Below are 72089 nucleotides of genomic sequence, written 5' to 3'. Positions count from 1 at the left end.
TCAGTATTTATTTCCCTCTCCAGGTGAGTTTTTATTGTACACTCCAGGTCAATATTTATTAAGCTCTCCAGGTCAATATTTATTGTACTCTCCAGGTCAGTATTTATTGTACTCTCCAGGTCAGTATTTATTGCCCTCTCCAGGTCAGTGCATATTGTACTCTCCAGGTCAGTATTTATTACACTCTCCAGGTAATTTTTTATGGTACTCTCCAGGTCAGTATTTATTGTACTCTCCAGGTCAGTATGTATTGTATTTATTGTACTCTCCAGGTCAGTATTTAATGTAATCTCCAGGTCAGTATTAATTGTACTCTCCAGGTCAGTATTTATTGCTCTCTCAAGGTCAGTATTTATTTTACTCTCCAAGTCAGTATTTATTAACTCTCCAGGTTAGTATTTATTGTACTTTCCAGCTCAGTGTTTATTGCACTTTCCAGGTCAGTATTTATTGTCCTCTTCAGTTCAGTATTAATTGTAAACTCCAGGTCAGTATTTATTGCACACTCCAGGTAAGTATTTATTGTACTCCCCAGGTAAGTATTTATTGTACTCACCATGTCAATATTTATTGTACTCTCCAGGTCAGTATTTATTGTTCTCTGCAGGTCAGTATTTATTGCTCTCTCCAGGGCAGTATTTATTGCCCTGTCCAGGTCAGTATTTATTGCCCTCTCCAGGGCAGTATGTATTGCTCTCTCCAGGTCAGTATATATTGTACCCTCCAGGTCAGTATTTATTGTACCAACCAGGTCACTATTTATTGTACTCTCCTGTTCAGTATTTATTGTACTTTCCCGGTCACTATTTATTGTACTATCCAGTTCATTATTTATTGCACTCTCCATGTCAGTATTTATTGCACTCTCCAGGGCAGTATTTATTGTTCTCTCCAGTTCAGCATTGGTTGTACTCTCCAGTTCAGTACTTATTGTACTCTCCAAGTCACTATTCATTGTACTCTCCAGGTCAGTATTTATTGTAATCTCCAGGTCAGTATTTATTACCCTCTCCAGGTCAGTATTTATTGTACTCTCCAGGTCAGTGTTTATTTTACTCTCAAGGTCAGTATTTATTGTACTCTCCACATCAGTATTCATTGTACTCTTCAGGTCAGTATTAATTGCACTCTACTCGTCAATATTTATTGCCCTCTCCAGGTCAGTATTTATTGCCCTCTCCAGGTGAGTATTTATTGTACTCTCCAGGTCAATATTTATTGAGCTCTCCAGGTCAGTATTTATTGTACTCTACAGGTCAGTATTTATTGTGCTCTCCAGGTCAGTATTTATTGCCCTCTCCAGGTCAGTGTTTATTGTACTCTCCAGGTCAGTATTTATTGTATTTATTGATCTCTCCAGGTCAGTATTTATTGTACTCTCCAGGTCTGTATTTAAAGTACTCTCCAGGTCAGTATTTATTGTACTCTCCAGGTCAGTATTTATTGCCCTCTCCAGGTCATTATTTATTGTACTCTCCAGGTCAGTATTTATTGAACTCTCCATTCAGTATTTATTGTACTATCCAGGTCAGTTTTTATTGTACTCTCCAGGTCAGTGTTTATTGTACTGTCCAGGTCAATATTTATTGTCCTCTCCAGGTCAGTATTGATTGTACTCTCCAGGTTAGTATTTATTGTATTCTCCAGGTCAGTATTTATTGTGCTCTCCAGGTCAGTATGTATTGTACTCTCCAGGTCAGTATTTATTGTACTATCCAGGTCAGTATTTATTGTGCAATCCAGGTCAGTATTTATTGTACTCTCCAGGTCAATATTTATTGTACTCTCCAGGTCAGTATTTATTTTACTGTCCAGGTCAGTGTTTATTGTACTGTCCAGGTCAGTATTTATTGTCCTCTCCAGGTCAGTATTTAATGTACTCTCCAGGTCAGTATTTATTGTACTCAACAGGTCAGTATTTATTGTACACTCGAGGTCAGTATTTATTGTACTCTCCAGGTCAGTATTTATTGTACCCTCCAGGTTAGCATTTATTGTAACAACCAGGTCACTATTTATTGTACTCTCCAGGTCAGTGTTTATTGTACTCTTCAGGTCACTATTTATTGTACTCTCCATGTCATTATTTATTGCACTCTCCATGTCAGTATTTATTGCACTCTCCAGGGCAGTATTTATTGTACTCTCCATGTCAGTATTTATTGTAAGCTCCAGGTCAGTATGTATTACCCTCTCCAGGTCAGTATTTATTGTACTCTCCAGGTCAGTATTTATTTTACTCTCAAGGTCAGTATTTATTGTACTCTCCAGATCAGTATTCATTGTACTCTCCAGGTCATTATTTATTGCACTCTGGTCAATATCTATTGCCCTCTCCAGGTCAGTATTTATTTCCCTCTCCAGGTGAGTATTTATTGAACTCTCCATTCAGTATTTATTGTACTATCCAGGTCAGTTTTTATTGTACTCTCCAGGTCACTATTTATTGTACTCTCCAGGTCAGTGTTTATTGTACTCTTCAGGTCACTATTTATTGTACTCTCCAGGTCATTATTTATTGCACTCTCCATGTCAGTATTTATTGCACTCTCCAGGGCAGTATTTATTGTACTCTCCATGTCAGTATTTATTGTAAGCTCCAGGTCAGTATTTATTACCCTCTCCAGGTCAGTATTTATTGTACTCTCCAGGTCAGTATTTATTTTACTCTCAAGGTCAGTATTTATTGTACTCTCCAGATCAGTATTCATTGTACTCTCCAGGTCATTATTTATTGCACTCTGGTCAATATCTATTGCCCTCTCCAGGTCAGTATTTATTTCCCTCTCCAGGTGAGTATTTATTGAACTCTCCATTCAGTATTTATTGTACTATCCAGGTCAGTTTTTATTGTACTCTCCAGGTCAGTGTTTATTGTACTGTCCAGGTCAATATTTATTGTCCTCTCCAGGTCAGTTTTGATTGTACTCTCCAGGTTAGTATATATTGTATTCTCCAGGTCAGTATTTATTGTACTTTCCAGGTCAATATTTATAGTATTCTCCATGTCAGTATTTATTATATTCTCCAGGTCATTATTTATTGCTCTCTCCAGGTCAGAAATTATTGCACTCTCCAGGTCAGTATTTATTGTACTCTCCAGGTCAGTATTTATTGTACAATCCAGGTCAGTATTTATTGTACTCTCCAGGTCAATATTTATTGTACTCTTCAGGTCAGTATTTATTTTATCTCCAGGTCAGTGTTTATTGTACTGTCCAGGTCAGTATTTATTGTCCTCTCCAGGTCAGTATTAATTGTACTCTCCAGGTCAGTATTTATTGCCCTCTCCAGGTCACTATTTATTGTACTCTCCAGGTCAGTATTTATTGTACTCTACAGGGCAGTATTTATTGTACTGTCCAGGTCAGTATTTATTGTCCTCTCCAGGTCAGTATTGATTGCACTCTCCAGGTTAGTATTTATTGTATTCTCCAGGTCAGTATTGATTGTACCCTCCAGATCAGTATTTATTGTACTTTCCAGGTCAATATTTATAGTACTCTCCAGGTCAGTATTTATTATATTCTCCAGGTCATTATTTATTGCACTCTCCAGGTCAGAAATTATTGCACTCTCCAGCTCAGTATTTATTGTACTCTCCAGGTCAGTATTTATTGTACAATCGAGGTCAGTATTTATTGTACTCTCCAGGTCAATATTTATTGTACTCTCCAGGTCAGTATATATTTTACTCTCCAGGTCAGTGTTTATTGTACTGTCCAGGTCAGTATTTATTGTCCTCTCCAGGTCAATATTAATTGTACTCTCCAGGTCAGTATGTATTGCCCTCTCCAGGTCAGTATTTATTGTACTCTCCAGGTCAGTATGTATTGTACTCTCCAGGTCAGTATTTATTGTAATATCCAGGTCAGTATTTATTGTGCAATCCAGGTCAGTATTTATTGTACTCTCCAGGTCAATATTTATTGTACTCTCCAGGTCAGTATTTATTTTACTGTCCAGGTCAGTGTCCATTGTACTGTCCAGGTCAGTATTTATTGTCCTCTCCAGGTCAGTATTAATTGTACTCTCCAGGTCAGTATTGATTGCCCTCTACAGGTCAATATTTATTGTACTCTCCAGGTCAGTATTTATTGTACTCTCCAGGTCAGTATTTATTGTACTCTCCAGGTCAGTATTTATTGCCCTCTCCAGGTCAGTATTTATTATACTCTCCAGGTCATTATTTATTGTACTCTGCAGGTCAGTATTTATTGTAATCTCCAGGTCAGTATTTATTACCCTCCTCAGGTCAGTATTTATTGTACTCTTCAGGTCAGTATTTATTGTACTCTCAAGGTCAGTATTTATTGTACTCTCCAGATCAGTATTTATTGTACTCTCCAGGTCAGTATTTATGGCACTCTTCTGGTCAATAATTATTGCGCTCTCCATGTCCGTATTTATTGCCCTCTCCAGATGAGTATTTATTGTACTCTGCAGGTCAACCTTTTCTGTGCTCTCCAGGTCAGTATTTATTGTACTCTCCAGGTCAGTACTTATTGTATTTATTGCACTGTCCAGGTCAGTATTTATTGTACACTCCAGGTCAGTATTTAATGTACTCTCCAGGTCAGTATTTATTGTACTCTCGAGGTCAGTATTTATTGCCCTCTCCAGGTCACTATTTAATGTACTCTCCAGGTCAGTATTTAATGTACTCTCCAGGTCAGTATTTATTGTACTCAACAGGTCAGTATTTATTGTACACTCGAGGTCAGTATTTATTGTACTCTCCAGGTCAGTATTTATTGTACCCTCCAGGTTAGTATTTATTGTAACAACCAGGTCACTATTTATTGTACTCTCCAGGTCAGTATTTATTGTACTCTTCAGGTCACTATTTATTGTACTCTCCAGGTCATTATTTATTGCACTCTCCATGTCAGTATTTATTGCACTCTCCAGGGCAGTATTTATTGTACTCTCCAGGTCAGTATTTATTGTAATCTCCAGGTCAGTATTTATTACCCTCTCCAGGTCAGTATTTATTGTACTCTCCAGGTCAGTATTTATTGTACTCTCCAGGTCAGTATTTATTGCCCTCTCCAGGTCAGTGTTTATTGTACTCTCCAGGTCAGTATTTATTACCGTCTCCAGGTCATTTTTTACGGTACTCTCCAGGTCAGTATTTATCGTACTCTCCATGTCAATATTTATTGTATTTATTGTACTCTCCAGGTCAGTATTTATTGTACTTTCCAGGTCTGTATTTAATGTACTCTCCAGGTCAGTATTTATTGTACTCTCCAGGTCAGTATTTATTGCCCTCTCCAGGTCAATATTTATTGTACACTCCAGGTCAGTATTTATTGTACTCTCCAGGTCAGTATTTATTGTACTATCCAGGTCAGTTTTTATTGTACTCTCCAGGTCAGTGTTTTCTGTACTGTCCAGGTCAGTATTTATTATCCACTCCAGTTCAGTATTGATTGTACTCTCCAGGTTAGTATTTATTGTATTCTCCAGGTCAGTATTGAACTTACCCTCCAGGTCAGTATTTATTGTACTTTCCAGGTCAAAATTTATAGTACTCTCCAGGTCAGTATTTATTATATTCTCCAGGTCATTATTTATTGCACTCTGCAGGTCAGAAATTATTGCACTCTTCAGGGCAGTATTTATTGTACTCTCCAGGTCAGTATTTATTGTACTCACCAGGTCAGTATTTATTGTACTCTCCAGGTCAGCATTTATTGCACTCTCCTGGTCAATATTTATTGCCCTCTCCAGGTCAGTATTTATTGCCCTCTCCAGGTCAGTATTTATTGTACTCTCCAGGTCATTAGTTATTGTATTCTCCAGCTCAGTGATTATTGTAATCTCCAGGTCACTATTTACTGTACTCTCCTGGTCAGTATTTATTGTACTCTCCAGGTCAGTATTTATTGTACTCTACAGGTCAGTATTTATTACCCTATCCAAGTCCGTATTCATTGTACTCTCCAGGTCAGTATTTATTGTACTCTGCAGGTCAGTATTTATTGTACTCTCCAGGTCAGTATTTATTGCCATCTCCAGGTCAGTATTTATTATACTCTCCAGATCATTATTTATTGTACTCTGCAGGTCAGTATTTATTGTACCAACCATGTCACGATTAATTGTACTCTCCAGGTCACTATTTATTGTACTCTCCAGGTCATTATTTATTGCACTCTCCATGTCAGTATTTATTGCACTCTCCAAGGCAGTATTTATTGTACTCTCCAGATCAGTATTTATTGTACTCTCCAGGTCAGTATTTATTGCACTCTCCTGGTCAATATTTATTGCCCTCTCCAGGCCATTATTTATTGCCCTCTCCAGGTGAATATTTATTGCACTCTCCAGGTCAATATGTATTTTGATCTCCAGGTCAGTATTTATTGTACTCTCCAGGTCAGTATTTAATGTACTCTCCATGTCAGTATTTACTGTATTTATTGTACTCTCAAGGTCAGTATTTAATGTACTCTCCAGGTCAGTATTTATTGTACTCTCCAGGTCAGTATTTATTGTACTCTCCAGGTCAGTATTTATTGCCCTATCTAGGTCAGTATTTATTGTCCTCTCCAGGTCAGTATTTATTATACTCTCCAGGTCAGTATTTATTGTACTCTCCATGTCAGTATTTACTGTATTTATTGTACTCTCCAGGTCAGAAATTATTGCACTCTCCAGGTCAGAATTTATTGTACTTTCCAGGTCACTATTTATTGTACAATCCAGGTCAGTATTTATTGTACTCTCCAGGTCAGTATTTATTGTACTCTCCAGGTCAGTATTTATTTTACTCTCCAGGTCAGTGTTTATTGTACTGTCCAGGTCAGTATTTATTGTCCTCTCCAGGTCAGTATTAATTGTACTCTCCAGGTCAGTTTTTATTGTACTCTCCAGGTCAATATCAATTGTACTCTCCAGGTCAGTATTTATTGTACTCTCCAGGTCAGTATTTATTACCCTCTCCAAGTCCGTATTCATTGTACTCTGCAGGTCAATATTTATTGTACTCTCCAGGTCAGTATTTATTGTACTCTCCTGGTCAGTATTTATTGCCCTCAGCAGGTCAGTATTTATTATACTCTCCAGGTCATTATTTATTGTACTCTGCAGGTCAGTATTTAATGTAATCTCCAGGTCAGTATTTATTGTACTCTGCAGGTCAGTATTTATTACCCTATCCAAGTCCGTATTCATTGTACTCTCCAGGTCAGTATTTATTGTACTCTGCAGGTCAGTATTTATTGTACTCTCCAGGTCAGTATTTATTGCCATCTCCAGGTCAGTATTTATTATACTCTCCAGATCATTATTTATTGTACTCTGCAGGTCAGTATTTATTGTACCAACCATGTCACGATTAATTGTACTCTCCAGGTCACTATTTATTGTACTCTCCAGGTCATTATTTATTGCACTCTCCATGTCAGTATTTATTGCACTCTCCAAGGCAGTAGTTATTGTACTCTCCAGATCAGTATTTATTGTACTCTCCAGGTCAGTATTTATTGCACTCTCCTGGTCAATATTTATTGCCCTCTCCAGGCCATTATTTATTGCCCTCTCCAGGTGAATATTTATTGCACTCTCCAGGTCAATATGTATTTTGATCTCCAGGTCAGTATTTATTGTACTCTCCAGGTCAGTATTTAATGTACTCTCCATGTCAGTATTTACTGTATTTATTGTACTCTCCAGGTCAGTATTTAATGTACTCTCCAGGTCAGTATTTATTGTACTCTCCAGGTCAGTATTTATTGTACTCTCCAGGTCAGTATTTATTGCCCTATCTAGGTCAGTATTTATTGTCCTCTCCAGGTCAGTATTTATTATACTCTCCAGGTCAGTATTTATTGTACTCTCCATGTCAGTATTTACTGTATTTATTGTACTCTCCAGGTCAGAAATTATTGCACTCTCCAGGTCAGAATTTATTGTACTTTCCAGGTCACTATTTATTGTACAATCCAGGTCAGTATTTATTGTACTCTCCAGGTCAGTATTTATTGTACTCTCCAGGTCAGTATTTATTTTACTCTCCAGGTCAGTGTTTATTGTACTGTCCAGGTCAGTATTTATTGTCCTCTCCAGGTCAGTATTAATTGTACTCTCCAGGTCAGTTTTTATTGTACTCTCCAGGTCAATATCAATTGTACTCTCCAGGTCAGTATTTATTGTACTCTCCAGGTCAGTATTTATTACCCTCTCCAAGTCCGTATTCATTGTACTCTGCAGGTCAATATTTATTGTACTCTCCAGGTCAGTATTTATTGTACTCTCCTGGTCAGTATTTATTGCCCTCAGCAGGTCAGTATTTATTATACTCTCCAGGTCATTATTTATTGTACTCTGCAGGTCAGTATTTAATGTAATCTCCAGGTCAGTATTTATTGTACTCTGCAGGTCAGTATTTATTGTAATCTCCAGGTCATTATTTATTACCCTCTCCATGTCAGTATTTATTGTACTCTCCAGGTCAGTATTAATTGTACTTCCCAGATCAATATTTATTGTAATCTCCAGGTCAGTATTTATTGCTCTCTCCTGGTCAATATTTATTGCCCTCTCCAGGACAGTATTTATTGCCCTCTCCAGGTGAATATTTATTGTTCTCTCCAGGTCAATATTTATTGTACTCTCCAGCTCAGTATTTATTGCCCTCTCCAGGTCAGTGCATATTGTACTCTCCAGGTCAGTATTTCTTACCCTCTCCAGGTCATTTTTTATGGTACTCTCCAGGTCAGTATTTATTGTACTCTCCAGGTCAGTATTTATTGTATTTATTGTACTCTCCAGGACAGTATTTATTGTAATCTCCAGGTAATTATTTATTGTACTCTCCAGATCAGTATTTATTGCCCTCTCCAGGTCAGTATTTATTGTACTCTCCAGGTCAGTATTTATTGTACTCTCCAGGTCAATATTTATTGTACACTCCTGGTCAGTATTTATTGTACCAACCATGTCACGATTAATTGTACTCTCCAGGTCAGTATTTATTGTACTCTCCAGGTCACTATTTATTGTACTCTCCAGGTCATTATTTATTGCACTCTCCATGTCAGTATTTATTGCACTCCCCAGGGCAGTATTTATTGTACTCTCCAGATCAGTATTTATTGTACTCTCCAGGTCAGTATTTATTGCACTCTCCTGGTCAATATTTATTGCCCTCTCCAGGTCAGTATTTATTGCCCTCTCCAGGTGAATATTTATTGTACTCTCCAGTTCAATATGTATTTTGATCTCCAGGTCAGTATTTATTGTACTCTCCAGGTCAGTATTTAATGTACTCTCCATGTCAGTATTTAATGTATTAATTGTACTCTCCAGGTCAGTATTTATTGCCCTCTCTAGGTCAGTATTTATTGTACTCTCCAGGTCAGTATTTATTGTACTCTCCAGGTCATTATTTATTGTACTCTCCATGTCAGTATTTACTGTATTTATTGTACTCTCCAGGTCAGTATTTAATGTACTCTCCAGGTCAGTATTTATTGTAGTCTCCAGGTCATTATTTATTGCACTCTCCATGTCAGTATTTATTGCACTCTCCAGGGCAGTATTTATTGTACTCTCCAGGTCAGTATTTATTGTAATCTCCAGGTAAGTATTTATTGTACTCTCCTGGTCAGTATTTATTTTACTCTCAATATCAGTATTTATTGTACTCTCCAGATCAGTATTCATTGTACTCTCCAGGTAATTATTTATTGCACTCCCCTCGTCAATATCTACTGCACTCTCCAGGTCAGTATTTATTTCCCTCTCCAGGTGAGTATTTATTGTACACTACAGGTCAATATTTATTAAGCTCTCCAGGTCAATATTTATTGTACTCTCCAGGTCAGTATTTATTGTACTCTCCAGCTCAGTATTTATTGCCCTCTCCAGGTCAGTGTTTATTGTACTCTCCAGGTCAGTATTTATTACCATCTCCAGGTCATTTTTTACGGTACTCTCCAGGTCAGTATTTATCGTACTCTCCATGTCAGTATTTATTGTATTTATTGTAATCTCCAGGTCAGTATTTATTGTACTTTCCAGGTCTGTATTTAATGTACTCTCCATGTCAGTATTTATTGTACTCTCCAGGTCAGTATTTATTGCCCTCTCCAGGTCAATATTTATTGTACACTCCAGGTCAGTATTTATTGTACTCTCCAGGTCAGTATTTATTGTACTATCCAGGTCAGTTTTTATTGTACTCTCCAGGTCAGTGTTTACTGTACTGTCCAGGTCAGTATTTATTGTCCACTCCAGGTCAGTATTGATTGTACTCTCCAGGTCAAAATTTATAGTACTCTCCAGGTCAGTATTTATTATATTCTCCAGGTCATTATTTATTGCACTCTCCAGGTCAGAAATTATTTCACTCTTCAGGGCAGTATTTATTGTACTCTCCAGGTCAGTATTTATTGTACTCACCAGGTCAGTATTTATTGTACTCTCCAGGTCAGCATTTATTGCACTCTCCTGGTCAATATTTATTGCCCTCTCCAGGTCAGTATTTATTGCCCTCTCCAGGTCAGTATTTATTGTACTCTCCAGGTCATTAGTTATTGTATTCTCCAGCTCAGTGATTATTGTAATCTCCAGGTCACTATTTATTGTACTCTCCTGGTCAGTATTTATTGTACTCTCCAGGTCAGTATTTATTGTACTCTCCAGGTCAGTATTTATTACCCTCTCCAAGTCCGTATTCATTGTACTCTCCAGGTCAGTATTTATTGTACTCTGCAGGTCAGTATTTATTGTACTCTCCAGGTCAGTATTTATTGCCATCTCCAGGTCAGTATTTATTATACTCTCCAGATCATTATTTATTGTACTCTGTAGGTCAGTATTTATTGTACCAACCATGTCACGATTAATTGTACTCTCCAGGTCAGTATTTATTGTACTCTCCAGGTCACTATTTATTGTACTCTCCAGGTCATTATTTATTGCACTCTCCATGTCAGTATTTATTGCACTCTCCAGGGCAGTATTTATTGTACTCTCCAGATCAGTATTTATTGTACTCTCCAGGTCAGTATTTATTGCACTCTCCTGGTCAATATTTATTGCCCTCTCCAGGCCATTATTTATTGCCCTCTCCAGGTGAATATTTATTGTACTCTCCAGGTCAATATGTATTTTGATCTCCAGGTCAGTATTTATTGTACTCTCCAGGTAAGTATTTAATGTACTCTCCATGTCAGTATGTACTGTATTTATTGTGCTCTCCAGGTCAGTATTTAATGTACTCTCCAGGTCAGTATTTAATGTACTCTCCAGGTCAGTATTTATTGTACTCTCCAGGTCAGTATTTATTGCCCTATCTAGGTCAGTATTTATTGTACTCTCCAGGTCAGTATTTATTATACACTCCAGGTCAGTATTTATTGTACTCTCCATGTCAGTAATTACTGTATTTATTGTACTCTCCAGGTCAGAAATTATTGCACTCTCCAGGTCAGTATTTATTGTACTTTCCAGTTCAGTATTTATTGTACAATCCAGGTCATTATTTATTGTACTCTCCAGGTCAGTATTTATTGTACTCTCCAGGTCAGTATTTATTTTACTCTCCAGGTCAGTGTTTATTGTACTGTCCAGGTCAGTATTTATTGTCCTCTCAAGGTCAGTATTAATTGTACTCTCCAGGTCAGTATTTATTTTACTCTCCAGGTCAGTCTTTATTGTACTCTCCAGGTCAATATCTATTGTACTCTCCAGGTCAGTATTTATTGTACTCTCCAGGTCAGTATTTATTACCCTCTCCAAGTCCGTATTCATTGTACTCTGCAGGTCAATATATATTGTACTCTCCAGGTCAGTATTTATTGTACTCTCCTGGTCAGTATTTATTGCCCTCAGCAGGTCAGTATTTATGATACTCTCCAGGTCATTATTTATTGTACTCTGCAGGTCAGTATTTAATGTAATCTCCAGGGCAGTATTTATTGTACTCTGCAGGTCAGTATTTATTGTAATCTCCAGGTCAGTATTTATTACCCTCTCCAGGTCAGTATTTATTGTACTCTCATGGTCAGTATTAATTGTACTCCCCAGATCAATATTTATTGTAATCTCCAGGTCAGTATTTATTGCTCTCTCCTGGTCAATATTTATTGCCCTCTCCAGGTCAGTATTTATTGCCCTCTCCAGGTGAATATTTATTGTTCTCTCCAGGTCAATATTTATTGTGCTCTCCAGTTCAGTATTTATTGTACTCTCCAGGTCAGTATTTATTGTACTCTCCAGCTCAGTATTTATTGCCCTCTCCAGGTCAGTGCATATTGTACTCTCCAGGTCAGTATTTCTTACCCTCTCCAGGTCATTTTTATGGTACTCTCCAGGTCAGTATTTATTGTACTCTCCAGGTCAGTATTTATTGTATTTATTGTACTCTCCAGGACAGTATTTATTGTACTCTCCAGGTAAGTATTTATTGTACTCTCCAGATCAGTATTTATTGCCCTCTCCAGGTCAGTATTTATTGTACTCTCCAGGTCAGTATTTATTGTACTCTCCAGGTCAGTATTTATTGTACACTCCTGGTCAGTATTTATTGTATTCTCCAGGTCAGTATTTATTGTACCCTCCAGGTCAGTATTTATTGTACCAACCATGTCACGATTAATTGTACTCTCCAGGTCAGTATTTGTTGTACTCTCCAGATCAGTATATATTGTACTCTCCAGGTCAGTATTTATTGCCCTCTCCAGGTGAATATTTATTGTACTCTCCAGGTCAATATGTATTTTGATCTCCAGGTCAGTATTTATTGTACTCTCCAGGTCAGTATTTAATGTACTCTCCATGTCAGTATTCAATGTATTAATTGTACTCTCCAGGTCAGTATTTATTGCCCTCTCTAGGTCAGTATTTATTGTACTCTCCAGGTCAGTATTTACTGTATTTATTGTACTCTCCAGGTCAGTATTTAATGTACTCTCCAGGTCAGTATTTATTGTACTCTCCAGGTCAGTATTTATTGCCCTCTCTAGGTCAGTATTTATTGTACTCTCCAGGTCAGTATTTATTGTACTCTCCAGGTCAGTATTTATTGTACACTCCAGGTCAGTATTTATTGTACTCTCCAGGTCAGCATTTATTGTACTCACCAGGTCAATATTTATTGTACTCTCCAGGTCAGTATTTACTGTTGTCTCCAGATCAGTATTTATTGTACTCTCCAGGTCAGTATTTCTTACACTCTCCAGGTAATTTTTTATGGTACTCTCCAGGTCAGTATTTATTGTACTCTCCAGGTCAGTATTTATTGTATTTATTGTACTCTCCAGGTCAGTATTTATTGCTCTCTCCAGGTCAGTATTTATTGTACTCTCCAAGTCAGTATTTATTAACTCTCCAGGTTAGTATTTATTGTACTTTCCAGCTCAGTGTTTATTGCACTTTCCAGGTCAGTATTTATTGTCCTCTTCAGTTCAGTATTAATTGTACTCTCCAGGTCAGTATTTATTGCACACTCCAGGTCAGTATTTATTGTACTCCCCAGGTAAGTATTTATTGTACTCACCAGGTCAATATTTATTGTAGTCTCCAGGTCAGTATTTATTGTTCTCTCCAGGTCAGTATTTATTGCTCTCTCCAGGTCAGTATTTATTGTACTCTCCAGGTCAGTATTTATTGTACAATCCAGGTCAGTATTTATTGTACTCTCCAGGTAAGTATTTATTGTACTCACCAGGTCAATATTTATTGTACTCTCCAGGTCAGTATTTACTGTTGTCTCCAGATCAGTATTTATTGTACTCTCCAGGTCAGTATTTATTTCACTCTCCTGGTCAATATGTATTGCCCTCTCCAGGTCAGTTCATATTGTACTCTCCAGGTCAGTATTTATTACACTCTCCAGGTAATTTTTTATGGTACTCTCCAGGTCAGTATTTATTGTACTCTCCAGGTCAGTATTTATTGTATTTATTGTACACTCCAGGTCAGTATTTAATGTAATCTCCAGGTAAGTATTAATTGTACTCTCCAGGTCAGTATTTATTGCTCTCTCCAGGTCAGTATTTATTGTACTCTCCAAGTCAGTATTTTTTAACTCTCCAGGTTAGTATTTATTGTACTTTCCAGCTCAGTGTTTATTGCACTTTCCAGGTCAGTAATTATTGTCCTCTTCAGTTCAGTATTAATTGTACTCTCCAGGTCAGTATTTATTGCACACTCCAGGTCAGTATTTATTGTACTCCCCAGGTAAGTATTTATTGTACTCACCAGGTCAATATTTATTGTACTCTCCAGGTCAGTATTTATTGTTCTCTCCAGGTCAGTATTTATTGCTCTCTCCAGGGCAGTATTTATTGCCCTGTCCAGGTCAGTATTTATTGTACTCTCCAGGTCACTACTTAATGTACTCTCCAGGTCAGTATTTATTGTACTCAACATGTCAGTATTTATTTTACACTCGAGGTCAGTATTTATTGTACTCTCCAGGTCAGTATTTATTGTACTCTCCAGGTCAGTGTTTATTTTACTCTCAAGGTCAGTATTTATTGTACTCTCCAGATCACTATTCATTGTACTCTCCAGGTCAGTATTAATTGCACTCTACTCGTCAATATTTATTACCCTCTCCAGGTCAGTATTTATTGCCCTCTCCAGGTGAGTATTGATTGTACTCTCCAGGTCAATATTTATTGAGCTCTCCAGGTCAGTATTTATTGTACTCTACAGGTCAGTATTTATTGTACTCTCGAGGTCAGTATTTATTGCCCTCTCCAGGTCAGGGTTTATTGCTCTCTCCAGGTCAGTATTTATTGTACTCTCCAGGTCAGTATTTATTGTACACTCCAGCTCAGTATTTATTGTACTCTCCAGTTCAGTATTTATTGCACTCTCCAGGTCAGTATTTATTGTACTCTCCAGGTCAGTATTTATTGTACTCTCCAGGTCAGTATTTATTGTACACTCCAGGTCAGTATTTATTGTACTCTCCAGGTCAGTATTTATTGTACTCCCCAGGTAAGTATTTATTGTACTCACCAGGTCAATATTTATTGTACTCTCCAGGTCAGTATTTATTGTTCTCTCCAGGTCAGTATTTATTGCCCTCTCCAGGGCAGTATTTATTGCCCTGTCCAGGTCAGTATTTATTGTACTCTCCAGGTCAGTACATAATGTACTCTCCAGGTCAGTATTTATTGTACTCAACAGGTCAGTATTTATTTTACACTCGAGGTCAGTATTTATTGTACTCTCCAGGTCAGTATGTATTGCCCTCTCCAGGGCAGTATGTATTGCTCTCTCCAGGTCAGTATATATTGTACCCTCCAGGTCAGTATTTATTGTACCAACCAGGTCACTATTTATTGTACTCTCCAGTTCAGTATTTATTGTACTCTCCAGGTCACTATTTATTGTACTCTCCAGGTCATTATTTATTGTACTCTCCAGGTCATTATTTATTGCACTCTCCAAGGCACTATTCATTTTACTCTCCAGGTCAGTATTTATTGTAATCTCCAGGTCAGTATTTATTACCCTCTCCATGTCAGTATTTATTGTACTCTCCAGGTCAGTGTTTATTTTACTCTCAAGGTCAGTATTTATTGTACTCTCCAGATCAGTATTCATTGTACTCTCCAGGTCAGTATTAATTGCACTCTACTCGTCAATATTTATTACCCTCTCCAGGTCAGTATTTATTGCCCTCTCCAGGTGAGTACTGATTGTACTCTCCAGGTCAATATTTATTGAGCTCTCCAGGTCAGTATTTATTGTACTCTACAGGTCAGTATTTATTGTACTCTCGAGGTCAGTATTTATTGCTCTCTCCAGGTCAGTGTTTATTGTACTCTCCAGGTCAGTATTTATTGTATTTATTGATCTCTCCAGGTCAGTATTTATTGTACTCTCCAGGTCTGTATTTAATGTACTCTCCAGGTCAGTATTTATTGTACTCTCCAGGTCAATATTTATTGCCCTCTCCAGGTCATTATTTGTTGTACTCTCCAGGTCAGTATTTATTGAACTCTCCATTCAGTATTTATTGTACTATCCAGGTCAGTTTTTATTGTACTCTCCAGGTCAGTGTTTATTGTACTGTCCAGGTCAGTATTTATTGTCCTCTCCAGGTCACTATTGATTGTACTCTCCAGGTTAGTATTTATTGTATTCTCCAGGTCAGCATTTATTGTACTTTCAAGGTCAATATTTATAGTATTCTCCAGGTCTGTATTTATTATATTCTCCAGGTCATTATTTATTACTCTCTCCAGGTCAGAAATTATTGCACTCTCCAGGTAAGTATTTATTGTACTCTCCAGGTCAGTATTAATTGTACAATCCAGGTCAGTATTTATTGTACTCTCCAGGTCAATATTTATTGTACTCTCCAGGTCAGTATTTATTTTATCTCCAGGTCAATGTTTATTGTACTGTCCAGGTCAGTATTTATTGTCCTCTCCAGGTCAGTATTAATTGTACTCTCCAGGTCAGTATTTATTGCCCTCTCCAGGTCAGTATTTATTGTACTCTCCAGGTCAGTATTTATTGTACTCTACAGGGCAGTATATATTGTACTATCCAGGTCAGTATTTATTGTCCTCTCCAGGTCAGTATTGATTGTACTCTCCAGGTTAGTATTTATTGTATTCTCCAGGTCAGTATTGATTGTACCATCCAGATCAGTATTTATTGTACTTTCCAGGTCAATATTTATAGTACTCTCCAGGTCAGTATTTATTATATTCTCCAGGTCATTATTTATTGCACTCTCCAGGTCAGAAATTATTGCACTCTCCAGGTCAGTATTTATTGTACTCTCCAGGTCAGTATTTATTGTACAATCCAGGTCAGTATTTATTGTACTCTCCAGGTCAATATTTATTGTACTCTCCAGGTCAGTATATATTTTACTATCCAGGTCAGTGTTTATTGTACTGTCCAGGTCAGTATTTATTGTCCTCTCCAGGTCAATATTAATTGTACTCTCCAGGTCAGTGTTTATTGCTCTTTCCAGGTCAGTATTTATTGTACTCTCCAAGTCAGTATTTATTAACTCTCCAGGTTAGTATTTATTGTACTTTCCAGCTCAGTGTTTATTGCACTTTCCAGGTCAGTATTTATTGTCCTCTTCAGTTCAGTATTAATTGTACTCTCCAGGTCAGTATTTATTGTACTCTCCAGGTCAGTATTTAATGAAATCTCCAGGTCAGTATTAATTGTACTCTCCAGGTCAGTATTTATTGCTCTCTCCAGGTCAGTATTTATTGTACTCTCCAAGTCAGTATTTATTAACTCTCCAGGTTCGTATTTATTGTACTTTCCAGCTCAGTGTTTATTGCACTTTCCAGTCAGTATTTATTGTCCTCTTCAGTTCAGTATTAATTGTACTCTCCAGGTCAGTATTTATTGCACACTCCAGGTCAGTATTTATTGTACTCCCCAGGTAAGTATTTATTGTACTCACCAGGTCAATATTTATTGTACTCTCCACGTCAGTATTTATTGTTCTCTCAAGGTCAGTATTTATTGCTCTCTCCAGGGCAGTATTTATTGCCCTGTCCAGGTCAGTATTTATTGTACTCTCCAGGTCAGTACTTAATGTACTCTCCAGGTCAGTATTTATTGTACTCAACAGGTCAGTATTTATTTTACACTCGAGGTCAGTATTTATTGTACTCTCCAGGTCAGTATGTATTGCCCTCTCCAGGGCAGTATGTATTGCTCTCTCCAGGTCAGAAAATATTGTACCCTCCAAGTCAGTATTTATTGTACCAACCATGTCACTATTTATTGTACTCTCCAGTTCAGTATGTATTGTACTCTCCAGGTCACTATTTATTGTACTCTCCAGATCATTATTTATTGCACTCTCCATGTCAGTATTTATTGCACTCTCCAGGGCAGTATTTATTGTACTCTCCAGTTCACATTTATTGTACTCTCCAGTTCAGTACTTTTGTACTCTCCAATTCACTATTCATTGTACTCTCCAGGTCAGTATTTATTGTAATCTCCAGGTCAGTATTTATTACCCTCTCCAGGTCAGTATTTATTGTACTCTCCAGGTCAGTGTTTATTTTACTCTCAAGGTCAGTATTTATTGTACTCTCCAGATCAGTATTCATTGTACTCTCCAGGTCAGTATTAATTGCACTCTACTCGTCAATATTTATTACCCTCTCCAGGTCAGTATTTATTGCCCTCACCAGGTGAGTATTTATTGTACTCTCCAGGTCAATATTTATTGAGCTCTCCAGGTCAGTATTTATTGTACTCTACAGGTCAGTATTTATTGTACTCTCGAGGTCAGTATTTATTGCCCTCTCCAGGTCAGTGTTTATTGTACTTCCAGGTCAGTATTTATTGTATTTATTGATCTCTCCAGATCAGTATTTATTGTACTCTCCAGGTCTGTATTTAATGTACTCTCCAGGTCAGTATTTATTGTACTCTCCAGGTCAGTATTTATTGCCCTCTCCAGGTCATTATTTATTGTACTCTCCAGGTCAGTATTTATTGAACTCTCCATTCAGTATTTATTGTACTATCCAGGTCAGTTTTTATTGTACTCTCCAGGTCAGTGTTTATTGTACTGTCCACGTCAGTGTTTATTGTCCTGTCCAGGTCAGTATTGAATGTACTCTCCAGGTTAGTATTTATTGTATTCTGCAGGTCAGTATTTATTGTACTTTCCAGGTCAATATTTATAGTATTCTCCAGGTCAGTATTTATTATATTCTCCAGGTCATTATTTATTGCTCTCTCCAGGTCAGAAATTATTGCACTCTCCAGGTCAGTATTTATTGTACTCTCCAGGTCAGTATTTATTGTACATTCCAGGTCAGTATTTATTGTACTCTCCAGGTCAATATTTATTGTACTCTCCAGGTCAGTATTTATTTTATCTCCAGGTCAGTGTTTATTGTACTGTCCAGGTCAGTATTTATTGTCCTCTCCAGGTCAGTATTAATTGTACTCTCCAGGTCAGTATTTATTGCCCTCTCCAGGTCAGTATTTATTGTACCCTCCAGATCAGTATTTATTGTACTTTCCAGGTCAATATTTATAGTACTCTCCAGGTCAGTATTTATTATATTCTCCAGGTCATTATTTATTGTACTCTCCAGGTCAATATTTATTGTACTCTCCAGGTCAGTATATATTTTACTCTCCAGGTCAGTGTTTATTGTACTGTCCAGGTCAGTATTTATTGTCCTCTCCAGGTCAATATTAATTGTACTCTCCAGGTCAGTATTTATTGCCCTCTCCAGGTCAGTATTTATTGTACTCTCCAAGTCAGTATTTATTGTACTCTACAGGGCAGTATTTATTGTACTGTCCAGGTCAGTATTTATTGTCCTCTCCAGGTCAGTATTGATTGTACTCTCCAGGTTAGTATTTATTGTATTCTCCAGGTCAGTATTGATTGTACCCTCCAGGTCAGAAATTATTGCACTCTCCAGGTCAGTATTTATTGTACTCTCCAGGTCAGTATTGATTGTACAATCCAGGTCAGTATTTATTGTACTCTCCAGGACAATATTTATTGAGCTCTCCAGGTCAGTATTTATTGTACTCTACAGGTCAGTATTTATTGTACTCTCGAGGTCAGTATTTATTGCCCTCTCCAGGTCAGTGTTTATTGTACTCTCCAGGTCAGTATTTATTTTATTTATTGATCTCTCCAGATCAGTATTTATTGTACTCTCCAGGTCTGTATTTAATGTACTCTCCAGGTCAGTATTTATTGTACTCTCCAGGTCAGTATTTATTGCCCTCTCCAGGTCATTATATATTGTACTCTCCAGGTCAGTATTTATTGAACTCTCCATTCAGTATTTATTGTACTATCCAGGTCAGTTTTTATTGTACTCTCCAGGTCAGTGTTTATTGTACTGTCCAGGTCAGTATTTATTGTCCTGTCCAGGTCAGTATTGAATGTACTCTCCAGGTTAGTATTTATTGTATTCTCCAGGTCAGTATTTATTGTACTTTCCAGGTCAATATTTATAGTATTCTCCAGGTCAGTATTTATTATATTCTCCAGGTCATTATTTATTGCTCTCTCCAGGTCAGAAATTATTGCACTCTCCAGGTCAGTATTTATTGTACTCTCCAGGTCAGTATTTATTGTACATTCCAGGTCAGTATTTATTGTACTCTCCAGGTCAATATTTATTGTACTCTCCAGGTCAGTATATATTTTATCTCCAGGTCAGTGTTTATTGTACTGTCCAGGTCAGTATTTATTGTCCTCTCCAGGTCAGTATTAATTGTACTCTCCAGGTCAGTATTTATTGCCCTCTCCAGGTCAGTATTTATTGTACTCTCCAGGTCAGTATTTATTGTACTCTACAGGGCAGTATTTATTGTACTGTCCAGGTCAGTATTTATTGTCCTCTCCAGGTCAGTATTGATTGTACTCTCCAGGTTAGTATTTATTGTATTCTCCAGGTCAGTATTGATTGTACCCTCCAGATCAGTATTTATTGTACTTTCCAGGTCAATATTTATAGTACTCTCCAGGTCAGTATTTATTATATTCTCCAGGTCATTATTTATTGTACTCTCCAGGTCAATATTTATTGTACTCTCCAGGTCAGTATATATTTTACTCTCCAGGTCAGTGTTTATTGTACTGTCCAGGTCAGTATTTATTGTCCTCTCCAGGTCAATATTAATTGTACTCTCCAGGTCAGTATTTATTGCCCTCTCCAGGTCAGTATTTATTGTACTCTCCAGGTCAGTATTTATTGTACTCTACAGGGCAGTATTTATTGTACTGTCCAGGTCAGTATTTATTGTCATCTCCAGGTCAGTATTGATTGTACCCTCCAGGTCAGAAATTATTGCACTCTCCAGGTCAGTATATATTGTACTCTCCAGGTCAGTATTTATTGTACAATCCAGGTCAGTATTTATTGTACTCTCCAGGTCAATATTTATTGTACTCTCCAGGTCAGTATATATTTTACTCTCCAGGTCAGTGTTTATTGTACTGTCCAGGTCAGTATTTATTGTCCTCTCCAGGTCAATATTAATTGTACTCTCCAGGTCAGTATTTATTGCCCTCTCCAGGTCAGTATTTATTGTACTCTCCAGGTCAGTATGTATTGTACTCTCCAGGTCACTATTAATTGTACTATCCAGGTCAGTATTTATTGTGCAATCCAGGTCAGTATTTATTGTACTCTCCAGGTCAATATTTATTGTACTCTCCAGGTCAGTATTTATTTTACTGTCCAGGTCAGTGTTTATTGTACTGTCCAGGTCAGTATTTATTGTCCTCTCCAGGTCAGTATTAATTGTACTCTCCAGGTCAGTATTTATTGCCCTCTCCAGGTCAATATTTATTGTACTCTCCAGATCAGTATTTATTGTACTCTCCAGGTCAGTATTTATTGTACTCTCCATGTCAGTATTAATTGCCCTCTCCAGGTCAGTATTTATAATACTCTCCAGGTCATTATTTATTGTACTCTCCAGTTCAGCATTTATTGTACTCTCCAGTTCAGTACTTTTGTACTCTCCAAGTCACTATTCATTGTACTCTCCAGGTCAGTATTTATTGTAATCTCCAGTTCAGTATTTATTACCCTCTCCAGGTCAGTATTTATTGTACTCTCCAGGTCAGTGTTTATTTTACTCTCAAGGTCAGTATTTATTGTACTCTCCAGATCAGTATTCATTGTACTCTCCAGGTCAGTATTAATTGCATTCTACTCGTCAATATTTATTACCCTCTCCAGGTCAGTATTTATTGCCCTCTCCAGGTGAGTATTTATTGTACTCTCCAGGTCAATATTTATTGAGCTCTCCAGATCAGTATTTATTGTACTCTACAGGTCAGTATTTATTGTACTCTCGAGGTCAGTATTTATTACCCTCCTCAGGTCAGTATTTATTGTACTCTTCAGGTCAGTATTTATTTTACTCTCAAGGTCAGTATTTATTGTACTCTCCAGATCAGTATTTATTGTACTCTCCAAGTCAGTATTTATGGCACTCTTCTGGTCAATAATTATTGCGCTCTCCATGTCAGTATTTATTGCCCTCTCCAGATGAGTATTTATTGTACTCTGCAGGTCAACATTTACTGTGCTCTCCAGGTCAGTATTTATTGTACTCTCCAGGTCAGTACTTATTGTATTTATTGTACTCTCCAGGTCAGTATTTATTGTACACTCCAGGTCAGTATTTAATGTACTCTCCAGGTCAGTACTTATTGTACTCTCGAGGTCAGTATTTATTGCCCTCTACAGGTCACTATTTAATGTACTCTCCAGGTCAGTATTTAATGTACTCTCCAGGTCAGTATTTATTGTACTCAACAGGTCAGTATTTATTGTACACTCGAGGTTAGTATTTATTGTATTCTCCAGGTCAGTATTTATTGTACCCTCCAGGTTAGTATTTATTGTAACAACCAGGTCACTATTTATTGTACTCTCCAGGTCAGTATTTATTGTACTCTTCAGGTCACTATTTATTGTACTCTCCAGGTCATTATTTATTGCACTCTCCATGTCAGTATTTATTGCACTCTCCAGGGCAGTATTTATTGTACTCTCCAGGTCAGTATTTATTGTAATCTCCAGGTCAGTATTTATTACTCTCTCCAGGTCAGTATTTATTGTACTCTCCAGATCAGTATTTATTTTACTCTCAAGGTCAGTATTTATTGTACTCTCCAGATCAGTATTCATTGTACTCTCCAGGTCATTATTTATTGCACTCCCCTGGTCAATATCTATTGCCCTCTCCAGGTCAGTATTTATTTCCCTCTCCAGGTGAGTATTTATTGTACGCTCCAGGTCAATATTTATTAAGCTCTCCAGGTCAATATTTATTGCACTCTCCAGGTCAGTATTTATTGTACTCTCCAGGTCAGTATTTATTGCCCTCTCCAGGTCAGTGTTTATTGTACTCTCCAGGTCAGTATTTATTACCCTCTCCAGGTCATTTTTTACGGTACTCTCCAGGTCAGTATTTATCGTACTCTCCATGTCAGTATTTATTGTATTTATTGTACTCTCCAGGTCAGTATTTATTGTACTTTCCAGGTCTGTATTTAATGTACTCTCCAGGTCAGTTTTTATTGTACTCTGAAGGTCAGTGTTTACTGTACTGTCCAGGTCAGTATTTATTGTCCACTCCAGGTCAGTATTGATTGTACTCTCCAGGTTAGTATTTATTGTATTCTCCAGGTCAGTATTGATCGTACCCTCCAGGTCAGTATTTATTGTACTTTCCTGGTCAAAATTTATAGTACTCTCCAGGTCAGTATTTATTATATTCTCCAGGTCATTATTTATTGCACTCTCCAGGTCAGAAATTATTGCACTCTTCAGGGCAGTATTTATTGTACTCTCCAGGTCAGTATTTATTGTACTCACCAGGTCAGTATTTATTGTACTCTCCAGGTCAGCATTTATTGCACTCTCCTGGTCAATATTTATTGCCCTCTCCAGGTCTGTATTTATTGTACTCTCCAGGTCATTATTTATTGCACTCTTCTGGCCAATATTTATTGCCCTCTCCAGGTCAGTATTTATTGCCCTCTCCAGATGAATATTTATTGTACTCTCCTGGTCAGTATTTATTGTACTCTCCAGGTCAGTATTTATTGTACTCTCCAGGTCAGTATTTATTATCCTCTCCAATTCCGTATTCATTGTACTCTCCAGGTCAGTATTTATTGTACTCTGCAGGTCAGTATTTATTGTACTCTCCAGGTCAGTATTTATTATACTCTCCAGATCATTATTTATTGTACTCTGCAGGTCAGTATTTATTGTAATCTCCAGGTCAGTATTTATTGCCCTCTCCAGGTCAGTATTTATTGCCCTCTACAGGTGAGTATTTATTGTGCTCTCCAGGTCAATATTTATTGTACTCTCCAGGTCTGTATTTAATGTACTCTCCAGGTCAGTATTTATTGTACTCTTCAGGTCAGTATTTATTTTACTCTCCAGGTCCGTGTTTATTGTACTGTCCAGGTCAGTATTTATTGTCCTCTCCAGGTCAGTATTAATTGTACTCTCCAGGCCAGCATTTATTGTACACTCCAGGTCAGTATTTATTGTACTCTCCAGGTCAGTATTTATTGTACTCTCCAGGTCATTTTTTATTGTACTCTCCAGGTCAGTGTTTAATATACTGTCCAGGTCAGTATTTATTGTCCTCTCCAGGTCAGCATTTATTGTACTCTCCAGGTCAGTATTTATTGTACTCTCCAGATCAGCATTTATTTCACTCTGCTGGTCAATATTTATTGCGCTCTCCAGGTCAGTATTTATTGTCCTCTCCAGGTCAGTATTTATTGTACCCTCCAGCTCAGTATTTATTGTACTCTCCAGGTCAGTATTTATTGTACTCTCCAGGTCAGTATTTATTGCCCTCTCCAGGTCAGTGTTTATTGTACTCTCCAGGTCAGTATTTATTACCCTCTCCAGGTCATTTTTTACGGTACTCTCCAGGTCAGTATTTATCGTACTCTCCATGTCAGTATTTATTGTATTTATTGTACTCTCCAGGTCAGTATTTATTGTACTCACCAGGTCAGTATTTATTGTACTCTCCAGGTCAGCATTTATTGCACTCTCCTGGTCAATATTTATTGCCCTCTCCAAGTCTGTATTTATTGTACGTACTCTCCAGGTCATTATTTATTGCACTCTTCTGGCCAATATTTATTGCCCTCTCTAGGTCAGTATTTATTGCCCTCTCCAGATGAATATTTATTGTACTCTCCTGGTCAGTATTTATTGTACTCTCCAGGTCAGTATTTATTGTACTCTCCAGGTCAGTATTTATTACCCTCTCCAATTCCGTATTCATTGTAATCTCCAGGTCAGTATTTATTGTACTCTGCAGGTCAGTATTTATTGTACTCTCCAGGTCAGTATTTATTATACTCTCCAGATCATTATTTATTGTACTCTGCAGGTCAGTCTTTATTGTAATCTCCAGGTCAGTATTTATTGCCCTCTCCAGGTCAGTATTTATTGCCCTCTACAGGTGAGTATTTATTGTGCTCTCCAGGTCAATATTTATTGTACTCTCCAGGTCTGTATTTATTGTACTCTCCAGGTCAGTATTTATTGTACTCTTCAGGTCAGTATTTATTTTACTCTCCAGGTCCGTGTTTATTGTACTGTCCAGGTCAGTATTTATTGTCCTCTCCAGGTCAGTATTAATTGTACTCTCCAGGCCAGCATTTATTGTACACTCCAGGTCAGTATTTATTGTACTCTCCAGGTCAGTATTTATTGTACTCTCCAGGTCATTTTTTATTGTACTCTCCAGGTCTGTGTTTAATATACTGTCCAGGTCAGTATTTATTGTCCTCTCCAGGTCAGCATTTATTGTACTCTCCAGGTCAGTATTTATTGTACTCTCCAGATCAGCATTTATTTCACTCTGCTGGTCAATATTTATTGCGCTCTCCAGGTCAGTATTTATTGTCCTCTCCAGGTCAGTATTTATTGTACCCTCCAGCTCAGTATTTATTGTACTCTCCAGGTCAGTATTTATTGTACTCTCCAGGTCAGTATTTTTTACCCTCTCCAAGTCCGTATTCATTGTATACTCCAGGTCAGTATTTATTGTGCTCTCCAGGTCAGTATTTATTGCACGCTCCACGACTGTATTTATTGCCCTCTCCAGGTCAGTATATATTATACTCTCCAGGTCATTATTTATGGTACTCTGCAGGTCAGTATTTATTGTAATCTCCAGGTCAGTATTTATTACCCTCTCCAGTTCAGTATTTATTCTACTCTCCAGGTCAGTATTTATTGTACACTCAAGGTCAGTATTTATTGTACTCTCCACATCAGTATTTTTTGTACTCTCCAGGTCATTATTTATTGCACTCTTCTGGCCAATATTTATTGCCCTCTCCAGGTCAGTATTTATTGCCCTCTCCAGATGAATATTTATTGTACTCTGCAGGTCAACATTTATTGTGCTCTCCAGGTCAGTATTTATTGTACTCTCCAGGTCAGTATTTATAGTATTTATTGTACTCTCCAGGTCAGTATTTATTGTACACTCCAGGTCAGTATTTAATGTACTCTCCAGGTCAGTATTTATTGTACTCTCAAGCTCACTATTTATTGTACTCTCCAGGTCAGTATTCATTGTACTCTCCAGGTCATTACTTATTGTACTCTCCAGGTCAGTATTTATCGTACTCCCCAGGTCAGTATTTATTACCCTCTCCAGTTCAGTATTTATTCTACTCTCCAGGTCAGTATTTATTGTGCTCTCCAGGTCAGTATTTATTGCACGCTCCACGACTGTATTTATTGCCCTCTCCAGGTCAGTATATATTATACTCTCCAGGTCATTATTTATGGTACTCTGCAGGTCAGTATTTATTGTAATCTCCAGGTCAGTATTTATTACCCTCTCCAGTTCAGTATTTATTCTACTCTCCAGGTCAGTATTTATTGTACACTCAAGGTCAGTATTTATTGTACTCTCCACATCAGTATTTATTGTACTCTCCAGGTCATTATTTATTGCACTCTTCTGGCCAATATTTATTGCCCTCTCCAGGTCAGTATTTATTGTACTCTCCAGCTCACTATTTATTGTACTCTCCAGGTCAGTATTCATTGTACTCTCCAGGTCATTACTTATTGTACTCTCCAGGTCAGTATTTATCGTACTCCCCAGGTCAGTATTTATTACCCTCTCCATGTCCGTATTCATTGTACTCACCAGGTCAGTATTTATTGTACTCTGCAGATCAGTATTTATTGTACTCTCCAAGTCCGTATTCATTGTACTCTCCAGGTCAGTATTTATTGTACTCTCCAGGTCATTTTTTATTGTACTCTCCAGGTCAGTGTTTAATATACTGTCCAGGTCAGTATTTATTGTCCTCTCCAGGTCAGCATTTATTGTACTCTCCAGGTCAGTATTTATTGTACTCTCCAGATCAGCATTTATTTCACTCTGCTGGTCAATATTTATTGCCCTCTCCAGGTCAGTATTTATTGTCCTCTCCAGGTCAGTATTTATTGTACCCTCCAGCTCAGTATTTATTGTACTCTCCAGGTCAGTATTTATTGTACTCTCCAGGTCAGTATTTTTTACCCTCTCCAAGTCCGTATTCATTGTATTCTCCAGGTCAGTATTTATTGTGCTCTCCAGGTCAGTATTTATTGCACGCTCCACGACTGTATTTATTGCCCTCTCCAGGTCAGTATATATTATACTCTCCAGGTCATTATTTATGGTACTCTGCAGGTCAGTATTTATTGTAATCTCCAGGTCAGTATTTATTACCCTCTCCAGTTCAGTATTTATTCTACTCTCCAGGTCAGTATTTATTGTACTCTCAAGGTCAGTATTTATTGTACTCTCCACATCAGTATTTATTGTACTCTCCAGGTCATTATTTATTGCACTCTTCTGGCCAATATTTATTGCCCTCTGCAGGTCAGTATTTATTGCCCTCTTCAGATGAATATTTATTGTACTCTGCAGGTCAATATTTATTGTGCTCTCCAGGTCAGTATTTATAGTATTCTCCAGGTCAGTATTTATTGTACCCTCGAGGTCAGTATTTATTGGACTAATCACGTCAGTATTTATTGTACTCTCCAGGTCAGTATTTATTATACTCTCCAGGTCACTATTTATTGTACCATGCAGGTCATTATTTATTGCACTCTCCAGGTCATTATTTATTGCACTCTCCAGGTCAGTATTCATTGCACTCTCCAGGGCAGTATTTATTGAACTCTCCAGTTCAGCATTTATTGTACTCTCCTGGTCAGTATTTATTGTACTCTCAAGGTCATTATTGGTTGTACTCTACAGATCACTATTGATTGTACTCTCCAGGTCAGTATTTATTGCACTATCCTGGTAAGTATGTATTGTACTCTCCAGGTCAGTATTTATTGTACTCTCCTGGTCATTGTTTATTGTACTGTGCAGGTCAGTATTTATTGTCCACTCCAGGTCAGTATTAATTGAACTCTCCAGGTCAGTATTTATTGTAAACTCCAGGTCATTATTTATTGCACTCTCCATGTCAGAAATTATTGCACTCTTCAGGGCAGTATTTATTGTAATCTCCAGGTCAGCATTTATTGTACTCTCCAGGTCAGCATTTATTTCACTCTCCTGGTCAATATTTATTGCCCTCTCCAGGTCAGTATTTATTGCCCTCTCCAGGTCAGTATCTATTGTACTTTCCAGATCAGTAGTTATTGTATTCTCCAGCTCAGTGATTATTGTAATCTCCAGGTCACTATTTATTGTATTCTCCTCGTCATTATTTATTGTACTCTCCAGGTCAGTATTTATTGTACTCTCCAGGTCAGTATTCACTGTACTCTCCAGGTCTGTATTTTTTGTACTCTCCAGATCAGTATGTTTTGGCCTCTCCAGGTCACTATATATTGTACACTACAGTTCATTATTTTTTGCACTCTCCAGGTCAGTATTTATTGCACTCTACAGGGCAGTATTTATTGAACTCTCCAGTTCAGCATTTATTGTTCTCTCCAGGTCAGTATTATTGTACTCTCCAGGTCACTATTTATTGTACTCTCCAGGTCAGTATTTATTGTACTCTCAAGGTCAGTATTTATTGTACTCTCCAGATCAGTATTTATTGTGCTCTCCAGGTCAGTATTTATTGCACTATCCTGGTCAATATTTATTGACCTCTCCAGGTCAGTATTTATTGCCCTCTTCAGGTGAGTATTTATTGTACTCTCCAGGTCAATATTTATTGTGCTCTCCAGGTCAGGATTTATTGTACTCTCCAGGTCAGTATTTAATGTACTCTCCAGGTCAGTATCTATTGCCCTCTCCAGGTCAGTGTTTATTGTACTCTCCAGGTCAGTATTTATTACCCTCTCCTGGTCAGTTTATTTGGTACTCTCCAGGACAGTATTTATTGTACTCTCCAGGTCAGTATTTATTGTATTTATTGTACTCTCCAGGTCATTATTTATTGTAAACTCCAAGTCAGTATTTATTGTACTCTCCAGGTCAGTATTTATTGTACTCTCCAGGTCAGTATTTAATGTACTCTCCAGGTCAGTATTTATTGTACTCTCCAGGTCAGTATTTATTGCCCTCTCCAGGTCAGTATTGATTGTACTCTCCAGCCTAGTATTTATTGTACTCTCCAGGTCAGTACATATTACCCTCTCCAGGTCAGTATTTATTGTACTCTCCAGGTCAGTGTTTATTGTACAGTCCAGGTCAGTATTTATTACCCTCTCCAGGTTAGTATTTATTGTACTCACCAGGACAGTATTGATTGTACTCACCAGGTCAATATTTATTGTACTCTCCAGGTCAGTATTTACTGTACAATCCAGGTCAGTACTTATTGCTCTCTCTATGGCAGTATTTATTGCCCTCTCCATGTGAGTATTTATTGTACGCTCAAGGTCAGTATTTATTGTACTCTCCAGATCAGTATATATTGTACTCTCCAGATCAGTATTTATTGTACTCTCCAGGTCAGTATTTATTGTAATTTCCAGGTCAGTATTTATTACCCTCTCCAGGTCAGTATTTATTGTACTCTCCAGGTCAGTATTTATTGTACGCTCAAGGTCAGTATTTATTGTACTCTCCAGATCAGTATTTGTTGTACTCTCCAGGTCAGTATTTATTACACTCTCCAGGTCAGTATTTATTATGCTCTCCGTGTCATCATTTATTGTACTCTGCAGGTCAGTATTTATTGTACTCTCCAGGTCAGTATTTATTGCCATCTCCAGGTCAGTATTTATTATACTCTCCAGATCATTATTTATTGTATTCTGCAGGTCAGTATTTATTGTAATCTCCAGGTCAGTATTTATTGCCCTCTCCAGGTCAGTATTTATTGCCCTCTGCAGGTGAGTATTTATTGTTCTCTCCAGGTCAATATTTATTGTACTCTCCAGGTCTGTATTTATTGTACTCTCCAGGTCAGTATTTATTGTACTCTTCAGGTCAGTATTTATTTTACTCTCCAGGTCCGTGTTTATTGTACTGTCCAGGTCAGTATTTATTGTCCTCTCCAGGTCAGTATTAATTGTACTCTCCAGGCCAGCATTTATTGTACACTCCAGGTCAGTATTTATTGTACTCTCCAGGTCAGTATTTATTGTACTCTCCAGGTCAGTATTTACTGTACTCTCCAGGTCAGTGTTTAATATACTGTCCAGGTCAGTATTTATTGTCCTCTCCAGGTCAGCATTTATTGTACTCTCCAGGTCAGTATTTATTGTACTCTCCAGATCAGCATTTATTTCACTCTGCTGGTCAATATTTATTGCCCTCTCCAGGTCAGTATTTATTGTCCTCTCCAGGTCAGTATTTATTGTACCCTCCAGCTCAGTATTTATTGTACTCTCCAGGTCAGTATTTATTGTACTCTCCAGGTCAGTATTTTTTACCCTCTCCAAGTCCGTATTCATTGTATTCTCCAATTCAGTATTTATTGTGCTCTCCAGGTCAGTATTTATTGCACGCTCCACGACTGTATTTATTGCCCTCTCCAGGTCAGTATATATTATACTCTCCAGGTCATTATTTATGGTACTCTGCAGGTCAGTATTTATTGTAATCGCCAGGTCAGTATTTATTACCCTCTCCAGTTCAGTATTTATTCTACTCTCCAGGTCAGTATTTAGTGTACTCTCAAGGTCAGTATTTATTGTACTCTCCACATCAGTATTTATTGTACTCTCCAGGTCATTATTTATTGCACTCTTCTGGCCAATATTTATTGCCCTCTGCAGGTCAGTATTTATTGCCCTCTCCAGATGAATATTTATTGTACTCTGCAGGTCAATATTTATTGTGCTCTCCAGGTCAGTATTTATTGTATTCTCCAGGTCAGTATTTATTGTACCCTCGAGGTCAGAATTTATTGGACTAATCACGTCAGTATTTATTGCCCTCTCCAGGTCAGTATTTATTGCCCTCTACAGGTGAGTATTTATTGTTCTCTCCAGGTCAATATTTATTGTACTCTCCAGGTCTGTATTTATTGTACTCTCCAGGTCAGTATTTATTGTACTCTTCAGGTCAGTATTTATTTTACTCTCCAGGTCCGTGTTTATTGTACTGTCCAGGTCAGTATTTATTGTCCTCTCCAGGTCAGTATTAATTGTGCTCTCCAGGCCAGCATTTATTGTACACTCCAGGTCAGTATTTATTGTACTCTCCAGGTCAGTATTTATTGTACTCTCCAGGTCATTTTTTATTGTACTCTCCAGGTCAGTGTTTAATATACTGTCCAGGTCAGTATTTATTGTCCTATCCAGGTCAGCATTTATTGTACTCTCCAGGTCAGTATTTATTGTACTGTCCAGATCAGCATTTATTTCACTCTGCTGGTCAATATTTATTGCCCTCTCCAGGTCAGTATTTATTGTCCTCTCCAGGTCAGTATTTATTGTACCCTCCAGCTCAGTATTTATTGTACTCTCCAGGTCAGTATTTATTGTACTCTCCAGGTCAGTATTTTTTACCCTCTCCAAGTCCGTATTCATTGTATTCTCCAGGTCAGTATTTATTGTGCTCTCCAGGTCAGTATTTATTGCACGCTCCACGACTGTATTTATTGCCCTCTCCAGGTCAGTATATATTATACTCTCCAGGTCATTATTTATGGTACTCTGCAGGTCAGTATTTATTGTAATCTCCAGGTCAGTATTTATTACCCTCTCCAGTTCAGTATTTATTCTACTCTCCAGGTCAGTATTTATTGTACTCTCAAGGTCAGTTTTTATTGTACTCTCCACATCAGTATTTATTGTACTCTCCAGGTCATTATTTATTGCACTCTTCTGGCCAATATTTATTGCCCTCTGCAGGTCAGTATTTATTGCCCTCTCCAGATGAATATTTATTGTACTCTGCAGGTCAATATTTATTGTGCTCTCCAGGTCAGTATTTATTGTATTCTCCAGGTCAGTATTTATTGTACCCTCGAGGTCAGTATTTATTGGACTAATCACGTCAGTATTTATTGTACTCTCCAGGTCAGTATTTATTATACTCTCCAGGTCACTATTTATTGTACCATGCAGGTCATTATTTTTGCACTCTCCAGGTCATTATTTATTGCACTCTCCAGGTCAGTATTCATTGCAATCTCCAGGGCAGTATTTATTGAACTTCCAGTTCAGCATTTATTGTAATCTCCAGGTCAGTATTTATTGTACTCTCAAGGTCATTATTGATTGTACTCTACAGATCAGTATTGATTGTACTCTCCAGGTCAGTATTTATTGCACTATCCTGGTAAGTATGTATTGTACTCTCCAGGTCAGTATTTATTGTACTCTCCTGGTCATTGTTTATTGTACTGTGCAGGTCAGTATTTATTGTCCACTCCAGGTCACTATTAATTGTACTCTCCAGGTCAGTATTTATTGTAAACTCCAGGTCATTATTTATTGCACTCTCCATGTCAGAAATTATTGCACTCTTCAGGGCAGTATTTATTGTAATCTCCAGGTCAGCATTTATTGTACTCTCCAGGTCAGCATTTATTGCACTCTCCTGGTCAATATTTATTGCCCTCTCCAGGTCAGTATCTATTGTACTTTCCAGATCAGTAGTTATTGTATTCTCCAGCTCAGTGATTATTGTAATCTCCAGGTCACTATTTATTGTATTCTCCTCGTCATTATTTATTGTACTCTCCAGGTCAGTATTTATTGTACTCTCCAGGTCAGTTTTCACTGTACTCTCCAGGTCTGTATTTTTTGTACTCTCCAGATCAGTATGTATTGGCCTCTCCAGGTCACTTTATATTGTGCACTACAGGTCATTATTTTTTGCACTCTCCAGGTCAGTATTTATTGCACTCTACAGGGCAGTATTTATTGAACTCTCCAGTTCAGCATTTATTGTTCTCTCCAGGTCAGTATTATTGTACTCTCCAGGTCACTATTTATTGTACTCTCCAGGTCAGTATTTATTGTACTCTCAAGGTCAGTATTTATTGTACTCTCCAGATCAGTATTTATTGTACTCTCCAGGTCAGTGTTTATTGTACTCTCCAGGTCAGTATTTATTACCCTCTCCTGGTCAGTGTATTTGGTACTCTCCAGGACAGTATTTATTGTACTCTCCAGGTCAGTATTTATTGTATTTAATGTACTCTCCAGGTCAGTATTTATTGTAAACTCCTGGTCAGTATTTATTGTACTCTCCAGGTCAGTATTTATTGTACTCTCCAGGTCAGTATTTAATGTACTCTCCAGGTCAGTATTTATTGTACTCTCCAGGTCAGTATTTATTGCCCTCTCCAGGTCAGTATTGATTGTACTCTCCAGGCTAGTATTTATTGTACTCTCCAGGTCAGTACATATTACCCTCTCCAGGTCAGTATTTATTGTACTCTACAGGTCAGTGTTTATTGTACTGTCCAGGTCAGTATTTATTACCCTCTCCAGGTTAGTATTTATTGTACTCACCAGGACAGTATTGATTGTACTCACCAGGTCAATATTTATTGTACTCTCCAGGTCAGTATTTACTGTACAATCCAGGTCAGTACTTATTGCTCTCTCTATGGCAGTATTTATTGCCCTCTCCATGTGAATATTTATTGTACGCTCAAGGTCAGTATTTATTGTACTCTCCAGATCAGTTTATATTGTACTCTCCAGATCAGTATTTATTGTACTCTCCAGGTCAGTATTTATTGTAATTTCCAGGTCAGTATTTATTACCCTCTCCAGGTCAGTATTTATTGTACTCTCCAGGTCAGTATTTATTGTACGCTCAAGGTCAGTATTTATTGTACTCTCCAGATCAGTATTTATTGTACTCTCCAGGTCAGTATTTATTGCACTCTCCAGGTCAGTATTTATTATGCTCTCCAGGTCATCATTTATTGTACTCTGCAGGTCAGTATTTATTGTACTCTCCAGGTCAGTATTTATTGCCATCTCCAGGTCAGTATTTATTATACTCTCCAGATCATTATTTATTGTATTCTGCAGGTCAGTATTTATTGTAATCTCCAGGTCAGTATTTATTGCCCTCTCCAGGTCAGTATTTATTGCCCTCTACAGGTGAGTATTTATTGTTCTCTCCAGGTCAATATTTATTGTACTCTCCAGGTCTGTATTTATTGTACTCTCCAGGTCAGTATTTATTGTACTCTTCAGGTCAGTATTTATTTTACTCTCCAGGTCCGTGTTTAGTGTACTGTCCAGGTCAGTATTTATTATCCTCTCCAGGTCAGTATTAATTGTACTCTCCAGGCCAGCATTTATTGTACACTCCAGGTCAGTATTTATTGTACTCTCCAGGTCAGTATTTATTGTACTCTCCAGGTCATTTTTTATTGTACTCTCCAGGTCAGTGTTTAATATACTGTCCAGGTCAGTATTTATTGTCCTCTCCAGGTCAGCATTTATTGTACTCTCCAGGTCAGTATTTATTGTACTCTCCAGATCAGCATTTATTTCACTCTGCTGGTCAATATTTATTGCCCTCTCCAGGTCAGTATTTATTGTCCTCTCCAGGTCAGTATTTATTGTACCCTCCAGCTCAGTATTTATTGTACTCTCCAGGTCAGTATTTATTGTACTCTCCAGGTCAGTATTTTTTACCCTCTCCAAGTCCGTATTCATTGTATTCTCCAGGTCAGTATTTATTGTGCTCTCCAGGTCAGTATTTATTGCACGCTCCACGACTGTATTTATTGCCCTCTCCAGGTCAGTATATATTATACTCTCCAGGTCATTATTTATGGTACTCTGCAGGTCAGTATTTATTGTAATCTCCAGGTCAGTATTTATTACCCTCTCCAGTTCAGTATTTATTCTACTCTCCAGGTCAGTATTTATTGTACTCTCAAGGTCAGTATTTATTGTACTCTCCACATCAGTATTTATTGTACTCTCCAGGTCATTATTTATTGCACTCTTCTGGCCAATATTTATTGCCCTCTGCAGGTCAGTATTTATTGCCCTCTCCAGATGAATATTTATTGTACTCTGCAGGTCAATATTTATTGTGCTCTCCAGGTCAGTATTTATTGTATTCTCCAGGTCAGTATTTATTGTACCCTCGAGGTCAGTATTTATTGGACTAATCACGTCAGTATTTATTGTACTCTCCAGGTCAGTATTTATTATACTCTCCAGGTCACTATTTATTGTACCATGCAGGTCATTATTTATTGCACTCTCCAGGTCATTATTTATTGCACTCTCCAGGTCAGTATTCATTGCACTCTCCAGGGCAGTATTTATTGAACTCTCCAGTTCAGCATTTATTGTACTCTCCAGGTCAGTATTTATTGTACTCTCAAGGTCATTATTGATTGTACTCTACAGATCAGTATTGATTGTACTCTCCAGGTCAGTATTTATTGTACTCTCCTGGTCATTGTTTATTGTACTGTGCAGGTCAGTATTTATTGTCCACTCCAGGTCAGTATTAATTGTACTCTCCAGGTCAGTATTTATTGTAAACTCCAGGTCATTATTTATTGCACTCTCCATGTCAGAAATTATTGCACTCTTCAGGGCAGTATTTATTGTAATCTCCAGGTCAGCATTTATTGTACTCTCCAAGTCAGCATTTATTGCACTCTCCAGGTCAATATTTATTGCCCTCTCCAGGTCAGTATTTATTGCCCTCTCCAGGTCAGTATCTATTGTACTTTCCAGATCAGTAGTTATTGTATTCTCGAGCTCAGTGATTATTGTAATCTCCAGGTCACTATTTATTGTATTCTCCTCGTCATTATTTATTGTACTCTCCAGGTCATTATTTATTGTACTCTCCAGGTCAGTATTCACTGTACTCTCCAGGTCTGTATTTTTTGTACTCTCCAGATCAGTATGTATTGGCCTCTCCAGGTCACTTTATATTGTACACTACAGGTCATTATTTTTTGCACTCTCCAGGTCAGTATTTATTGCACTCTACAGGGCAGTATTTATTGAACTCTCCAGTTCAGCATTTATTGTTCTCTCCAGGTCAGTATTATTGTACTCTCCAGGTCACTATTTATTGTACTCTCCAGGTCAGTATTTATTGTACTCTCAAGGTCAGTATTTAATGTACTCTCCAGATCAGTATTTATTGTGCTCTCCAGGTCCGTATTTATTGCACTATCCTGGTCAATATTTATTGACCTCTGCAGGTCAGTATTTATTGCCCTCTTCAGGTGAGTATTTATTGTACTCTCCAGGTCAATATTTATTGTGCTCTCCAGGTCAGGATTTATTGTACTCTCCAGGTCAGTATTTAATGTACTCTCCAGGTCAGTATCTATTGCCCTCTCCAGGTCAGTGTTTATTGTACTCTCCAGGTCAGTATTTATTACCCTCTCCTGGTCAGTTTATTTGGTACTCTCCAGGACAGTATTTATTGTACTCTCCAGGTCAGTATTTATTGTATTTATTGTACTCTCCAGGTCAGTATTTATTGTAAACTCCAGGTCAGTATTTATTGTACTCTCCAGGTCAGTATTTATTGTACTCTCCAGGTCAGTTTTTAATGTACTCTCCAGGTCAGTATTTATTGTACTCTCCAGGTCAGTATTTATTGCCCTCTCCAGGTCAGTATTGATTGTACTCTCCAGGCTAGTATTTATTGTACTCTCCAGGTCAGTACATATTACCCTCTCCAGGTCAGTATTTATTGTACTCTCCAGGTCAGTGTTTATTGTACTGTCCAGGTCAGTATTTATTACCCTCTCCAGGTTAGTGTTTATTGTACTCACCAGGACAGTATTGATTGTACTCACCAGGTCAATATTTATTGTACTCTCCAGGTCAGTATTTACTGTACAATCCAGGTCAGTACTTATTGCTCTCTCTATGGCAGTATTTATTGCCCTCTCCATGTGAGTATTTATTGTCCGCTCAAGGTCAGTATTTATTGTACTCTCCAGATCAGTATATATTGTACTCTCCAGATCAGTATTTATTGTACTCTCCAGGTCAGTATTTATTGTAATTTCCAGGTCAGTATTTATTACCCTCTCCAGGTCAGTATTTATTGTACTCTCCAGGTCAGCATTTATTGTACGCTCAAGGTCAGTATTTATTGTACTCTCCAGATCAGTATTTATTGACATCTCCAGTTCAGCATTGATTGTACTCTCCAGGTCGTTATTATTGTACTCTCCAGGTCACTATTTATTGTACTCTCCAGGTCAGTATTTATTGTACTCTCAAGGTCAGTATTTATTGTGCTCTCCAGATCAGTATTTATTTTACTCTCCAGGTCAGTATTTATTGCACTAACCTGGTCAATGTTTTTTGACCTCTCCAGGTCAGTATTTATTGCCCTCTTCAGGTGAGTATTCATTGTACTCTCCTGGTCAATATTTATTGTGCTCTCCAGGTCAGTATTTATTGTACTCTCCAGGTCAGTATTTATTGTACTCTCCAGGTCAGTATTTATTACCCTCTCCAGGTCAGTTTATTTGGTACTCTCCAGGACAGTATTTATTGTATTCTCCAGGTCAGTATTTATTGTATTTATTGTACTCTCCATGTCAGTATTTATTCCCCTCTCCAGGTCAGTATTTATTGTACTCCCCAGGTCTGTATTTATTGTACTCAACAGGTCAATATTTATTGTACTCTCCAGGTCAGTATTTACTGTACACTGCAGGTCAGTACTTATTGCTCTCTCCATGGCAGTATTTATTGCCCTCTCCAGGTGAGCATTTATTGTACTCTCCAGGTCAGTATTTATTGTATTTATTGTACTCTCCAGGTCAGTATTTATTGTACTCTCCAGGTCAGTATTCACTGTACTCTCCAGGTCTGTATTTTTTGTACTCTCCAGATCAGTATGTATTGGCCTCTCCAGGTCACTTTATATTGTACACTACAGGTCATTATTTTTTGCACTCTCCAGGTCAGTATTTATTGCACTCTACAGGGCAGTATTTATTGAACTCTCCAGTTCAGCATTTATTGTTCTCTCCAGGTCAGTATTATTGTACTCTCCAGGTCACTATTTATTGTACTCTCCAGGTCAGTATTTATTGTACTCTCAAGGTCAGTATTTATTGTACTCTCCAGATCAGTATTTATTGTACTCTCCAGGTCAGTATTTATTGCACTATCCTGGTCAATATTTATTGACCTCTCCAGGTCAGTATTTATTGCCCTCTTCAGGTGAGTATTTATTGTACTCTCCAGGTCAATATTTATTGTGCTCTCCAGGTCAGGATTTATTGTACTCTCCAGCTCAGTATTTAATGTACTCTCAAGGTCAGTATCTATTGTACTCTCCAGATCAGTGTTTATTGTACTCTCCAGGTCAGTATTTATTACCCTCTCCTGGTCAGTTTATTTGGTACTCTCAAGGACAGTATTTATTGTACTCTCCAGGTCAGTATTTATTGTATTTATTGTACTCTCCAGGTCAGTATTTATTGTAAACTCCAGGTCAGTATTTATTGTACTCTCCAGGTCAGTATTTATTGTACTCTCCAGGTCAGTATTTAATGTACTCTCCAGGTCAGTATTTATTGTACTCTCCAGGTCAGTATTTATTGCCCTCTCCAGGTCAGTATTGATTGTACTCTCCAGGCTAGTATTTATTGTACTCTCCAGGTCAGTACATATTACCCTCTCCAGGTCAGTATTTATTGTACTCTCCAGGTCAGTGTTTATTGTACTGTCCAGGTCAGTATTTATTACCCTCTCCAGGTTAGTATTTATTGTACTCACCAGGACAGTATTGATTGTACTCACCAGGTCAATATTTATTGTACTCTCCAGGTCAGTATTTACTGTACAATCCAGGTCAGTACTTATTGCTCTCTCTATGGCAGTATTTATTGCCCTCTCCATGTGAGTATTTATTGTCCGCTCAAGGTCAGTATTTATTGTACTCTCCAGATCAGTATATATTGTACTCTCCAGATCAGTATTTATTGTACTCTCCAGGTCAGTATTTATTGTAATTTCCAGGACAGTATTTATTACCCTCTCCAGGTCAGTATTTATTGTACTCTCCAGGTCAGTATTTATTGTACGCTCAAGGTCAGTATTTATTGTACTCTCCAGATCAGTATTCATTGTACTCTCCAGGTCAGTATTTATTGCACTCTCCAGGTGAGTATTTATTGTACTCTCCAGGTCAATATTTATTGTGCTCTCCAGGTCAGTATTTATTGTGCACTCCAGGTCAGTACTTATTGCTCTCTCCAGGGCAGTATTTATTGCCCTCTCCAGGTCAGTATTTATTATACTCACCAGGTCAGTATTTATTGCACTATCCTGGTCAATATTTATTGACCTCGCAAGGTCAGTATTTAATGCCCTCTTCAGGTGAGTAATAATTTTACTCTCCAGGTCAATATTTATTGTACTCAACAGGTCAGTATTTATTGCACTATCCTGGTCAATATTTATTGACCTCGCCATGTCAGTATCTATTGCCCTCTCCAGGTCAGTGTTTATTGTACTCTCCAGGTTAGTATATATTACCTCTCCAGGTCATTTTTTATCGTACTCTCCAGGACAGTATTTATTGTACTCTCCAGATCAGTATTTATTGTATTTATTGTAATCTCCAGGTCAGTATTTATTGCCCTCTTCAGGTCAGTATTTATTGTACTCTCCAGGCCAGTATTTATTGTAAGATCAGTAGTTATTGTATTCTCCAGCTCAATCATTATTGTAATCTCCAGGTCACTATTTATTGTACTCTCCTGGTCAGTATTTATTGTACTCTCCAGGTCAGTATTTATTGTACTCTCCAGGTCAGTATTTATTGCCCTCTCCAGATCAGTATTTATTATACTCTCCAGGTCATTATTTATTGTAATTTGCAGGTCAGTATTTATTGTAATCTCCAGGTCAGTATTTATTACCCTCTCCAGGTCAGTATTTATTGTACTCTCCAGGTCAATATTTATTGTACTCTCAAGGTCAGTATTTATTGTACTCTCCAGATCAATATTTATTGCCCTCTCCAGGTCAGTATTTATTGCCCTCTCCAGGTTAATATTTATTGTACTCTCCAAGTCAGTATTTATTGCCCTCTCCAGGTCATTATTTATTGTACTCTCCAGGCCATTATTTATTGTACTCTCCAGGTCAGTATTTATTGCCCTCTCCAGGTCAGTGCATATTGTATGCTCCAGGTCAGTATTTCTTACCCTCTCCAGGTCATTTTTTATGGTACTCTCCAGGTCAGTATTTATTGTACTCTCCAGGTCAGTATTTATTGTATTTATTGTACTCTCCAGGACAGTATTTATTGAACTCTCCAGGTCAGTATTTATTGTACTCTCCAGGTCAGTATTTATTGCTCTCTCCATGTCAGTATTTATTGCACTCTCCACGTCAGTATTTATTGTCCTCTCCAGGATATTATTTATTGCCCTCTCCAGGTCAGAAGTTATTGCACTCTCCAGGTCAGTATCTATTGTACTTTCCAGGTCAGTAGTTATTGTATTCGCCAGCTCAGTGATTATTGTAATCTCCAGGTCACTATTTATTGTATTCTTCTCGTCATTATTTTTTGTACTCTCCAGGTCAGTATTTATCGTACTCTCCAGGTCAGTATTTATTACCCTCTTCAGGTCCGTATTCATTGTACTCTCCAGGTCAGTATTTATTGTACTCTGCAGGTCAGTATTTATTGTACTATCCAGGTCAGTATTCACTGTACTCTCCAGGTCTGTATTTTCTGTACTCTCCAGGTCAGTATTTTATTGCTCTCTCCAGGTCACTATATATTATAAACTACAGGTCATTATTTATTGCACTCTCCAAGTCAATATTTATTGCACTCTCCAGGGCAGTATTTATTGACATCTCCAGTTCAGCATTGATTGTACTCTCCAGGTCGTTATTATTGTACTCTCAAGGTCACTATTTATTGTACTCTCCAGGTCAGTATTTATTGTACTCTCAAGGTCAGTATTTATTGTACTCTCCGGATCAGTATTTATTATACTCACCAGGTCAGTATTTATCGCACTCTCCTGGTCAATATTTATTGCCCTCTCCAGGTCAGTATTTATTGCCCTCTCCAGGTGAGTATTTATTGTACTCTCCAGGTCAGTATCTATTGTACTTTCCAGGTCAGTAGTTATTGTATTCTCCAGCTCAGTGATTATTGTAATCTCCAGGTCACTATTTATTGTATTCTTCTCGTCATTATTTATTGTACTCTCCAGGTCAGTATTTATCGTACTCTCCAGGTCAGTATTTATTACCCTCTTCAGGTCCGTATTCATTGTACTCTCCAGGTCAGTATTTATTGTACTCTGCAGGTCAGTATTTATTGTACTATCCAGGTCAGTATTCACTGTACTCTCCAGGTCAGTATTTTTTGTACTCTCCAGGTCAGTATTTATTGCTCTCTCCAGGTCACTATATATTATAAACTACAGGTCATTATTTATTGCACTTTCCAAGTCAATATTTATTGCACTCTCCAGGGCAGTATTTATTGACATCTCCAGTTCAGCATTGATTGTACTCTCCAGGTCGTTATTATTGTACTCTCCAGGTCACTATTTATTGTACTCTCCAGGTCAGTATTTATTGTACTCTCAAGGTCAGTATTTATTGTGCTCTCCAGATCAGTATTTATTGTACTCTCCAGGTCAGTATTTATTGCACTAACCTGGTCAATGTTTTTTGACCTCTCCAGGTCAGTATTTATTGCCCTCTTCAGGTGAGTATTCATTGTACTCTCCAGGTCAATATTTATTGTGCTCTCCAGGTCAGTATTTATTGTACTCTCCAGGTCAGTATTTATTGTACTCTCCAGGTCAGTATTTATTACCCTCTCCAGGTCAGTTTATTTGGTACTCTCCAGGACAGTATTTATTGTATTCTCCAGGTCAGTATTTATTGTATTTATTGTACTCTCCATGTCAGTATTTATTCCCCTCTCCAGGTCAGTATTTATTGTACTCCCCAGGTCTGTATTTATTGTACTCAACAGGTCAATATTTATTGTACTCTCCAGGTCAGTATTTACTGTACACTGCAGGTCAGTACTTATTGCTCTCTCCATGGCAGTATTTATTGCCCTCTCCAGGTGAGCATTTATTGTACTCTCCAGGTCAGTATTTATTGTATTTATTGTACTCTCCAGGTCAGTATTTATTGTACTCTCCAGGTCAGTATTCACTGTACTCTCCAGGTCTGTATTTTTTGTACTCTCCAGATCAGTATGTATTGGCCTCTCCAGGTCACTTTATATTGTACACTACAGGTCATTATTTTTTGCACTCTCCAGGTCAGTATTTATTGCACTCTACAGGGCAGTATTTATTGAACTCTCCAGTTCAGCATTTATTGTTCTCTCCAGGTCAGTATTATTGTACTCTCCAGGTCACTATTTATTGTACTCTCCAGGTCAGTATTTATTGTACTCTCAAGTTCAGTATTTATTGTACTCTCCAGGTCAGTATTTATTGCACTATCCTGGTCAATATTTATTGACCTCTCCAGGTCAGTATTTATTGCCCTCTTCAGGTGAGTATTTATTGTACTCTCCAGGTCAATATTTATTGTGCTCTCCAGGTCAGGATTTATTGTACTCTCCAGCTCAGTATTTAATGTACTATCAAGGTCAGTATCTATTGTACTCTCCAGATCAGTGTTTATTGTACTCTCCAGGTCAGTATTTATTACCCTCTCCTGGTCAGTTTATTTGGTACTCTCAAGGACAGTATTTATTGTACTCTCCAGGTCAGTATTTATTGTATTTATTGTACTCTCCAGGTCAGTATTTATTGTAAACTCCAGGTCAGTATTTATTGTACTCTCCAGGTCAGTATTTATTGTACTCTCCAGGTCAGTATTTATTGTACTCTCCAGGTCAGTATTTATTGTACTCTCCAGGTCAGTATTTATTGCCCACTCCAGGTCAGTATTGATTGTACTCTCCAGGCTAGTATTTATTGTACTCTCCAGGTCAGTACATATTACCCTCTCCAGGTCAGTATTTATTGTACTCTCCAGGTCAGTGTTTATTGTACTGTCCAGGTCAGTATTTATTACCCTCTCCAGGTTAGTATTTATTGTACTCACCAGGACAGTATTGATTGTACTCACCAGGTCAATATTTATTGTACTCTCCAGGTCAGTATTTACTGTACAATCCAGGTCAGTACTTATTGCTCTCTCTATGGCAGTATTTATTGCCCTCTCCATGTGAGTATTTATTGTCCGCTCAAGGTCAGTATTTATTGTACTCTCCAGATCAGTATATATTGTACTCTCCAGATCAGTATTTATTGTACTCTCCAGGTCAGTATTTATTGTAATTTCCAGGTCAGTATTTATTACCCTCTCCAGGTCAGTATTTATTGTACTCTCCAGGTCAGTATTTATTGTACGCTCAAGGTCAGTATTTATTGTACTCTCCAGATCAGTATTTATTGTACTCTCCAGGTCAGTATTTATTGCACTCTCCAGGTGAGTATTTATTGTACTCTCCAGGTCAATATTTATTGTGCTCTCCAGGTCAGTATTTATTGTGCACTCCAGGTCAGTACTTATTGCTCTCTCCAGGGCAGTATTTATTGCCCTCTCCAGGTGAGTATTTATTGTACTCTCCAGGTCATTATTTAATGTATTCTCCAGGTCAGTATTTATTATACTCACCAGGTCAGTATTTATTGCACTATCCTGGTCAATATTTATTGACCTCGCAAGGTCAGTATTTAATGCCCTCTTCAGGTGAGTATTTATTGTACTCTCCAGGTCAATATTTATTGTACTCAACAGGTCAGTATTTATTGCACTATCCTGGTCAATATTTATTGACCTCGCCATGTCAGTATCTATTGCCCTCTCCAGGTCAGTGTTTATTGTACTCTCCAGGTTAGTATATATTACCTCTCCAGGTCATTTTTTATGGTACTCTCCAGGACAGTATTTATTGTACTCTCCAGATCAGTATTTATTGTATTTATTGTAATCTCCAGGTCAGTATTTATTGCCCTCTTCAGGTCAGTATTTATTGTACTCTCCAGGCCAGTATTTATTGTAAGATCAGTAGTTATTGTATTCTCCAGCTCAATCATTATTGTAATCTCCAGGTCACTATTTATTGTACTCTCCTGGTCAGTATTTATTGTACTCTCCAGGTCAGTATTTATTGTACTCTCCAGGTCAGTATTTATTGCCCTCTCCAGATCAGTATATATTATACTCTCCAGGTCATTATTTATTGTAATTTGCAGGTCAGTATTTATTGTAATCTCCAGGTCAGTATTTATTACCCTCTCCAGACAGTATTTATTGTACTCTCCAGGTCAATATTTATTGTACTCTCAAGGTCAGTATTTATTGTACTCTCCAGATCAATATTTATTGCCCTCTCCAGGTCAGTATTTATTGCCCTCTCCAGGTTAATATTTATTGTACTGTCCAAGTCAGTATTTATTGCCCTCTCCAGGTCATTATTTATTGTACTCTCCAGGCCATTATTTATTGTACTCTCCAGGTCAGTATTTATTGCCCTCTCCAGGTCAGTGCATATTGTATGCTCCAGGTCAGTATTTCTTACCCTCTCCAGGTCATTTTTTATGGTACACTCCAGGTCAGTATTTATTGTACTCTCCAGGTCAGTATTTATTGTATTTATTGTACTCTCCAGGACAGTGTTTATTGAACTCTCCAGGTCAGTATTTATTGTACTCTCCAGGTCAGTATTTATTGCTCTCTCCAGGTCAGTATTTATTGCACTCTCCACGTCAGTATTTATTGTCCTCTCCAGGATATTATTTATTGCCCTCTCCAGGTCAGAATTTATTGCACTCTCCAGGTCAGTATCTATTGTACTTTCCAGGTCAGTAGTTATTGTATTCGCCAGCTCAGTGATTATTGTAATCTCCAGGTCACTATTTATTGTATTCTTCTCGTCATTATTTATTGTACTCTCCAGGTCAGTATTTATTGTACTCTGCAGGTCAGTATTTATTGTACTATCCAGGTCAGTATTCACTGTACTCTCCAGGTCTGTATTTTCTGTACTCTCCAGGTCAGTATTTTATTGCTCTCTCCAGGTCACTATATATTATAAACTACAGGTCATTATTTATTGCACTCTCCAAGTCAATATTTATTGCACTCTCCAGGGCAGTATTTATTGACATCTCCAGTTCAGCATTGATTGTACTCTCCAGGTCGTTATTATTGTACTCTCAAGGTCACTATTTATTGTACTCTCCAGGTCAGTATTTATTGTACTCTCAAGGTCAGTATTTATTGTACTCTCCGGATCAGTATTTATTATACTCACCAGGTCAGTATTTATCGCACTCTCCTGGTCAATATTTATTGCCCTCTCCAGGTCAGTATTTATTGCCCTCTCCAGGTGAGTATTTATTGTACTCTCCAGGTCAGTATCTATTGTACTTTCCAGGTCAGTAGTTATTGTATTCTCCAGCTCAGTGATTATTGTAATCTCCAGGTCACTATTTATTGTATTCTTCTCGTCATTATTTATTGTACTCTCCAGGTCAGTATTTATCGTACTCTCCAGGTCAGTATTTATTACCCTCTTCAGGTCCGTATTCATTGTACTCTCCAGGTCAGTATTTATTGTACTCTGCAGGTCAGTATTTATTGTACTATCCAGGTCAGTATTCACTGTACTCTCCAGGTCTGTATTTTTTGTACTCTCCAGGTCAGTATTTATTGCTCTCTCCAGGTCACTATATATTATAAACTACAGGTCATTATTTATTGCACTCTCCAAGTCAATATTTATTGCACTCTCCAGGGCAGTATTTATTGACATCTCCAGTTCAGCATTGATTGTACTCTCCAGGTCGTTATTATTGTACTCTCCAGGTCACTATTTATTGTACTCTCCAGGTCAGTATTTATTGTACTCTCAAGGTCAGTATTTATTGTGCTCTCCAGATCAGTATTTATTGTACTCTCCAGGTCAGTATTTATTGCACTAACCTGGTCAATGTTTTTTGACCTCTCCAGGTCAGTATTTATTGCCCTCTTCAGGTGAGTATTCATTGTACTCTCCAGGTCAATATTTATTGTGCTCTCCAGGTCAGTATTTATTGTACTCTCCAGGTCAGTATTTATTGTACTCTCCAGGTCAGTATTTATTACCCTCTCCAGGTCAGTTTATTTGGTACTCTCCAGGACAGTATTTATTGTATTCTCCAGGTCAGTATTTATTCTATTTATTGTACTCTCCATGTCAGTATTTATTCCCCTCTCCAGGTCAGTATTTATTGTACTCCCCAGGTCTGTATTTATTGTACTCAACAGGTCAATATTTATTGTACTCTCCAGGTCAGTATTTACTGTACATTGCAGGTCAGTACTTATTGCTCTCTCCATGGCAGTATTTATTGCCCTCTCCAGGTGAGCATTTATTGTACTCTCCAGGTCAGTATTTATTGTATTTATTGTACTCTCCAGGTCAGTATTTATTGTACTCTCCAGGTCAGTATTCACTGTACTCTCCAGGTCTGTATTTTTTGTACTCTCCAGATCAGTATGTATTGGCCTCTCCAGGTCACTTTATATTGTACACTACAGGTCATTATTTTTTGCACTCTCCAGGTCAGTATTTATTGCACTCTACAGGGCAGTATTTATTGAACTCTCCAGTTCAGCATTTATTGTTCTCTCCAGGTCAGTATTATTGTACTCTCCAGGTCACTATTTATTGTACTCTCCAGGTCAGTATTTATTGTACTCTCAAGGTCAGTATTTATTGTACTCTCCAGATCAGTATTTATTGTACTCTCCAGGTCAGTATTTATTGCACTATCCTGGTCAATATTTATTGACCTCTCCAGGTCAGTATTTATTGCCCTCTTCAGGTGAGTATTTATTGTACTCTCCAGGTCAATATTTATTGTGCTCTCCAGGTCAGGATTTATTGTACTCTCCAGCTCAGTATTTAATGTACTCTCAAGGTCAGTATCTATTGTACTCTCCAGATCAGTGTTTATTGTACTCTCCAGGCCAGTATTTATTGTAAGATCAGTAGTTATTGTATTCTCCAGCTCAATCATTATTGTAATCTCCAGATCAGTATATATTATACTCTCCAGGTCATTATTTATTGTAATTTGCAGGTCAGTATTTATTGTACTCTCCAGGTCAGTATTTATTGCCCTCTCCAGATCAGTATTTATTATACTCTCCAGGTCATTATTTATTGTAATTTGCAGGTCAGTATTTATTGTAATCTCCAGGTCAGTATTTATTACCCTCTCCAGGTCAGTATTTATTGTACTCTCCAGGTCAATATTTATTGTACTCTCAAGGTCAGTATTTATTGTACTCTCCAGATCAATATTTATTGCCCTCTCCAGGTCAGTATTTATTGCCCTCTCCAGGTTAATATTTATTGTACTCTCCAAGTCAGTATTTATTGCCCTCTCCAGGTCATTATTTATTGTACTCTCCAGGCCATTATTTATTGTACTCTCCAGGTCAGTATTTATTGCCCTCTCCAGGTCAGTGCATATTGTATGCTCCAGGTCAGTATTTCTTACCCTCTCCAGGTCATTTTTTATGGTACTCTCCAGGTCAGTATTTATTGTACTCTCCAGGTCAGTATTTATTGTATTTATTGTACTCTCCAGGACAGTATTTATTGAACTCTCCAGGTCAGTATTTATTGTACTCTCCAGGTCAGTATTTATTGCTCTCTCCAGGTCAGTATTTATTGCACTCTCCACGTCAGTATTTATTGTCCTCTCCAGGATATTATTTATTGCCCTCTCCAGATCAGAATTTATTGCACTCTCCAGGTCAGTATCTATTGTACTTTCCAGGTCAGTAGTTATTGTATTCGCCAGCTCAGTGATTATTGTAATCTCCAGGTCACTATTTATTGTATTCTTCTCGTCATTATTTATTGTACTCTCCAGGTCAGTATTTATCGTACTCTCCAGGTCAGTATTTATTACCCTCTTCAGGTCCGTATTCATTGTACTCTCCAGGTCAGTATTTATTGTACTCTGCAGGTCAGTATTTATTGTACTATCCAGGTCAGTATTCACTGTACTCTCCAGGTCTGTATTTTCTGTACTCTCCAGGTCAGTATTTTATTGCTCTCTCCAGGTCACTATATATTATAAACTACAGGTCATTATTTATTGCACTCTCCAAGTCAATATTTATTGCACTCTCCAGGGCAGTATTTACTGACATCTCCAGTTCAGCATTGATTGTACTCTCCAGGTCGTTATTATTGTACTCTCAAGGTCACTATTTATTGTACTCTCAAGGTCAGTATTTATTGTGCTCTCCAGATCAGTATTTATTGTACTCTCCAGGTCAGTATTTAATGTACTCTCCAGGTCAGTATTTATTGTACTCTCCAGGTCAGTATTTATTGTACTCTCCAGGTCAATATTTATTGTGCTCTCCAGGTCAGTATTTATTGTGCACTCCAGGTCAGTACTTATTGCTCTCTCCAGGGCAGTATTTATTGCCCTCTCCAGGTGAGTATTTATTGTACTCTCCAGGTCATTATTTAATGTATTCTCCAGGTCAGTATTTATTATACTCACCAGGTCAGTATTTATTGCACTATCCTGGTCAATATTTATTGACCTCGCAAGGTCAATATTTAATGCCCTCTTCAGGTGAGTATTTATTGTACTCTCCAGGTCAATATTTATTGTACACAACAGGTCAGTATTTATTGCACTATCCTGGTCAATATTTATTGACCTCGCCATGTCAGTATCTATTGCCCTCTCCAGGTCAGTGTTTATTGTACTCTCCAGGTTAGTATATATTACCCTCTCCAGGTCATTTTTTATGGTACTCTCCAGGACAGTATTTATTGTACTCTCCAGATCAGTATTTATTGTATTTATTGTAATCTCCAGGTCAGTATTTATTGCCCTCTTCAGGTCAGTATTTATTGTACTCTCCAGGCCAGTATTTATTGTAAGATCAGTAGTTATTGTATTCTCCAGCTCAATCATTATTGTAATCTCCAGGTCACTATTTATTGTACTCTCCTGGTCAGTATTTATTGTACTCTCCAGGTGTAGTATTTATTGTACTCTCCAGGTCAGTATTTATTGCCCTCTCCAGATCAGTATTTATTATACTCTCCAGGTCATTATTTATTGTAATTTGCAGGTCAGTATTTATTGTAATCTCCAGGTCAGTATTTATTACCCTCTCCAGGTCAGTATTTATTGTACTCTCCAGGTCAGTATTTATTGTACTCTCAAGGTCAGTATTTATTGTACTCTCCAGATCAATATTTATTGCCCTCTCCAGGTCAGTATTTATTGCCCTCTCCAGGTTAATATTTATTGTACTCTCCAAGTCAGTATTTATTGCCCTCTCCAGGTCATTATTTATTGTACTCTCCAGGCCATTATTTATTGTACTCTCCAGGTCAGTATTTATTGCCCTCTCCAGGTCAGTGCATATTGTATGCTCCAGGTCAGTATTTCTTACCCTCTCCAGGTCATTTTTTATGGTACTCTCCAGGTCAGTATTTATTGTACTCTCCAGGTCAGTATTTATTGTATTTATTGTACTCTCCAGGACAGTATTTATTGAACTCTCCAGGTCAGTATTTATTGTACTCACCAGGTCAGTATTTATTGCTCTCTCCAGGTCAGTATTTATTGCACTCTCCACGTCAGTATTTATTGTCCTCTCCAGGATATTATTTATTGCCCTCTCCAGGTCAGAATTTATTGCACTCTCCAGGTCAGTATCTATTGTACTTTCCAGGTCAGTAGTTATTGTATTCGCCAGCTCAGTAATTATTGTAATCTCCAGGTCACTATTTATTGTATTCTTCTCGTCATTAATTATTGTACTCTCCAGGTCAGTATTTATCGTACTCTCCAGGTCAGTATTTATTACCCTCTTCAGGTCCGTATTCATTGTACTCTCCAGGTCAGTATTTATTGTACTCTGCAGGTCAGTATTTATTGTACTATCCAGGTCAGTATTCACTGTACTCTCCAGGTCTGTATTTTCTGTACTCTCCAGGTCAGTATTTTATTGCTCTCTCCAGGTCACTATATATTATAAACTACAGGTCATTATTTATTGCACTCTCCAAGTCAATATTTATTGCACTCTCCAGGGCAGTATTTATTGACATCTCCAGTTCAGCATTGATTGTACTCTCCAGGTCGTTATTATTGTACTCTCAAGGTCACTATTTATTGTACTCTCCAGGTCAGTATTTATTGTACTCTCAAGGTCAGTATTTATTGTGCTCTCCAGATCAGTATTTATTGTACTCTCCAGGTCAGTATTTATTGCACTAACCTGGTCAATGTTTTTTGACCTCTCCAGGTCAGTATTTATTGCCCTCTTCAGGTGAGTATTCATTGTTCTCTCCAGGTCAATATTTATTGTGCTCTCCAGGTCAGTATTTATTGTACTCTCCAGGTCAGTATTTATTGTACTCTCCAGGTCAGTATTTATTACCCTACCCAGGTCAGTTTATTTGGTACTCTCCAGGACAGTATTTATTGTACTCTCCAGGTCAGTATTTATTGTATTTATTGTACTCTCCAGGTCAGTATTTATTCCCCTCTCCAGGTCAGTATTTATTGTACTCCCCAGGTCTGTATTTATTGTACTCAACAGGTCAATATTTATTGTACTCTCCAGGTCAGTATTTACTGTACACTGCAGGTCAGTACTTATTGCTCTCTCCATGGCAGTATTTATTGCCCTCTCCAGGTGAGCATTTATTTTACTCTCCAGGTCAGTATTTATTGTATTTATTGTACTCTCCAGGTCAGTATTTATTGTACTCTCCAGGTCAGTATTTAATGTACTCTCCAGGTCAGTATTTATTGTACTCACCAGGTCAGTATTTATTGCCCTCTCCAGGTCAGTATTGATTGTACTCTCCACGCCAGTATTTATTGTACTCTCCAGGTCAGTACATATTACCCTCTCCAGTTCAGTATTTATTGTACTCTCCAGGTCAGTGTTTATTAAAATGTCCAGGTCAGTATTTATTACCCTCTCCAGGTCAGTATTTATTGTACTCTCCAGGTCAGTATTTATTGTACTCTCAAGGTCAGTATTTATTGTACTCTCCGGATCAGTATTTATTATACTCACCAGGTCAGTATTTATTGCACTCTCCTGGTCAATATTTATTGCCCTCTCCAGGTCAGTATTTATTGCCCTCTCCAGGTGAGTATTTATTGTACTCTCCAGGTCAGTATCTATTGTACTTTCCAGGTCAGTAGTTATTGTATTCTCCAGCTCAGTGATTATTGTAATCTCCAGGTCACTATTTATTGTATTCTTCTCGTCATTATTTATTGTACTCTCCAGGTCAGTATTTATCGTACTCTCCAGGTCAGTATTTATTACCCTCTTCAGGTCCGTATTCATTGTACTCTCCAGGTCAGTATTTATTGTACTCTGCAGGTCAGTATTTATTGTACTATCCAGGTCAGTATTCACTGTACTCTCCAGGTCTGTATTTTTTGTACTCTACAGGTCAGTATTTATTGCTCTCTCCAGGTCACTATATATTATAAACTACAGGTCATTATTTATTGCACTCTCCAAGTCAATATTTATTGCACTCTCCAGGGCAGTATTTATTGACATCTCCAGTTCAGCATTGATTGTACTCTCCAGGTCGTTATTATTGTACTCTCCAGGTCACTATTTATTGTACTCTCCAGGTCAGTATTTATTGTACTCTCAAGGTCAGTATTTATTGTGCTCTCCAGATCAGTATTTATTGTACTCTCCAGGTCAGTATTTATTGCACTAACCTGGTCAATGTTTTTTGACCTCTCCAGGTCAGTATTTATTGCCCTCTTCAGGTGAGTATTCATTGTACTCTCCAGGTCAATATTTATTGTGCTCTCCAGGTCAGTATTTATTGTACTCTCCAGGTCAGTATTTATTGTACTCTCCAGGTCAGTATTTATTACCCTCTCCAGGTCAGTTTATTTGGTACTCTCCAGGACAGTATTTATTTTACTCTCCAGGTCAGTATCTTTTGTACTCTCCAGGTCAGTATTTATTGTACTCTCCAGGTCAGTGTTTATTGTACTGTCCAAGTCAGTATTTATTGCACTCTCCAGGTCAGTATTTATTGTACTCCCCAGGTCAGTATTTATTGTACTCACCAGGTCAATATTTATTGCACTCTCCAGGTCAGTATTTAATGTACACTCCAGGTCAGTACTTATTGCTCTCTCCATGGCGGTATTTATTGCCCTCTCCAGGTGAGTATTTATTGTACTCTTCAGGTCAGTATTTATTGCACTCTCCAGGTCAGTATTTATTGTACTCTCCAGGTCACTATTTATTGTACTCTACAGGTCAGTATTTATTGTAATTTCCAGGTCAGTATTTATTATCCTCTCCAGGTCAGTATTTATTGTACTCTCCAGGTCAGTATTTATTGTACTCTCAAGGTCAGTATTTATTGTACTCTCCGGATCAGTATTTATTATACTCACCAGGTCAGTATTTATTGCACTCTCCTGGTCAATATTTATTGCCCTCTCCAGGTCAGTATTTATTGCCCTCTCCAGGTGAGTATTTATTGTACTCTCCAGGTCAGTATCTATTGTACTTTCCAGGTCAGTAGTTATTGTATTCTCCAGCTCAGTGATTATTGTAATCTCCAGGTCACTATTTATTGTATTCTTCTCGTCATTATTTATTGTACTCTCCAGGTCAGTATTTATCGTACTCTCCAGGTCAGTATTTATTACCCTCTTCAGGTCCGTATTCATTGTACTCTCCAGGTCAGTATTTATTGTACTCTGCAGGTCAGTATTTATTGTACTATCCAGGTCAGTATTCACTGTACTCTCCAGGTCTGTATTTTTTGTACTCTCCAGGTCAGTATTTATTGCTCTCTCCAGGTCACTATATATTATAAACTACAGGTCATTATTTATTGCACTCTCCAAGTCAATATTTATTGCACTCTCCAGGGCAGTATTTATTGACATCTCCAGTTCAGCATTGATTGTACACTCCAGGTCGTTATTATTGTACTCTCCAGGTCACTATTTATTGTACTCTCCAGGTCAGTATTTATTGTACTCTCAAGGTCAGTATTTATTGTGCTCTCCAGATCAGTATTTATTTTACTCTCCAGGTCAGTATTTATTGCACTAACCTGGTCAATGTTTTTTGACCTCTCCAGGTCAGTATTTATTGCCCTCTTCAGGTGAGTATTCATTGTACTCTCCAGGTCAATATTTATTGTGCTCTCCAGGTCAGTATTTATTGTACTCTCCAGGTCAGTATTTATTGTACTCTCCAGGTCAGTATTTATTACCCTCTCCAGGTCAGTTAATTTGGTACTCTCCAGGACAGTATTTATTGTACTCTCCAGGTCAGTATTTATTGTATTTATTGTACTCTCCAGGTCAGTATTTATTCCCCTCTCCAGGTCAGTATTTATTGTACTCCCCAGGTCTGTATTTATTGTACTCAACAGGTCAATATTTATTGTACTCTCCAGGTCAGTATTTACTGTACACTGCAGGTCAGTACTTATTGCTCTCTCCATGGCAGTATGTATTGCCCTCTCCAGGTGAGCATTTATTGTACTCTCCAGGTCAGTATTTATTGTATTTATTGTACTCTCCAGGTCAGTATTTATTGTACTCTCCAGGTCAGTATTTAAAGTACTCTCCAGGTCAGTATTTATTGTACTCTCCAGGTCAGTAGTTATTGCCCTCTCCAGGTCAGTATTGATTGTACTCTCCACGCCAGTATTTATTGTACTCTCCAGGTCAGTATTTATTGTACTCTCCAGGTCAGTAGTTATTACCCTCTCCAGGTCAGTATTTATTGTACTCTCCAGGTCAGTGTTTATTAAACTGTCCAGGTCAGTATTTATTACCCTCTCCAGGTCAGTATTTATTGTACTCCCCAGGTCAGTATTTATTGTACTCACCAGGTCAATATTTATTGTACTCTCCAGGTCAGTATTTACTGTACACTCCAGGTCAGTACTTATTGCTCTCTCCATGGAGGTATTTATTGCCGTCTCCAGGTGAGTATTTATTGTACTCTCCAGGTCAGTATTTATTGCACTCTCCAGGTCAGTATTTATTGTACTCTCCAGGTCACTATTTATTGTACTCTACAGGTCAGTATTTATTGTAATTTCCAGGTCAGTATTTATTATCCTCTCCAGGTCAGTATTTATTGTACTCTCCAGGTCAGTATTTATTGTACTCTCAAGGTCAGTATTTATTGTACTCTCCGGATCAGTATTTATTATACTCACCAGGTCAGTATTTATTGCAGTCTCCTGGTCAATATTTATTGCGCTCTCCAGGTCAGTATTTATTGCCCTCTCCAGGTGAGTATTTATTGTACTCTCCAGGTCAATATTTATTGTGCTCTCCAGGTTAGTATTTATTGTACTCTCCAGGTCAGTATTTATTGTATTTATTGTACTCTCCAGGACATTATTTATTGTACTCTCCAGGTCACTATTTATTGTACTCTCCAGGTCAGTATTTATTGCTCTCTCCAGGTCAGTATTTATTGCACTCTCCACGTCAGTATTTATTGTCCTCTCCAGGATATTATTTATTGCACTCTCCATGTCAGAATTTATTGCACTCTTCAGGGCAATATTTATTGTAATCTCCAGGTCAGCATTTATTGCCCTCTCCAGGTCAGTATTTATTGCCCTCTCCAGGTCAGTATCTATTGTACTTTCCAGGTCAGTAGTTATTGTATTCTCCAGCTCAGTGATTATTGTAATCTCCAGGTCACTATTTATTGTATTCTCCTCGTCATTATTTATTGTGCTCTCCAGGTCAGTATTTATCGTACTCTCCAGGTCAGTATTTATTACCCTCTTCAGGTCCGTATTCATTGTACTCTCCAGGTCAGTATTTATTGTACTCTGCAGGTCAGTATTTATTGTACTATCCAGGTCAGTATTCACTGTACTCTCCAGGTCTGTATTTTTTGTAATCTCCAGGTCAGTATTTATTGCTCTCTCCAGGTCACTATATATTATACACTACAGGTCATTATTTATTTCACTCTCCAAGTCAATATTTATTGCACTCTCCAGGGCAGTATTTATTGACATCTCCAGTTCAGCATTTATTGTACTCTCCAGGTCGTTATTATTGTACTCTCCAGGTCACTATTTATTGTACACTCCAGGTCAGTATTTATTGAACTCTCAAGGTCAGTATTTATTGTGCTCTCCAGATCAGTATTTATCGTACTCTCCAGGTCAGTATTTATTGCACTAACCTGGTCAATGTTTATTGAACTCTCCAGGTCAGTATTTATTGCCCTCTTCAGGTGAGTATTAATTTTACTCTCCAGGTCAATATTTATTGTGCTCTCCAGGTCAGTATTTATTGTACTCTCCAGGTCAGTATTTATTGTACTCTCCAGGTCAGTATTTATTAACCTCTCCAGGTCAGTTTATTTGGTACTCTCCAGGACAGTATTTATTGTACTCTCCAGGTCAGTATTTATTGTATTTATTGTACTCTCCAGGTCAGTATTTATTCCCCTCTCCAGGTCACTATTTATTGTATTCTTCTCGTCATTATTTATTGTACTCTCCAGGTCAGTATTTATCGTACTCTCCAGGTCAGTATTTATTACCCTCTTCAGGTCCGTATTCATTGTACTCTCCAGGTCAGTATTTATTGTACTCTGCAGGTCAGTATTTATTGTACTATCCAGGTCAGTATTCACTGTACTCTCCAGGTCTGTATTTTTTGTACTCTCCAGGTCAGTATTTATTGCTCTCTCCAGGTCACTATATATTATAAACTACAGGTCATTATTTATTGCACTCTCCAAGTCAATATTTATTGCACTCTCCAGGGCAGTATTTATTGACATCTCCAGTTCAGCATTGATTGTACTCTCCAGGTCGTTATTATTGTACTCTCCAGGTCACTATTTATTGTACTCTCCAGGTCAGTATTTATTGTAATCTCAAGGGCAGTATTTATTGTGCTCTCCAGATCAGTATTTATTGTACTCTCCAGGTCAGTATTTATTGCACTAACCTGGTCAATGTTTTTTGACCTCTCCAGGTCAGTATTTATTGCCCTCTTCAGGTGAGTATTCATTGTACTCTCCAGGTCAGTATTTATTACCCTCTCCAGGTCAGTTTATTTGGTACTCTCCAGGACAGTATTTATTGTACTCTCCAGGTCAGTATTTATTGTATTTATTGTACTCTCCAGGTCAGTATTTATTCCCCTCTCCAGGTCAGTATTTATTGTACTCCCCAGGTCTGTATTTATTGTACTCAACAGGTCAATATTTATTGTACTCTCCAGGTCAGTATTTACTGTACACTGCATGTCAGTACTTATTGCTCTCTCCATGGCAGTATTTATTGCCCTCTCCAGGTGAGCATTTATTGTACTCTCCAGGTCAGTATTTATTGTATTTATTGTACTCTCCAGGTCAGTATTTATTGTACTCTCCAGGTCAGTATTTAATGTACTCTCCAGGTCCGTATTTATTGTACTCACCAGGTCAGTATTTATTGCCCTCTCCAGGTCAGTATTGATTGTACTCTCCACGCCAGTATTTATTGTACTCTCCAGGTCAGTACATATTACCCTCTCCAGGTCAGTATTTATTGTACTCTCCAGGTCAGTGTTTATTAAACTGTCCAGGTCAGTATTTATTACCCTCTCCAGGTCAGTATTTATTGTACTCCCCAGGTCAGTATTTATTGTACTCACCAGGTCAATATTTATTGTACTCTCCAGGTCAGTATTTACTGTACACTCCAGGTCAGTACTTATTGCTCTCTCCATGGCGGTATTTATTGCCGTCTCCAGGTGCGTATTTATTGTACTCTCCAGGTCAGTATTTATTGCACTCTCCAGGTCAGTATTTATTGTACTCTCCAGGTCACTATTTATTGTACTCTACAGGTCAGTATTTATTGTAATTTCCAGGTCAGTATTTATTATCCTCTCCAGGTCAGTATTTATTGTACTCTCCAGGTCAGTATTTATTGTACTCTCAAGGTCAGTATTTATTGTACTCTCCGGATCAGTATTTATTATACTCACCAGGTCAGTATTTATTGCACTCTCCTGGTCAATATTTATTGCCCTCTCCAGGTCAGTATTTATTGCCCTCTCCAGGTGAGTATTTATTGTACTCTCCAGGTCAATATTTATTGTGCTCTCCAGGTTAGTATTTATTGTACTCTCCAGGACAGTATTTATTGTATTTATTGTACTCTCCAGGACATTATTTATTGTACTCTCCAGGTCACTATTTATTGTACTCTCCAGGTCAGTATTTATTGCTCTCTCCAGGTCAGTATTTATTACACTCTCCACGTCAGTATTTATTGTCCTCTCCAGGATATTATTTATTGCACTCTCCATGTCAGAATTTATTGCACTCTTCAGGGCAATATTTATTGTAATCTCCAGGTCAGCATTTATTGCACTCTCCTGGTCAATTTTTATTGCCCTCTCCAGGTCAGTATTTATTGCCCTCTCCAGGTCAGTATCTATTGTACTTTCCAGGTCAGTAGTTATTGTATTCTCCAGCTCAGTGATTATTGTAATCTCCAGGTCACTATTTATTGTACACTCCAGGTCAGTACTTATTGCTCTCTCCAGGGCAGTATTTATTGCCCTCTCCAGGTGAGTATTTATTGTACTCTCCAGGTCAGTTTTTATTGCACTGTCCAGGTCAGTATTTATTGTACTCTCCAGGTCAATATTTATTGTACTCACCAGGTCAGTACTTATTGCACTATCCTGGTCAATATTTATTGACCTCGCCAGGTCAGTATCTATTGCCCTCTCCAGGTCAGTGTATATTGAACACTCTAGGTCAGTATATATTACCCTCGCCAGCTCATTTTTTATGGTACTCTCCAGGACAGTATTTATTGTACTCTCCAGGTCAGTATTTATTGTATTTATTGTACTCTCCAAGTCAGTATTTATTGCCCTCTTCAGGTCAGTATTTATTGTACTCTCCAGGCCAGTATTTATTGTACTCTCCAGGTCAGTATTTATTATCCTCTCCAGGTCCGTATTCATTGTTATCTCCAGGTCAGTATTTATTGTACTCTCCAGGTCAGTATTTATTGTACTCTCCAGGTCAGTATTTATTGCCCTCTCCAGGTCGGTATTTATTATACTCTCCAGGTCATTATTTATTGTACTCTGCAGGTCAATATTTATTGTAATCTCCAGGTCAGTATTATTACCCTCTACAGGTCAGTATTTATTGTACTCTCCAGGTCAGTATTTATTGTACTCTCAAGGTCAGTATTTATTGTACTCTCCAGCTCAATATTTATTGTACTCTCCAGGTCAGTATTTATTGTGCTCTCCAGTTCAGTATTTATTGTACTCTCAGGGCAGTATTTAATGTACTCTCCAGGTCAGTATTTTTTGCCCTCTCCAGGTCAGAGCATATTGTACTCTCCAAGTCATTATTTCTTACCCTCTGCAAGTCATTTTTTAAGGTACTCTCTAGTTCAGTATTTATGGTACTCTCCAGGTCAGTATTTATTGTATTTATTGTACTCTCCAGGACAGTATTTATTGTACTCTCGAGGTCAGTATTTATTGAACTCTCCAGGTCAGTATTTATTGCCCTCTTCAGGTGAGTATTCATTTTACTCTCCAGGTCAATATTTATTGTGCTCTCCAGGTCAGTATTTATTGTACTCTCCAGGTCAGTATTTATTGTACTCTCCAGGTCAGTATTTATTCACCTCTCCAGGTCAGTTTATTTGGTACTCTCCAGGACAGTATTTATTGTACTCTCCAGGTCAGTATTTATTGTATTTATTGTACTCTCCAGGTCAGTATTTATTGTACTCCCCTGGTCTGTATTTATTGTACTCAACAGGTCAATATTTATTGTACTCTCCAGGTCAGTATTTACTGTACACTGCATGTCAGTACTTATTGCTCTCTCCATGGCAGTATTTATTGCCCTCTCCAGGTGAGCATTTATTGTACTCTCCAGGTCAGTATTTATTGTATTTATTGTACTCTCCAGGTCAGTATTTATTGTACTCTCCAGGTCAATATTTAATGTGCTCTCCAGGTCAGTATTTATTGTACTCACCAGGTCAGTATTTATTGCCCTCTCCAGGTCAGTATTGATTGTACTCTCCACGCCGGTATTTATTGTACTCTCCAGGTCAGTACATATTACCCTCTCCAGGTCAGTATTTATTGTACTCTCCAGGTCAGTGTTTATTACACTGTCCAGGTCAGTATTTATTACCCTGTCCAGGTCAGTATTTATTGTACTCCCCAGGTCAGTATTTATTGTACTCACCAGGTCAATATTTATTGTACTCTCCAGGTCAGTATTTACTGTACACTCCAGGTCAGTACTTATTGCTCTCTCCATGGCGGTATTTATTGCCCTCTCCAGGTCAGTATTTATTGTACTCTCCAGGTCAGTATTTTTTGCACTCTCCAGGTCAGTATTTATTGTACTCTCCAGGTCACTATTTATTGTACTCTACAGGTCAGTATTTATTGTAATTTCCAGGTCAGTATTTATTACCCTCTCCAGGTCAGTATTTATTGCACTCTCCAGGTCAGTATGTATTGTACTCTCAAGGTCAGTATTTATTGTACTCTCCAGATCAGTATTTATTATACTCACCAGGTCAGTATTTATTGCACTCTCCTGGTCAATATTTATTGCCCTCTCCAGGTCAGTATATATTGCCCTCTCCAGGTGAGAATTTATTGTACTCTCCAGGTCAATATTTATTGTGCTCTCCAGGTCAGTATTTATTGTACTCTCCAGGTCAGTATTTATTGTACTCTCCAGGTCAGTATTTACTGTACACTCCAGGTCAGTACTTATTGCTCTCTCCAGGGCAGTATTTATTGCCCTCTCCAGGTGAGTATTTATTGTACTCTCCAGGTCAGTTTTTATTGCACTCTCCAGGTCAGTATTTATTGTACTCTCCAGGTCAATATTTATTGTACTCACCAGGTCAGTACTTATTGCACTATCCTGGTCAATATTTATTGACCTCGCCAGGTCAGTATCTATTGCCCTCTCCAGGTCAGTGTATATTGAACTCTCTAGGTCAGTATATATTACCCTCTCCAGCTCATTTTTTATGGTACTCTCCAGGACAGTATTTATTGTACTCTCCAGGTCAGTATTTATTGTATTTATTGTACTCTCCAAGTCAGTATTTATTGCCCTCTTCAGGTCAGTATTTATTGTACTCTCCAGGCCAGTATTTATTGTACTCTCCAGGTCAGTATTTATTATCCTCTCCAGGTCCGTATTCATTGTTATCTCCAGGTCAGTATTTATTGTACTCTCCAGGTCAGTATTTATTGTACTCTCCAGGTCAGTATTTATTGCCCTCTCCAGGTCAGTATTTATTATACTCTCCAGGTCATTATTTATTGTACTCTGCAGGTCAATATTTATTGTAATCTCCAGGTCAGTATTATTACCCTCTACAGGTCAGTATTTATTGTACTCTCCAGGTCAATATTTATTGTACTCTCAAGGTCAGTATTTATTGTACTCTCCAGCTCAATATTTATTGTACTCTCCAGGTCAGTATTTATTGTGCTCTCCAGTTCAGTATTTATTGTACTCTCAGGGCAGTATTTAATGTACTCTCCAGGTCAGTATTTTTTGCCCTCTCCAGGTCAGAGCATATTGTACTCTCCAAGTCATTATTTCTTACCCTCTCCAAGTCATTTTTTAAGGTACTCTCTAGTTCAGTATTTATGGTACTCTCCAGGTCAGTATTTATTGTATTTATTGTACTCTCCAGGACAGTATTTATTGTACTCTCGAGGTCAGTATTTATTGTACTCTCCTGGTCAGTATTTATTGCCTTCTCCAGGTCAGTATTTATTGTACTCTCCAGGTCAGTATTTATTGTACTCCCCAGGTCAATATTTATTGTACACTCCTGGTCAGTATTTATTGTATTCTCCAGGTCAGTATTTATTGTATTCTCCAGGTTAGTATTTATTGTACTCTCCAGGTCAGTGTTTATTGCACTGTCCATGTCAGTATTTATTGTTCTCTCCAGGTCAGTATTAATTGTACTCTCCAGGTCAGTATTTATTGTACACTCCAGGTCAGTATTTATTGTACTCCCCAGGTAAGTATTTATTGTACTCACCAGGTGAGTATTTATTGTACTATCCAGGTCAGTATTTATTGTACTCTCCAGGTCAGTATTATTACCCTCTCCAGGTCAGTATTTATTGTGCTGTCCGGGTCAGTATTTATTGTACTCTCAAGGTCAGTATTTATTGTACTCTCCAGCTCAATATTTATTGTACTCTCCAGGTCAGTATTTATTGTGCACTCCAGTTCAGTATTTATTGTACTCTCCAGGTGAGTATTTAATGTACTCTCCAGGTCAGTATTTATTGCCCTCTCCAGGTCAGAGCATATTGTACTCTCCAAGTCATTATTTCCTACCCTCTCCAAGTCATTTTTTAAGGTGCTCTCCAGTTCAGTATTTATGGTACTCTCCACGTCAGTATTTATTGTATTTATTGTACTCTCCAGGACAGTATTTATTGTACTCTCGAGGTCAGTATTTATTGTACTCTCCTGGTCAGTATTTATTGCCTTCTCCAGGTCAGTATTTATTGTACTCTCCAGGTCAGTATTTATTGTACTCTCCAGGTCAATATTTATTGTACACTCCTGGTCAGTATTTATTGTATTCTCCAGGTCAGTATTTATTGTATTCTCCAGGTTAGCATTTATTGTACTCTCCAGGTCAGTGTTTATTGTGCTCTCCAGGTCAGTATTTATTGTACTCTCCAGGTCAGTATTTATTGTACTCTCCAGGTCAGTATTTACTGTACACTCCAGGTCAGTACTTATTGCTCTCTCCAGGGCAGTATTTATTGCCCTCTCCAGGTGAGTATTTATTGTACTCTCCAGGTCAGTTTTTATTGCACTCTCCAGGTCAGTATTTATTGTACTCTCCAGGTCAATATTTATTGTACTCACCAGGTCAGTACTTATTGCACTATCCTGGTCAATATTTATTGACCTCGCCAGGTCAGTATCTATTGCCCTCTCCAGGTCAGTGTATATTGAACTCTCCAGGTCAGTATATATTACCCTCTCCAGCTCATTTTTTATGGTACTCTCCAGGACAGTATTTATTGTACTCTCCAGGTCAGTATTTATTGTATTTATTGTACTCTCCAGGTCAGTATTTATTGCCCTCTTCAGGTCAGTATTTATTGTACTCTCCAGGCCAGTATTTATTGTAAGATCAATAGTTATTGTATTCTCCATCTCAGTGATTATTGTAATCTCCAGGTCACTATTTATTGTACTCTCCTGGTCATTATTTATTGTACTCTCCAGGTCAGTATTTATTACCCTCTCCAGGTCCGTATTCATTGTTATCTCCAGGTCAGTATTTATTGTACTCTCCAGGTCAATATTTATTGTACTCTCCGGGTCAGTATTTATTGCCCTCTCCAGGTCAGTATTTATTATACTCTCCAGGTCATTATTTATTGTACTCTGCAGGTCAGTATTTATTGTAATCTCCAGGTCAGTATTATTACCCTCTCCAGGTCAGTATTTATTGTACTCTCCAGGTCAGTATTTATTGTACTCTAAAGATCAGTATTTATTGTACTCTCCAGCTCAATATTTATTGTACTCTCCAGGTCAGTATTTATTGTGCTCTCCAGTTCAGTATTTATTGTACTCTCCAGGTCAGTATTTCATGTACTCTCCAGGTCAGTATTTATTGCCCTCTCCAGGTCAGAGCATATTGTACTCTCCAAGTCATTATTTCTTACCCTCTCCAAGTCATTTTTTAAGGTACTCTCCAGTTCAGTATTTATGGTACTCTCCAGGTCAGTATTTATTGTATTTATTGTACTCTCCAGGACAGTATTTATTGTACTCTCCAGGTCAGTATTTATTGTACTCCCCAGGTCAATATTTATTGTACACTCCTGGTCAGTATTTATTGTATTCTCCAGGTCAGTATTTATTGTATTCTCCAGGTTAGTATTTATTGTACTCTCCAGGTCAGTGTTTATTGCACTGTCCAGGTCAGTATTTATTGTTCTCTCCAGGTCAGTATTAATTGTACTCTCCAGGTCAGTATTTATTGTACACTCCAGGTCAGTATTTATTGTACTCCCCAGGTAAGTATGTATTGTACTCACCAGGTGAGTATTTATTGTACTATCCAGGTCAGTATTTATTGTACTCTCCAGGTCAGTATTATTACCCTCTCCAGGTCAGTATTTATTGTACTCTCCAGGTCAGTATTTATTGTACTATCAAGGTCAGTATTTATTGTACTCTCCAGCTAAATATTTATTGTACTCTCCAGGTCAGTATTTATTGTGCTCTCCAGTTCAGTATTTATTGTACTCTCCAGGTCAGTATTTAATGTACTCTCCAGGTCAGTATTTATTGCCCTCTCCAGGTCAGAGCATATTGTACTCTCCAAGTCATTATTTCTTACCCTCTCCAAGTCATTTTTTAAGGTGCTCTCCAGTTCAGTATTTATGGTACTCTCCACGTCAGTATTTATTGTATTTATTGTACTCTCCAGGACAGTATTTATTGTACTCTCGAGGTCAGTATTTATTGTACTCTCCTGGTCAGTATTTATTGCCTTCTCCAGGTCAGTATTTATTGTACTCTCCAGCTCAATATTTATTGTACACTCCTGGTCAGTATTTATTGTATTCTCCAGGTCAGTATTTATTGTATTCTCCAGGTTAGTATTTATTGTACTCTCCAGGTCAGTGTTTATTGCACTGTCCAGGTCAGTATTTATTGTACTCTCCAGGTCAGTATTTATTGCACTCTCCAGGTCAGTATTTATTGTACTCTCCAGGTCACTATTTATTGTACTCTACAGGTCAGTGTTTATTGTAATTTCCAGGTCAGTCTTTAATACTCTCTCCAGGTCAGTATTTATTGAACTCTCCAGGTCAGTATTTATTGTATCTCATGGTCAGTATTTATTGTCCTCTCCAGATCAGTATTTATTGTACTCTCCAGGTCTGTATTTATTGCACTCTCCTGGTCAATATTTATTGCCCTCTCCAGGTCAGTATTTATTGCCCTCTACATGTGAGTATTTATTGTACTCTCCATGTCAATATTTATTGTACTCACCAGGTCAGTATTTATTGCACTATCCTGGTCAATATTTATTGACCTCGCCAGGTCAGTATCTATTGCCCTCTCCAGGTCAGTGTTTATTGTACTCTCCAGGTCAGTATATATTACCCTCTCCTGGTCATTTTTTATGGTACTCTCCAGGACAGTATTTATTGTACTCACCAGGTCAGTATTTATTGTATTATTGTACTCTCCAGGTCACTATTTATTGCCCTCTTCAAGTCAGTATTTATTGTACTCTCCAGGCCAGTATTTATTGTAAGATCAGTAGTTATTGTATTCTCCAGCTCAGTGATTATTGTAATCTCCAGGTCACTATTTATTGTACTCTCCTGGTCAGTATTTATTGTTCTCTCCAGGTCAGTATTTATTGTACTCTCCAGTTCAGTATTTATTAACCTCTCCAGGTCGGTATTTATTGCACTCTCAAGGTCAGTATTTATTGTGCTCTCCAGATCAGTATTTATTGTACGCTCCAGGTCAGTATTTATTGCACTCTTCTGGTCAATATTTATTGCCCTCTCCAGGTCAGTGTGTATTGCCCTCTCCAGGTTACTATTTATTGTACTCTCCAGGTCAATATTTATTGTGCTCTCCAGTTGAGTATTTATGGTACTCTCCAGGTCAGTATTTATTGTATTGATTGTACTCTCCAGATCAGTATTTATTGTACTCTCCAGTTCAGTATTTATTGTATTTATTGTACCCTCCAGGACAGTATTTATTGTACTCTCTAGGTCAGTATTTATTGTACTCTCCAGGTCAGTATTTATTGCCCTCTCCAGGTCAGTATTTATTGTACTCTCCAGGTCAGTATTTATTGTACTCTCCAGGTCAGTATTTATTGTACACTCCTGGTCATTATTTATTGTATTCTCCAGGTCAGTATTTATTGTACTCTCCAGGTTAGTATTTATTGTACTCTCCAGGTCAGTGTTTATTGCACTGTCCAGGTCAGTAATTATTCACCTCTCCAGGTTAATATTTATTGTACTCTCCAAGTCAATATTTATTGTGCTCTCCAGTTCAGTATTTATAACCCTCTCCAGGTCAGTATTTATTGTGCTCTCCAGGTCAGTATTTATTGTACTCTCAAGATCAGTATTTATTGTACTCTTCAGCTCAATATTTATTGGACTCTCCAGGTCAGTATTTATTGTACTCTTCAGGTCAGTATTTATTGCCCTCTCCAGGTCAGTGCATATTGTACTCTCCAGGTCAGTATTTCTTACCCTCTCCAGGTCATTTTTTTGGTACTCTCCAGTTCAGTATTTATGGTACTCTCCAGGTCAGTATTTAATTTAATTATTGTACTCTCCAGGCCAGTATTTATTGTACTCTCCTGGTCAGTATTTATTGCCCTCTCCAGGTCAGTATTTATTGTACTCTCCAGGTCAGTATTTATTGTACTCTCCTGGTCAGTATTTATTGTATTCTCCAGGTCAGTATTTATTGCATTCTCCAGGTTAGTATTTATTGTACTCTCCAGGTCAGTGTTTATTGCACTGTCCAGGTCAGTATTTATTGTTCTCTCCAGGTCAGTATTAATTGTACTCTCCAGGTCAGTATTTATTGTACACTCCAGGTCAGTATTTATTGTACTCCCCAGGTAAGTATTTATTGTACACACCAGGTGCGTATTTATTGTACTCTCCAGGTCAGTATTTATTGTACTCTCCAGGTCAGTATTTATTGCACTCTCCAGGTCAGTATTTATTGTACTCTCCAGGTCACTATTTATTGTACTCTACAGGTCTGTGTTTATTGTAATTTCCAGGTCAGTATTTATTACCCTCTCCAGGTCAGTATTTATTGAACTCTCCAGGTCAGTATTTATTTTATCTCAAGGTCAGTATTTATTGTCCTCTCCAGATCAGTATTTATTGTACTCTCCAGGTCTGTATTTATTGCACTGTCCTGGTCAATATTTACTGCCCTCTCCAGGTCAGTATTTATTGCCCTCTCCAGGTGAGTATTTATTGCACTCTCCATGTCAATATTTATTGTACTCACCAGGTCAGTATTTATTGCACTATCCTGGTCAATATCTATTGACCTCGCCAGGTCAGTATCTATTGCCCTCTCCAGGTCAGTGTTTATTGTACTCTCCAGGTCAGTATATATTACCCTCTCCTGGTCATTTTTTATGGTATTCTCCAGGACAGAATTTATTGTATTCACCAGGTCAGTATTTATTGTATTTATTGTACTCTCCATGTCACTATTTATTGCCCTCTTCAGGTCAGTATTTATTGTACTCTCCAGGACAGTATTTTTTGTAAGATCAGTAGTTATTGTATTCTCCAGCTCAGTTATTATTGTAATCTCCAGGGCACTATTTATTGTACTCTCCTGGTCAGTATTTATTGTTCTCTCCAGGTCAGTATTTATTGTACTCTCCAGTTCAGTATTTATTAACCTCTCCAGGTCGGTATTTATTGTACTCTCAAGTTCAGTATTTATTGTACTCTCCAGATCAGTATTTATTGTACTCTCCAGGTCAGTATTTATTGCACTCTTCTGGTCAATATTTATTACCTCTCCAGGTCAGTATTTATTGCCCTCTCCAGGTTAATATTTATTGTACTTTCCAGGTCAATATTTATTGTGCTCTCCAGTTCAGTATTTATTGTACTCTCCAGGTCAGTATTTATTGTACTCTCCAGGTCAGTATTTATTGCCCTCTCCAGGTCAGTGCATATTGTACTCTTCAGGTCAGTATTTCTTACCCTCTCCAGGTCATTTTTTATGGTACTCTGCAGATCAGTATTTATTGTACTCTCCAGGTCAGTATTTATTGTATTTATTGTACTCTCCAGGACAGTATTTATTGTAATCTCCAGGTCAGTATTTATTGTACTCTCCAGGTCAGTATTTATTGCCCTCTCCAGGTCAGTATTTATTGTACTCTCCAGGTCAGTATTTATTGTACTCTCCAGGTCAGTATTTATTGTACACTCCTGGTCAGTATTTATTGTATTCTCCAGGTCAGTACTTATTGTACTCTCCAGGTTAGTATTTATTGTACTCTCCAGGTCAGTGTTTATTGCACTGTCCAGGTCAGTATTTATTGTTCTCTCCAGGTCAGTATTAATTGTACTCTCCAGGTCAGTATTTATTGTACACTCCAGGTCAGTATTTATTGTACTCCCCAGGTAAGTATTTATTGTACTCACCAGGTCAATATTTATTGTACTCTCCAGGTCAGTATTTATTGTCCTCTCCAGGTCAGTATTTATTGTACTCTCCAGGTCGGAATTTATTGTACACTCCTGGTCAGTATTTATTGTATTCTCCAGGTCAGTATTTATTGTACTCTCCAGGTTAGTATTTCCTGTACTTTCCAGGTCAGTGTTTATTGCCCTGTCCAGATCAGTATTTATTGTACCTTCCAGGTTAGTATGTAATGTACTCTCCAGGTCATTATTTATTGTACTCACCAGGTCAGTATTTATTGTACACTCGAGGTCTGTATTTATTGTACTCTCCAGGTCAGTATTTATTGCCCTCTCCAGGGCAGTATGTATTGCTCTCTCCAGGTCAGTATTTATTGTACTCTCCAGGTCAGTATTTATTGTACACTCCAGCTCAGTATTTATTGTACTCTCCAGATCAGTATTTATTGTACTCTCCAGGTTAGTATTTATTGCACCCTTCTGGTCAATATTTATTGCCCTCTCCAGGTCAGTATTGATTGACCTCTCCAGGTTAATATTTATTGTACTCTCCAGGTCAATATTTATTGTGCTCTCCAGTTCAGTATTTATTGTACTCCCCAGGTAAGTATTTATTGTACACACCAGGTGCGTATTTATTGTACTCTCCAGGTCAGTATTTATTGTACTCTCCAGGTCAGTATTTATTGCACTCTCCAGGTCAGTATTTATTGTACTCTCCAGGTCACTATTTATTGTACTCTACAGGTCTGTGTTTATTGTAATTTCCAGGTCAGTATTTATTACACTCTCCAGGTCAGTATTTATTGAACTCTCCAGGTCAGTATTTATTGAATCTCAAGGTCAGTATTTATTGTCCTCTCCAGATCAGTATTTATTGTACTCTCCAGGTCTGTATTTATTGCACTCTCCTGGTCAATATTTATTGCCCTCTCCAGGTCAGTATTTATTGCCCTCTCCAGGTGAGTATCTATTGCACTCTCCATGTCAATATTTATTGTACTCACCAGGTCAGTATTTATTGCACTATCCTGGTCAATATTTATTGACCTCGCCAGGTCAGTATCTATTGCCCTCTCCAGGTCAGTGTTTATTGTACTCTCCAGGTCAGTATATATTACCCTCTCCTGGTCATTTTTTATGGTACTCTCCAGGACAGTATTTATTGTACTCACCAGGTCAGTATTTATTGTATTTATTGTACTCTCCAGGTCACTATTTATTGCCCTCTTCAGGTCAGTATTTATTGTACTCTCCAGGACAGTATTTTTTGTAAGATCAGTAGTTATTGTATTCTCAAGCTCAGTTATTATTGTAATCTCCAGGGCACTATTTATTGTACTCTCCTGGTCAGTATTTATTGTTCTCTCCAGGTCAGTATTTATTGTACTCTCCAGTTCAGTATTTATTAACCTCTCCAGGTCGGTATTTATTGTACTCTCAAGTTCAGTATTTATTGTACTCTCCAGATCAGTATTTATTGTACTCTCCAGGTCAGTATTTATTGCACTCTTCTGGTCAATATTTATTGTACTTTCCAGGTCAATATTTATTGTGCTCTCCAGTTCAGTATTTATTGTACTCTCCAGGTCAGTATTTATTGTACTCTCCAGGTCAGTATTTATTGTACTCTCCAGGTCAGTATTTATTGTACACTCCTGGTCAGTATTTATTGTATTCTCCAGGTCAGTATTTATTGTACTCTCCAGGTTAGTATTTATTGTACTCTCCAGGTCAGTGTTTATTGCACTGTCCAGGTCAGTATTTATTGTTCTCTCCAGGTCAGTATTAATTGTACTCTCCAGGTCAGTATTTATTGTACACTCCAGGTCAGTATTTATTGTACTCCCCAGGTAAGTATTTATTGTACTCACCAGGTCAATATTTATTGTACTCTCCAGGTCAGTATTTATTGTCCTCTCCAGGTCAGCATTTATTGTACTCTCCAGGTCGGTATTTATTGTACACTCCTGGTCATATTTATTGTATTCTCCAGGTCAGTATTTATTGTACTCTCCAGGTTAGTATTTATTGTACTCTCCAGGTCAGTGTTTATTGCACTGTCCAGGTCAGTAATTATTCACCTCTCCAGGTTAATATTTATTGTACTCTCCAGTTCAGTATTTATAACCCTCTCCAGGTCAGTATTTATTGTGCTCTCCAGGTCAGTATTTATTGTACTCTCAAGATCAGTATTTATTGTACTCTTCAGCTCAATATTTATTGGACTCTCCAGGTCAGTATTTATTGTGCTCTCCAGTTCAGTATTTATTGTACTCTCCAGGTCAGTATTTATTGTACTCTTCAGGTCAGTATTTATTGCCCTCTCCAGGTCAGTGCATATTGTACTCTCCAGGTCAGTATTTCTTACCCTCTCCAGGTCATTTTTTTGGTACTCTCCAGTTCAGTATTTATGGTACTCTCCAGGTCAGTATTTAATTTATTTATTGTACTCTCCAGGCCAGTATTTATTGTACTCTCCTGGTCAGTATTTATTGCCCTCTCCAGGTCAGTATTTATTGTACTCTCCAGGTCAGTATTTATTGTACTCTCCTGGTCAGTATTTATTGTATTCTCCAGGTCAGTATTTATTGCATTCTCCAGGTTAGTATTTATTGTACTCTCCAGGTCAGTGTTTATTGCACTGTCCAGGTCAGTATTTATTGTTCTCTCCAGGTCAGTATTAATTGTACTCTCCAGGTCAGTATTTATTGTACACTCCAGGTCAGTATTTATTGTACTCCCCAGGTAAGTATTTATTGTACACACCAGGTGCGTATTTATTGTACTCTCCAGGTCAGTATTTATTGTACTCTCCAGGTCAGTATTTATTGCACTCTCCAGGTCAGTATTTATTGTACTCTCCAGGTCACTATTTATTGTACTCTACAGGTCTGTGTTTATTGTAATTTCCAGGTCAGTATTTATTACCCTCTCCAGGTCAGTATTTATTGAACTCTCCAGGTCAGTATTTATTTTATCTCAAGGTCAGTATTTATTGTCCTCTCCAGATCAGTATTTATTGTACTCTCCAGGTATGTATTTATTGCACTGTCCTGGTCAATATTTACTGCCCTCTCCAGGTCAGTATTTATTGCCCTCTCCAGGTGAGTATTTATTGCACTCTCCATGTCAATATTTATTGTACTCACCAGGTCAGTATTTATTGCACTATCCTGGTCAATATTTATTGACCTCGGCAGGTCAGTATCTGTTGCCCTCTCCAGGTCAGTGTTTATTGTACTCTCCAGGTCAGTATATATTACCCTCTCCTGGTCATTTTTTATGGTACTCTCCAGGACAGAATTTATTGTGCTCACCAGGTCAGTATTTATTGTATTTATTGTACTCTCCAGGTCACTATTTATTGCCCTCTTCAGGTCAGTATTTATTGTACTCTCCAGGACAGTATTTTTTGTAAGATCAGTAGTTATTGTATTCTCCAGCTCAGTTATTATTGTAATCTCCAGGGCACTATTTATTGTACTCTCCTGGTCAGTATTTATTGTTCTCTCCAGGTCAGTATTTATTGTACTCTCCAGTTCAGTATTTATTAACCTCTCCAGGTCGGTATTTATTGTACTCTCAAGTTCAGTATTTATTGTACTCTCCAGATCAGTATTTATTGTACTCTCCAGGTCAGTATTTATTGCACTCTTCTGGTCAATATTTATTACCTCTCCAGGTCAGTATTTATTGCCCTCTCCAGGTTAATATTTATTGTACTTTCCAGGTCAATATTTATTGTGCTCTCCAGTTCAGTATTTATTGTACTCTCCAGGTCAGTATTTATTGTACTCTCCAGGTCAGTATTTATTGCCCTCTCCAGGTCAGTGCATATTGTACTCTTCAGGTCAGTATTTCTTACCCTCTCCAGGTCATTTTTTATGGTACTCTGCAGATCAGTATTTATTGTACTCTCCAGGTCAGTATTCATTGTATTTATTGTACTCTCCAGGACAGTATTTATTGTACTCTCCAGGTCAGTATTTATTGTACTCTCCAGGTCAGTATTTATTGCCCTCTCCAGGTCAGTATTTATTGTACTCTCCAGGTCAGTATTTATTGTACTCTCCAGGTCAGTATTTATTGTACACTCCTGGTCAGTATTTATTGTATTCTCCAGGTCAGTATTTATTGTACTCTCCAGGTTAGTATTTATTGTACTCTCCAGGTCAGTGTTTATTGCACTGTCCAGGTCAGTATTTATTGTTCTCTCCAGGTCAGTATTAATTGTACTCTCCAGGTCAGTATTTATTGTACACTCCAGGTCAGTATTTATTGTACTCCCCAGGTAAGTATTTATTGTACTCACCAGGTCAATATTTATTGTACTCTCCAGGTCAGTATTTATTGTCCTCTCCAGGTCAGTATTTATTGTACTCTCCAGGTCGGTATTTATTGTACACTCCTGGTCAGTATTTATTGTATTCTCCAGGTCAGTATTTATTGTACTCTCCAGGTTAGTATTTCTTGTACTCTCCAGGTCAGTGTTTATTGCCCTGTCCAGATCATTATTTATTGTACCTTCCAGGTTAGTATGTAATGTACTCTCCAGGTCATTATTTATTGTACTCACCAGGTCAGTATTTATTGTACACTCGAGGTCTGTATTTATTGTACTCTCCAGGTCAGTATTTATTGCCCTCTCCAGGGCAGTATGTATTGCTCTCTCCAGGTCAGTATTTATTGTACTCTCCAGGTCAGTATTTATTGTACACTCCAGCTCAGTATTTATTGTACTCTCCAGATCAGTATTTATTGTACTCTCCAGGTTAGTATTTATTGCACCCTTCTGGTCAATATTTATTGCCCTCTCCAGGTCAGTATTGATTGACCTCTCCAG

This window comes from Pristiophorus japonicus, unplaced genomic scaffold (assembly GCF_044704955.1).
Source record: "Pristiophorus japonicus isolate sPriJap1 unplaced genomic scaffold, sPriJap1.hap1 HAP1_SCAFFOLD_30, whole genome shotgun sequence".
NCBI lineage: Eukaryota > Metazoa > Chordata > Chondrichthyes > Pristiophoridae > Pristiophorus > Pristiophorus japonicus.
This window is presented reverse-complemented; position numbering follows the sequence as displayed.